This window comes from Balaenoptera acutorostrata, chromosome 1, assembly GCF_949987535.1.
Source record: "Balaenoptera acutorostrata chromosome 1, mBalAcu1.1, whole genome shotgun sequence".
In the NCBI taxonomy this organism is placed as follows: Eukaryota; Metazoa; Chordata; class Mammalia; order Artiodactyla; family Balaenopteridae; genus Balaenoptera; species Balaenoptera acutorostrata.
The window spans coordinates 160,016,791-160,087,622 of NC_080064.1; the positions used below are offsets into that span (position 1 = coordinate 160,016,791).

At 45.6% G+C, this 70,832-nt stretch overlaps 2 protein-coding genes across 4 annotated transcripts; one reads left to right on the forward strand and one right to left on the reverse strand.

Moving 5' to 3' along the window:
- The first annotated feature begins 1,883 nt into the window (after window positions 1-1,883).
- On the forward strand, window positions 1,884-27,578 carry MFSD4A (major facilitator superfamily domain containing 4A). 3 transcript variants are annotated; one of them, XR_009005518.1, is made up of 10 exons: window positions 1,884-2,212; window positions 11,452-11,650; window positions 12,318-12,578; window positions 15,633-15,795; window positions 16,241-16,356; window positions 17,427-17,600; window positions 20,320-20,467; window positions 21,549-21,721; window positions 22,163-22,213; window positions 24,186-24,245. XR_009005518.1 is itself a non-coding variant. In XM_007182819.2 (10 exons), exons 1-10 carry the CDS (start codon window positions 1,983-1,985, stop codon window positions 26,872-26,874), a joined length of 1,539 nt encoding a protein of 512 aa, XP_007182881.2. In that variant the 5' UTR covers window positions 1,890-1,982; the 3' UTR covers window positions 26,875-27,578. The 3 variants fall into 3 exon arrangements, 1 of the variants encoding a protein (XP_007182881.2); XM_007182819.2 differs by lacking the exons at window positions 21,549-21,721; window positions 22,163-22,213 and adding exons at window positions 25,557-25,677; window positions 26,819-27,578 and having other exon boundaries at window positions 1,890-2,212; window positions 24,186-24,256; XR_009005517.1 differs by having other exon boundaries at window positions 21,549-22,213; window positions 24,186-24,256.
- A 12,918-nt stretch (window positions 27,579-40,496) lies between these two features.
- Window positions 40,497-51,434, reverse strand: ELK4 (ETS transcription factor ELK4). Its single transcript, XM_057536067.1, has 5 exons — window positions 51,204-51,434; window positions 45,408-45,623; window positions 43,381-44,256; window positions 42,498-42,614; window positions 40,497-40,758 (listed from the first exon to the last, which is right to left on the reverse strand). Exons 2-5 carry the CDS (start codon window positions 45,612-45,614, stop codon window positions 40,660-40,662), a joined length of 1,299 nt encoding a protein of 432 aa, XP_057392050.1. The 5' UTR covers window positions 45,615-45,623; window positions 51,204-51,434; the 3' UTR covers window positions 40,497-40,659.
- Between the last annotated feature and the right edge of the window lie 19,398 nt (window positions 51,435-70,832).

Genomic DNA, 70,832 nt, shown 5'->3' on the forward strand with positions numbered 1-70,832 from the left:
TGACGGGCTTCCCTGGTGGCGCAGTGGTTGAGAATCTGCCTGCCAATGCAGGGGACACGGGTTCGAGCCCTGGCCTGGGAAGATCCCACATGCCGCAGAGCGGCTGGGCCCGTGAGCCACAACTACTGAGCCTGCGCGTCTGGAGCCTGTGCTCCGCAACGAGAGAGGCCCGCGCATCGCGATGAAGAGTGGCCCCCGCTTGCCACAACTGGAGAAAGCCCTCGCACAGAAACGAAGACCCAACACAGCCAAAATCAATCAATCAATCAATCAATCAAACATACGCATCTGATTCAAGATCCTCATTAAAAAAAAAAAAAAAAAAGAACAATACTGACAAGGATTTATCAGCAATGATGGGGTGGGGATACAGGACTCAACTGGAGATGGCTCCTTCCAGCTTGGAAGCTTCTATGGTTCTGGAATTCTTTGAGAGTGGCAGAGAGGACTCAAACATTTGCAGTTATTATTTAGTTTTGCTTTTTCCCTGCAGAGGATAACTTTTTACTTAATTGCAAGTACTGTGCAGGCCCATCATTATCACCACTGAATAAGTAACTGTCATCACCTATAGGCCAACTGAGCCAGAGGGACCCTGGGGCTCCCCTCCCTGGTGCTCACAGCCTAGGGGAATGGAGCAGATGCTAGGGTGCCACTGTGAGGGGGGAGGGTACCTGCAAGAGAAGCTGGTTGCCCCGCCACATGCCAAGCTGTCATGGGGACACCCACCTACCTATCTCCTCAGCCCTTTCAGCCCTGGTCCCCTTGGTGGGCAAGTGGTCATGATGTCATGGCTCCTGCCACTACTAGGACACTTGGGCAGAGTGACCCTGAAGGACCTTTCTGCTCTGCTTCCAGGTGTCAGCACAGGAAAGGTGTCTGGCAGCCTCATGAGCAGGACCACACGGGACCCAACAGCCCCGTGGCCACTTGGGGGGAGTAACAGCCTGTGTCAGCTGCAGGATCCTGGAAGGACTCCCAGTCTGGAGTCTAACACCCTCCCACTCCACCCTCCATCCAGCTTTTTCCCGCAACAAAAAAAACAAACAAACAAAAAAAGCAATTTTCCTCAGAACTCTTTTTTTTTTTTCTTTTCCTAGAGGATTATTTCAGAATTCCTTCAAGTCACTGCCCTGCTCCTCCCGCCCTCTCCTCACCCCTCCCCCAACTAGGAAGAAGGGAGAGAGATGGAGTCTGGAAGAACGTCTACATCTTCCTCCATCCGGCACCTGTACAGGGCGCCAATGTCATGTGGCAGGTGAAGACCCGCTCTCAGGCCCTTCTGTGGAGCTTAGAGTGATTACCTTCCTGGTGAAAGCCATGAATACTCTACCAAGAAAAAAACGTATGTATGAAATTTTGCCTTCTATTCCAGGGTAAGATGGGATGCTATCAGACCCCCGAAGTCCATCAGTGACGCCCCTAGGTTTAAGGGGGGAGGGCTCGGTGTTTCCTTCACCGCCAAAGCACAGGCCAGATGGGTGTCTGAGGAGGGTTTGCAGCTGCCCCGAGGGAGAAGCGCTGGAAGATCCTGCTCCCCAGCCTCTCGGTGTACTTCCAGGACGTCGCAGGCTCTCAGTTTGCCCAGCTCTAAAATGGGCGTCCAGGCCCTCCAACCTTGGGGGGCTGGATAAGAAGCCTGGAGAGACGCGGAGCTGGGTGGGAGCGGGGGTGGCGGTGAAGAGCGGCTCCCGGTTGGTCTCCCGAAGCCGGGGGAGGGTGGAAACGTGAGTTCAGGAAGGAGGGGAGGCCGGCGCCTGGCACCGCACGAGGAAGGCGCTGGCCCGGACGCGGTGCCCACGGGCGGCCCAGGCGCCCCCGGTGCTCCCTGGGCCCGAGGGCGGGGCCCCTCGCCGGGCGGCCCCTCCCCGCCCCTCCCGCCCCTCCCCCGGCCCCGGCCTCCCCAGCCCTGCTGGCCCTCCCGCGGGCGAAGCGGCACTCGGCACCGCGCGCGCCCGGACCAGCAGCCGCGAGCCGGCACCATGGGCTGCGACGTCCGCGTGTCAGGGCTGCTCCGCCGCAACCTGCAGCCCACGCTCACCTACTGGAGCGTCTTCTTCAGCTTCGGCCTGTGCATCGCCTTCCTGGGGCCCACGCTGCTGGACCTGCGCTGCCAGACGCACAGCTCGCTGCCCCAGATCTCCTGGGTCTTCTTCTCGCAGCAGCTCTGCCTCCTGCTGGGCAGCGCCCTCGGGGGCGTCTTCAAGAGGACGTGAGTGCCCGGTCCGCGCGCCCGAGCGCCGCAGCCCCCCGACCCTTCCGACCCTTCCCGCCACCCTCGTCTCTGCCCCCGCGGGGCTCGGGCCGCCGGTTGTACCTGCCTTCTGGAAGGCAGCGACCACCCCTCCCCGCTCCGCTAGCCATGCCCAGCCTTAGCTGGAGGGCTGCCTCCCTCCCCCACCCCAGCTCTCCCCGCAAAACTCTCTCTGGAGACTGAAGGTGACTTCTGGATTGTTTATTTGCCTTCGCTCACCCCGGTGAGGGCATAGACTCAGCTCTCACCCCTCTTCTCCCACCCACACCCCAAGGGAGAGGGGTGAGGGAGTTTGCAGAGGTGGGAGGGTCGCCCTCTTGCACAGCAGACCTGAGGTTTGTCTGCAGCCCCTGCTGCCAGGGGTGGAGGGTGGAATTGGAAGTGAGGTGGAAGGAGAGGGAGTGTCACCTCAGGGGCCGTGCCCAGTGCCAGAGCTGGCTGCGGCTGGACAGAGTGCCCTGGGGCGTGCTCCACTCAGATCCTCAGCTCCAGATCAGCTGACACGGGGTGTCCCTTCCCCTGGGCGGCCACGGGGCAGGTGGGTCCTGTGTGGTCCTGCTCCTGAGGGAGCCAGGGTTCCTGCATTGGCCCCTGGAGGTGGCACCCTTCTGCCTCTGAGACAAACAGGACCTTAGCACTTGGGTCCACGTAGGGGAGGCACAGGGTGACTCACCCATAGCTTAGTGAGGTGACACTCCAAGCTCTGGTGCCAGGATCCCCCTCCGCTTTCCCCCACCCCATGTTACTCCTCCCTTGCCTCTGCCTGGCATGGCCCCCAGAGATGCCCCTTTGGATACCATTGCAGAGCCTCAATCCCCCGGCTCAAATTCGACAGGGCCACCTCCACGGAGCCCTTTGGAAAGGCAGTAGGATTCACTCTCTTAGTGCAACTGGGAGAGCAGACCCAAAGCAGGGGCTAGATGACTTGCAAGTCAGAGGCTGCTGGAGGTTTCCCTAGTCCTGGCTTCTGGCTGGGTGGTTTCCTGGACTGCATGGACTCAGGCAAGCAGATGCCTGGGAACAAAACCACAGCTGACGCCTCTGGGGAGCCATTCTGCACCAAGGGTGCTGCCCTTTGGCTCTCTGCTAGAGGTATCTGTGAGGTGGGTTTCCCCCTCCACCTCACTTCTAGAGCTGATGGAGAGGAGCACAGGTGTCTATACATACAGACCCCACATTAAGCCACCCAACTGACAAAGCATCAATTAGGGAGTGATTATCCCCACTACCAAAATCCTCTTGTAAACCAAAGTGTCCTCTTGAGAAGCAAGTCTCCTTGTGTACAGTAGTGTTTCTGTGGGTTTTGTACAGGATTGCATGCATGGGGGACTCCGAAAATCTTAAGAAAAAGCTCCAGATCCTTTCTAATTCTGCCTAGAGGTTTAATTAGAAATCAGTCAGGGTATTTTTCTGGTTTTGTTTTTAAGTATTTTGACTTACAAAAGCTCCCTTACCTGGAACTTTTTAGGAACCCGTGTAGAGCAAAGAACAGGAAAGGGAATGAGGATCATTCTAAATGGCAGGTTGGCATGCCAGGCTTTGTGAAAACAGCAGAGGTACACAACAAGCTGGGCCAGCTCTTCCTTACTTGCTTTGTGCCTCCCTCAGGGCTCCTTACTCAACGAGGGCCTCTGAACAGGCAGTGGAAAGGGTCTTGCCTCAGGAAACTGGCTCACAGAAAAGAATGATCATGGTGGCAATAATAACTAGCTTTATTGAGTGTTTAGGCAATGCCAGGCACTGTTCTTACTTACTGATACTCACTGTATCAATTCATTTCACCTTCACAACAACCCTGTAGAGTAGTGCTATTATCTCCATTTTGTGCATAAGGAAGGTTAAGAAACTTGCCCCAGGTCACACAGCTACTAAGCTAGTGAGGATATGAACCCGCACATTTGTGTCTAGAACAAGATACTGTGGAAATCCCTCTTGCTTTTTCATAAAAAAGCAAGCTGACTCGTAGTAGTCAGCTTCAGCTCTGAAGGGTACAAGTTATACCCTATACTCACCAGGCAAAGGCATGGCATGAGTATCCTTGTGGATACTCATGGGCTGAGTACTCCTGAGCTGACACTCCTGGGAAGGAAACTGGGCCTCTGGGGCTTCCTGCTGGGATCTGAGGGGTGGGGGTAGGGTGGAGTAGGGGGAGTAGTCCCATCAGTGGTTCAGGTTTAAATTCTGAACCTCAGTCCTCCCACCCCAAGACAGAATGTCTTAAAGAACCTTTTCCCTTGGTTAGGAGCAAAGTAGACTTCAGTGAAAATAGAGGGCCATCACAGGGGTGGCCTGTGTGTAGACAGGAGTCATCACCCAGCTAGGGCTGGACAGCTGAGCGCAATCCTCCATCTCCCAAAACAAACAGAACCTCCACCAGCCCTGAAACCAGCCTCTAAAGCTTGATTCCTTGGGGCTTCACCACAAGTTAAAACGCTAATACCACTGCTAGTGCTTTCAGCTTACGTGATTACTGCTGGTGCAGCTCATCTGGTACTGCGAGAGGAGGGTTGGTTTAACAAATTGGGACGGGAGGGCCAGCTGTTGTGCGGGAGTGGGGAAAATTGCAGGATGACACACACCAGGGAGAGGAGAGTCAGGGCAGCACTCTTTCTCTAGGGTTCCTGCTCAAGTCCTGCCTACTCCTTGGCCCAGACTGAGTTCCAAGGCTGAATAGAGTTTCTGGATGCCTCCAAAGGGACATGCATTGGAGGGACTGGGTGTGGAGAGCCTTGATGTTAGAGTGGGTGCAGAGGAGGGCAGGAGCCCTCCACTCAGGATGGGACCAGCTCTCTCTCTCTCTTCTGACATTGACAGAGATCTTGAAGGAGGCCACCACATGCGGGCCAAGAGGGAGAAGGGTGCAATTAGGGCCAGAAAAACCTGGACTAGACCTTCCTTAGAAAAATCTTGCTTATCAAGAGCAGGAAGCCTTTCAGAGAAGAGAAAAACCCAAAGCCACCTGGTTGGCAGGGTATATAGATTTGTCAGATAGGAAAGAGGAGGGGTATTTAGACAAAAGGTTAGGGTTTTGTTCCTGGTTCCATGGGGACCTGTTTAACCACCCTGGGCAGTTTGGGAGACCCCTTTATCTCAAAGGCATCAGGGCAGATAAATGGCTTTCAGAGTTTCCCCAACCTTTTCCCAGCCTCACCTGGGCCTCTCCTCTGCACACATGCTCTTAAAGGAAGGCTTGAGTTCTTCTCTTTGCTATATTAACTATCTCTTTCTCTACCTTTCTTTTTTCCTCAATTTCCTGCAGCCCTGCCTTCCCAATACCCACCTCTGACTCTCTCCTGCGCACTGCATGAAACCCAATCTCCATGCAATGTTCCCCAGGCCACTATCTGACCTACTTCCCCAGGATGCTGGCCCCCTGTGGTTCTGGGATCACAATACAAAAGCCAGTTCCCTTCTCTGAGCCAGACCCTGGTTAGTCTCCCATCTAGAAAGCCTCTGCCTCTCCCTCCAGCAGCTTGTCCACCTTTCAGCATGTAGCAAGCGTGGGCTGAAGGTCTCCTAGGGGTCTGGCACCAGACATGGTTCTTGCTTAAAAATCCATCTCTACATGGGAGGTAGCATCTGACCCAGCAATTTCACTCCTAGGTATACTCCTCAAAGAACTGAAAACATGTCCACACAAAAACTTATACATAAATGTTCATAGCAGCATTATTCATAATAGCCAAAAAGTGGAAACAAACCAAATGTTCATCAACGGATGGATGGGCAAACAAAATGTGGTCTCTCCACACAATGGAATATTATTCAGCCATAAAAACGAATGAAGTACTGACTCATGCTATAACATGGGTAAACCTTGACAATGTTATGCTAAGTGAAAGAAGCCAGTCACAAAATACCACATACTGTTATGGTGTCATTTATGTGAAAGTTCAGGTAGGAAAATCTAGAGGTAGAAAGTAGATGAGTAGTTTCCTAGGGCTGAGGGTGGGATGCAGAGAGGAATGGGGAGTGACTGCTAATGGGGAAGGGATTTCTTTTGGGGGTGATGTAAATGCTCTAAACTTAGATTGTGGTGATGAGTTCATAACTCTGAATATACTAAAAAAAAAACCCATTGAATTGTACACTTTGAATAGATTAATTTTTTGGTATATAAATTATATTTCGTTTTTTTTAATTAAAAAAATCTCAAAACTCATCCCACCCTTTAATTCACTCATTTAACAAATATCTCTTGAGCCAGACCCTGTTTTGGGGGTGAATATGACACAGGTCCCTACTCTAATGGAGCTTACATTCTGGAGGATCATTTTAGTGAAATGAAGGAAATAAGGCAGGGTAAGGATGGAGAGCTACAGAGTTGGGGGTTACTTTAGCTCAGTGGTCAGGGAAGGCCTCTCTGAGCTGACACCTGAATGACAGGAGAGAGCCATGCAAGCAAAGAACGTGGGGAGAGGTGTTCCAGGCAGACAGAGCTGCAAGTTTAACCAGTGTGTAAGGAGCACTCCCTGCGGGTCCAGCACCCATTGAGCCAGGGAACGTCGTCATGCAAGGGTGCTCCCCTGATCTGAGTCTAACAGGGATCCCCCCAAAGACAGGCTTCCTTGCTCCTCCTTCTGGGTCCCCCCAGCCTTAACAAAGGGTGTCAAACAAGCTGGGGTGTCAGTGTGGGGGGACCCAGTTAGAGGGGGACCTTTCCCCCTGCCCCTGCCTCAGTCTGTCACCCCCTTCCCTCTCGCCCTGGCTTGCACTGCAGTCTCCAGCCTGCCCTCACTCCCAGGGGTGTCCTGTCCCCTGGTTCCTGTCCCAGGCCCCGCTCCTCTCTTGGGAGACTGCCGGCCCCTTTTGGGGTGGAGGGGAGCTGGGGATGTCTCTGACCCCTCCTGGTTCTGCATTCTGCCCCTTTCCCTGGTCCTTCAGGGAAGGAGATTATCCAGGGTGGAAAGGGGGAATCCCTTGAGGTAAAAATGTGAGGAGAATGTGAGTGCCGCCCTGGGGTCGCTCACCCCGGTGGCATGGGGCTGGCCCTCAGCAGCATTCTTCCCCACCCCTGGGCAGTGGAGGGCTAGACAGCTGGCTGACATCTTACTGTTTTGCTCAAGCCCTTGCCCTGCGTTGGAGCCTAGCAGCCCCTCCTCTTCTGACAGAACCAGGAAGGCCAGAGCAGGCACCCGTGGCAGGACAAGGTGATCACATGTGCCCTCTGGGTAAGGCAGAGCACCGGGGCTGACAGGCCCGCAGTGTGCTCAAGGTCACACAGCCAGCTGGCGGGGCAGGCACCGGGCTCCCTGCTCTCCCTTGCCCGTTTGCACCTTCCGTGTGGAGCCGTTAATAAGTAACCTGGACGTTTCTCAGGCTTCTTGAGGAAGGGTTCCCTAGACTGTCTTGGGGGAGTGGGGCCCTTCCTCTCATTGGCCTGAATTAACATCAGAGCCCAGGGCCAGGGGAGGGACGTTCCACGACACCACGCTGGCCTTTTCCTGGATTGGGAGTCAGAAACCAGGTCCCCACTCAGCATTACTCGCTCTCTTCCCTGTCTGGGCCGGCTTCCTGATCTGTAAAATGGGGGGTAGGACTCTTTGGTCCTCGGTGCCACTCTGGCAGTCAGAGGGCCTGGCAGCAGAAATGGGCGGGGCGGGGGTGTCGGGCAGGAGCTGGCTCCAGTTCTCTGACCCTCTCTGCCCAGCGAGCCTGCTTCTCTGGGCCTGATGGTGCTCTTTGGGGGCGGCCCAGGGCCTGCAGGGAGGGGGTGAGCTGCAGGTGGCCGGGAGGCAGCTTCCAGTGAGTGAGCACAGGAGGACCGACTGTAACGTCTCACTCCCTCTGCGCGGCAGTGCTTCATATCCCTGATTTATAGCGGAGCACCTGAGGCTCAGAAGGGCTAAGTGTGAGTGGCTTGCCGTGAGCCGCCCGCTGGGAAGTGGCAGAGGTGGGCCTAGGACCAGTCTTCTGATTACAAATCCCACCACATCCGTGCTGCCAAAGCTGCGATGACATTATTATTCTATAATTTTCAATTACCCACTTTCCTGGAAGGGGCCATTGACCAAACCATTAAGTGACCAAGACAATTAGTGTATTTCAGTCTGGCTCTGAGATGTGTCTAGGACTCCTTTTTTCTTGGCAACAACGTACCATTCTAAAGAAACTTGTTCAGGCTGATTTTTGGAAGGACCAGGCACAGCCCTGCTGAAACAACTGGGGAGGGTGCGCAGCCTGGGCTCCAAACCCAGGGTTCGTTGTGGTGCGGCTGTCCCCATTTATTGGGAAAAGGTCTCCATCTCCCCCGCCCCCCCGCCCGCTCACCCCGCCCGATACCCCAGGAACGCAACTGGCAGGCTGCAAGGTCAAACCATGGCCCTGGGGTTGGCAGGAGTCACAGGGAGGGGACTTCCCAAGCCAGCCTCCCTCCAGCCTCTCCTTCCTCCTGTTCTCTTTTTATCCCTCCCTCCTGCCTGTCACTGGGCCTGGGAACGAAAGAGCCCCCTTTGGGCACCGAGTGTCCTTCTCTGGAATAACAAGGTGAGAGGGTACCAGTTGGAGAGAGGAGAGGCCTGGACAGGGCTGCCCACTGGCCACCAGCCCTTCCCAAACCCCATCCCCGCCTCCTGGGCCTCCTGCTGTTCCAGTCAGCACCTTCCTGGCAACTTGGCCCACTAGATTCTTTATCTCGTTACCTCTGTCTCCGGCTCTGGCTCTCTCTCTCTGTCACCCCCATACTATCCCACATCAGCCTCCTAACGGTCTCTAGTCCCTTTCTCCAGGCCATGCTGTGTGGGGTGATGACACAAGCCTTTCTCAAGCATTCCCATTTCACTAGCAACATCCAGCAACCCTGGATCAAACACCTCAGGGGCAAACACAGTCCAGACATGGGGTCCCACAATGAACAGGATACAGCAGATGCCTTGGGAAGCTTGCGACGGAGCCAGCGGTTATCCGGAAGCAGTTGGAGTTTCCATAACACCAGCAGAGGGTCCACTGGGGGCTCGTGTTCTAGTGGCTACAGCTGTTTGCCATTGCCTCCTAAGACCAAGACTCTGAAGAATCTGGCCTCACGCTCCCTGGCTGCTCCCCTCTCCAGCTTGGCTGCGTCCGTGGCCCAGCATCAGCCTTTTTACACACGCACGCACGTGCACACTCCTCCATGGGAAAGCAGCATGGCATAGGGAACAGCACGTCAGAAGCCCTGGGTTTGGGTCAAGGATCTGTCTGCTACTTTCTTAGCCCTTCTCAGCCTCAGTTCACTCGTGGGTCACACGAGGCACAACTGCAAGGTCTACCTCACGGCGTTGTCACATACACCAAATGTCTTGGACCCTGTAAACAAGCGTTCGTTGTTTTCATGTACCCTGTAATGTTAGTTCTCCTTTCTTTTCCCACACCTTCCCACAGCTCCTGCCTATCTCAGTTCACTGATCCCAGGTCCCGTGCCCGCAGGACGGTGCTACAGGACTGGTTAACCACTCTCATCCAGGGTTTTCAGGGCAATAATGATAATGTATTAATTCTTCAAGAGAGCATTTTTGTACTTGGAGTGTCGGTGCTTTACCGCGAAGTGGTGAGTGAGATTGTGGCAGTGTCAGGCCCACGTAGCAGCTCAGTGGGGGAAACACTTGAGGGGGAGATGGGGACCCTCTTGCTGTCCCTGAAGTCAGGCCACCCAGGAAGCTGTCTAGTCGATCTTGTGCGGGGAAAGGAAGGGGAAAGAGAGAGCTATTCTGAGAGGCCTGTGGATTGTATCAGCCTGCAGATGTGTGGGCCTCGCCTCTGTGCCAGTACCAATGAGACAGGCCACCAGGCAGCAGGAAGCAGAAACGCATGAAGCTTGGTGAGTGGCCCAGGCTGTCAGTGCTGGAGGCCGGCAGAGCAGGGATGCTTGGGGAGCGGGAAGGGGGTGCTGGGAGGGACCTGAACAGGCCTCTCCACAACACGACCCTCTTGTTCTCCTTCTAGTGGCCGGGGTGAAGTGAGTCTCCCCTGCCGCCTCACACACAGCTCTGAGCTGGGAACAGACAGGGGTCATGATTGGTAATCTCCAATCAGCAGATCAGCCTGGAAACAAGAAAATGAGAAAATAAAGAACTGCTGCTACCAGCAGAGCCCTTCTGATAAAGGATTTCATCAAAGATGGGGCGAGATGAAAAGCTGAGAGCCAACAGGGTCAGAGGCAAGAACCTCTGGGAAAAGACAGTCTGAGGGGTCTCTTGGGGCCTCCCCCTTTTCCTCGGTGAGCTGGAAACCCAGGTCTTCTTGTCACAGAAATACCAACACTCCCACCTCCACCCCTCCAGGTCCGGCAGCCAGACGAAGGCACCTGGGGCTCTCCACCTTCTCATAATCTGAGACACTTTCCTCTACAACCTCTCCCTTCCAGAACCTGCTTGCTGCCCACTCTCCTTCCCCCCACGTTAGCCTTTCAGACTGGCCCCAGAAAATACGAGGCTTCCTTCCTTTCTCCGAGAGTCTGCTTACTGGGCGGAGTGTACCCGAAAGACCGGACAGAGCCTCAGGCCTCCACCCGTGTGTTCACTCATCCTTTCACTCACTCAGCTGCTGCTGTGGGCTCCTCTGGGGGAAGGTCACCACTCAGACACCTATCAGTGGGGCCTCCCTTCTGGACACTTGCCAGGCACAGAGTCCAACAGCTCTGCCCATAGAGGGGTCACCAATTTCCCCAAATACCTCGGCTGTGGGCTTTGGTTCAGGCAGCTCAGGCCTGGTGCCTGCAGAGGGCCTGGCGTGCTCCGTTCCTGTGTGGGGAGGGCACTGCAGCCCGGCTCAGCAGCCTTCCCCGGCCCCCCTCCAGGCTCATGCACGTGGCACGGCTCCCTGGAGGCGCTCAAAGCCATTCCCCTCACACCTTCCGTGAGAGACATGGAAATATCTTTGCATATAATTGTTTATAAGCAAACAAAGTTTAAGCAAACGATACAAAATCACTTCTAAGTCCAATAATAGCAGTTACGCTTTGTGAAGTGTCCATTACATAGCTCTCACAACCACCCTGTGTGGTAGGGATTGTTATCTGGACAGACCCAGTCATCTTGCCCATGACCCATAGCTAACACGTGACAGAGCTTCTGCCACAGCTCCCTTTGCTCTTGGACCAGAGGCGGGGGGAAGCGTCTCGGCTTCCCCGGGGGCCACCCAGTGAGTGGAGGACGGGGTGGGGTGTCTTCCTTCAAAGGGCTCCGGCCCCCCTCCACTGACCGCACCCTCTGCTACTGCAGCCTGGCCCAGTCATTATGGGCCCTCTTCACCTCTTCTCTGGCCATCTCCCTGGTGTTCGCCGCCATCCCCTTCTGCCGAGACGTGAAGGTGCTGGCCTCAGTCATGGCGCTGGCGGGCCTGGCCATGGGCTGCATCGACACCGTGGCCAACATGCAGCTGGTGAGGATCTACCAGAAGGACTCGGCGGTCTTCCTCCAGGTGAGCCCCCAGCAGGCGTGGGGCTGGGGGCAGGCAGGGCACAGGGGAGCTCCCTCAGCCCTCTCCCCTCAGCCAGGCATCTCCTCCCCGAGACCAGGACGGTGACCCAGAAAGAGGAGCAGGGTCAAGTTCAGTGTGACCGTTTCCAGCTGGACTATACTGGGCCGTTATCTCTGGACTCAGGTCTCTTCATCTCTAAAATGGAGTGATGATCCTGGCCTGCAGGTGGTCAGAGGAATCTAAGTGCTAATGAGCAAAGGTTCTTTGTAAGTTGGAAAGGGCGTGATGGAAGGACTTGGTGTTTTCTCTCATTTCCTCCTCTCTCTGTGTTTCTTCTTCCTTCCTTCTCCTCCCAGTTACCCAGGATTCCAGTCCAGCCCTTCCCTTTATTAAGCCCCCTTCCCTTTGGGGTGTTAACTGGTAGATGCTAACCTGGGAACAGCCCCCAGCTGGTGGTTTAGCTTTGGGAAAGAAAAGAGAGGGAGGGGTTGGCCACTGTCACCAAGTTATCCCAGGCAGGAAGGTGGTGACAGGAGCTTCGCTCCTCACCTCTCTTGCCTCCCACCCTACTGCTCCCAGGCAGGGGCTCCCCAGATGGGACACAAGGTGGGGGGCAGGCAAAGCCTGAGGCATGCCTCCACCCACCCCGATTCTCTTCCCTTCCCAGGTTCTCCATTTCTTTGTGGGCTTTGGTGCACTGCTGAGCCCCCTTATCGCTGACCCCTTTCTGTCTGAGGCTAGCTGCTTGCCCACCAACAGAACAGCCAACGCCACCTCTGGCAGCCACCTGCTCCATGCCTCCAGGGTCCTGGCCCACCACCATACTGGGGCCCAGCGTTGGTCCAACCAGACGCTCCCTGGGCTGACCCCACAGGACGGGGCAGGAGCCCGCGTGTCCTACGCCTTCTGGATCATGGCCCTGATCAATGTGAGTGCCACTGGGGCAGGGCTGGGTGGGCACTAGTGGACAGTCACCCATACCAGTCCATACCAGCTCCCAGCACAGATTCTTCTGTTTCTGAGAAACGTACTGGGGCTGAGATATGCCTTCAGGAAGGCAAGAAGAGGGGAGAACTGACCCCCGGGGATTCATCTGAACACAGGGAGCTGCAGGAGATCACCTCTAAGGTCCTTCAGTTGTGACATCCTGGGATTGCGATTGTCAAGGGAGGTGAAACAGTGAGCAGGTTTAGTGCAATGAGATCAGGGTCAACTTCCAAGTCATCAGAGGTTCCCTGGGGAACCAGCTCTTTTCCTCCAAGGCCAGATGATGTAGACCCTGGGACAGAGCACTGCAGGACATACCAGGCTCTTCTCCAGGGTCCTCAATCACTAGTGGGATTCTCCTGTGCCTGCTGTGAGGTGGGCCCCTGTGGAGGCTGGAGGATAGACAAGATGACCTCCAAGGGACCCTGCCTGCCAAGGCTGCCCTGGTGGGAGCAGAACAGGGAGACCACGTCACTGTGTCTGGGTCAGATACCAAGGCCCTCTGCACCCCAGCTCTCATCCTCCCCTGCTAAGTCAGGACTGACTCTGGTCTCTGTCTGGAAACCTCCTCTGGTGCCCTGCAGCCCGAGTTAGCCCAGGCTGGGGCCAGAGGGAGAGATGGGACACCCTCGCCGCCAGCTCCTCTCCAGCTTGGGAAGAATGGTCGTGAACACCAGGAGCACGCACTGGGGTGGGGAGTATTCCAGGTGGCCATCCACCTGGCTATGGGATGGAGGTGCCACATGGTTTGTCACCCCAACTTGGAGTCTGTCTTTGCTCTAGGCAGACTTGTTACCTACCCCTCCTGAGGCAGGCAGGCTGGGCCTCAGAGTGATGCTATACACGTAGCATTGAAAGAGGCCTTTGCGGGCACCCAGTCCCACTTAAACAGCAGGGCAGGGGTGTTATACCATCACTGGCTCAAGGGCCTGATAAGGGGCTAGGAAGAGGCTTGGCCAGGCTGGAACCCTGACCCCCAGCACAAGCCCCTACCAGCTGCCCTATAGTTGCTGCTCATTTTCCCTTCTCTTTTGTAACTTTCCCTGTACCAGATTCTTCACTGGGGGCTCTGAAAAACATACCCCTCTCCCTCTGCTCCTTTTCCTTTCTGCCCATGCCCATCATTGTTTTGGAAACAATGCAGCTTTGGGCCTGTGCCCTCCACAGGGGACCTACGAAGGCACAGAGCACTGTCAGTACAATGTCAAGGCTGAGACTCTGGGACCAGGAAGCCGGAAGGTCCAGCCAGCTTAAGCCTGAGGTCTGTTTTCTCTTGCCCCATGAGGTGCAGACTGGAGGCACTTCGTTTGCTGCAGGATTTCCGGACTTTTTCCATTGGTTTGTATCTGAAGATAAACAGCCCACCCCAGAAGAGAATGGGCTGTGCATGCATGTGGGCAAACACATTCACACAGGCCAGCCCACCTGGCATTCTCTGACTTTTAAGGCAGAGCCTACCTTCCCTGAATGGGCTTCTTATAAAGATCCGGTGTGTTCCTGCCAGCACCGTCAGCCAATCCTCTGTGAAGTCCTTCCCACCACCCACCTCCCTGGAGAGCCCAACCTGCGTGAGCACACCTCTTTTACAGCTGTTTCCCCTTGGCCTTCCCCCAGGCATTCTGCTACCACAGGCCTCTGTGTGTGGGTTTCCTGTTTCTCCCATCAGACTGGACGGAGGGCTTCACCTCCCCCATTAGACCCAGGACTCCTGAGGGCAGGGGCTGTCTCGTCCATTCAGGCCAGATTTATGGCTCTAATGCTGCTGGGGTGTGTCTGACTTATTTATAAGTGGAGGGAGGCTCCCAAGGTGCCCACAGGGAGGTGTCAGCACAGGGGTGGCATTCAGGTGACTTGGGAAAATGTCTATGTGAGCCAGCCTGCCTCCAGGCGACGGGGAGGCTTCCCCAGAGCAGCACTGGGCAGGGGCTGGCAGCCCCCTGACGTCCGTCTACCAGGCCAGCTTCGCCTGCGAGCCCAGAGGAGCCCATTAGCCCCTGGGACACTTCCACTGTTCCCTGGGCTTCCTCTCTTTCTGAAGCAAAAGGAGCTGGGATGAAGTTGCAGCAGGAAGGGCAGAGGTTAGACTTGATGAAGAGCTTCCTGGCAGCAAGGGTGGTTAGACACAGGCAAGGCACCTGCGGGAGGTGGTGAAGGCTTCTCCAGGCAACCTCAGGAGCAGGAGACATTTCCCATTACTCTGGGGAGTTCATAAAACTGAAGCGGCTTAACATAAATATCAGTGAACATGACACTGGGCTCTGCATGTGTGTTGCTCACAGCATGCATTTTTCAATCCAAAGGAGTCCCTGTCTCTGTTTTCCCTGAGGATAGCCTCTGTACCTTCATAAGGTATAACATCACCCAGAACAGCCCCTGACATGGAGATGGCACTGGTCAGAATCAGGTTGCCCGGGCGCCAGTCTAGCGCTGTGCCTCAAGTCAGCTGTGTGACCGGCACTAACGCTCTCAGGTCTCTTCCAGTTGTAACAGGTTTTGACTAAGTAATAACTTTGAGCCTCAGTTGCCCCACCTGGAAAATGGGGTTAATGATTTCCCCCCAGCACGTTTTACAGAACTGTGATGAACAAAAGCCAAACTTCTTTGTAAAGCATCACATGCTCTACCAGCATGAATGAGTGTGAGGGGCCTTGCTCCAGCCCTGCTCAGGACAAGGATGTTAGAAAGGAGTTTATCTCTAGCACCTCCTGTGCCAGCAGAGGCCCGGTGTGAGTCCAAGCTTTGCATGTGACAAGTACCTGTCTTTTCAGGGAAATGACTGTGGTTAAAGTCGGGCAGCAATTACACCAAGCCTGCCCAGGGGTCAAGGCACCTGGCTGCATTCCCCAGGTGGGCACCCTGGGAAAAGAGCTGTCTTCTCCCAGGACTGTGCAGACATTTGCCACACAGCCACGTGGAGGTGTATGCGGCAGGCCAGGCATGGGAAATGGGGACCCTAATGGGGACAGGGCTCTCCTGACCCTCTGCCCACCCCCAGCTCCCGGTGCCCATGGCTGTGCTGTATCTGCTGTCCAAAGAGCGGCTGCTGACCTGCTGCCCTCAGAGGAGACCCCTACTCCTGTCTGCAGATGAGCTCACCCTGGAGACGCAGCCTCCTGAGAAGGAAGACACTTCCTCGCTGCCCCCTAAGTTTCACCCAGGTGGGGGCTCTAATGAACTCTCAGGCTCATGGCCCCATACCGAGGCTTCCCTGGTAAGCCCTCCCACCCAGAGGGAGAACGTAGATCACAGGTGAGAATGGTTGGGGAAGAACCCTTGGCACTGCTGGTCTCGGGAGGCAGGAGATGGAACAAACTGGCCAAGAGAATGAGGAAGGCAGACTTCTGGCTCCAGCCTGCATTCTGCCTAACCCCTCCTGTGTGACCCTGGGCGAGTTACCTGACCTCTCTGAGCCTTGCTTCCGACAACACTGTGAGATGGACAGGGGCTGTTCCTAATAGACAGTTGGAAGCTGGAGAAGGTGGGAGGCAGTAAGTGGTCTCCCCTCTGCCAGGGCTCTCCTGACTGCTGGCCACTGTCCCTGGGTGTGCAGAGGAAGGGAGCAGGAGCTGAGACCTGTCCCTGCTCTTCTCGTGTCTCATCCAGGGCATGAGGACCTGTTCAGCTGCTGCCAGAGGAAGAACTTCAAAGGAGTCCCTTCTTCTTTCTTCGCCATCCACATCACAGCCGCCCTGGTCCTGTTCATGACCGACGGCTTGACGGTGAGCCTGCCCTCGGACGGTGTCCCTTATTGGGCACCCCCCTGGGCTCCCTGAGCCTCAAATCTGGGGATGGTAAGAGAAAGGAGGAACGTCAAGGTTTCCTAGAGACCTCACCTGTACTACAGTGGGCCCAAAAATTTAAACCAAGCACAAGTCCCAGGGGAGAGTCTCTCCAGAATTGAATACAGCCCCTTGGAGCTGTGGTTTCCTGTCTCATTCAGTTGTTTTTATTTTCATGAACTCTGTGGATAGGGGCCTCTGGTTTGTTACTGAGTGTAGGCTCCCCACATTTTTTAAAGGGGCAGTGCCCTATTCCCCCAGGTAGAGGTCATGCCATATAAACTCTAGGGCACTCTGCTTCCTGGAATACATTCGAAGCCTGGGCTTCTCAAGCCACGTGGTAAACAAACTACAGGCAGGATCTGGGCCCAGCTATTCAGTCCACTAGTGACCTCTGTTACTCTGTTTAGTGCCTTTTTCCAGAAATCTCTAAGGATTAGGACATTTTTGAATGGCTGATTGATTAACTGGTTGCCATATGAGGGACTCTCCAAAGAAAAGGCCCTAAAAACCTAGATGACCTGGTGGAAAGTACTCGTGACAGTACTGGTTGACTTCCAACTCTCAGTGTGACCTTGGGCAAGTCACTTCCCTCTGCCCTCTCATCTGTAAAATGAGATGCCCATACACACCTTTTTTTCAGCTGCAGCACCCTTCCTTCAACAAAAAACCTTCTGTGGAATGCTCATAAATAAGGCATGTAGTGGAACTCTGCTCTGGTTGAAGGGGGGAGCAGAGCCTGCATGACCAGACCCTTCGGGACTCCCGTGGGGACCCAGAGACACCTTCCTGGATCCCCTAGCTCCTGCAGGCACCGTCCGGAAGCTGTGGTGCCCAGGTTCCACTCTCAGCTCAGGCCTGTGTATGCCACGTGATCTCGGCTCCAAGCCCACCCCTAAGCCTCTAGCAGCAGGACCAGTCCCTGCCAGCCCACACCACACCTGCCCCAGCTAGGCCTCCTCTGCGAGGGGACGCTGCAGGTGTGCTCAGCAGGACCTGTCTCCCCACAGGGGGCATACTCCGCCTTTGTGTACAGCTATGCAGTAGAGAAACCGCTGTCTGTGGGACACAAGGTGGCCGGTTACCTCCCCAGCCTCTTCTGGGGCTTCATCACTCTGGGTCGGCTCATCTCCATTCCCATCTCCTCAAGAGTGAAGCCAGCTACCATGGTTTTCGTCAATGTGGTAAGTGGCCTCCTTTCACTTTTTGGAGACCCAGAAGAACCATTCACTCCTGGCCCTAGCACTGCGCCAGGACACTTGCTCGGAACTGGACTCTGCCAGCAGGTGAGGAATGTAGAAGTAGAGGTAGGAGAGGAGAGGAGAGAGATGCTGGTGGGGAAGGGATGGAAATCCAAGGGGTGGAGCCTATTCATGTGATCTTGGAAAAGTCCTTTCCCCTCTGTGGGCCTCTGATTTTGTACCCATTGAAGAAAGGGGCTGTAGGAGACGATTAGTGCTGCGTCTGGAGCAGATCCCAGCTGACAGCCTGCAAGGAGTAGAGAGAAGCAGGTGCTGGCCTTGATCCTCCCTTGTTCACCTTGGTGCCCAGCTGGTCAGAGCCCTATGGCCAGTGGAGGCCAGGGATCCCTTGGCCTTCAGAATCACCATCTCTGGGCTGGGGCCTGGGAATTTACATCTTGCAGCTCTCCCAGATGATTCTTAAGTAACCAGACTGGCATGTAGGATGGCCTTCAAGGAACTGGTCTGCTCCAGAGGCAGGAGGTCTGGGCCCGAGAAGTGGGTTAAGACTTTTGCCCTCATGTGTGTCCATGCCACCATCTATGACAAAGAGGTCCAGATTACAGATTCCTGTAAGGTTGTCTAGCCCAACCTCCGACCAGGGATTGAATCACCTCTATAATATCCCTTCCAAGGGGTCCACAGTCTGTCTAAACACCCCCGAGTGACTAGAAACTCACTACCTTTCCAGGAAGTCCAATCCACTGTTGGAAAGTACTTCCTTGAGTTGAGTTTCTAGTGGAGAGAAGGTTGGGAAATAATGTAGAGGCTACAGAGGTCAAAGATCATGAGCCCCAAGAAAGGCCCTTGGATTTGGCCTTGTGCTGGTTGATGACTTTCAAGAAAGAAATTTCTGTTCAATGTAGATTGGAGGTGGGGGGAGGGGGGTAGAAGCCAAACTCAAGAGGTTGAGGGTGGGAATTCCCTGGCAGTGCAGTGGTTAGGACTCCGTGATTCTACTGCAGGGGGCACAGGTTTGATCCCTGGTGGGTTTGATCCCTGGTGGCCTGGGAACTAGGATCCCGCAAGCCGCACAGTGCAAGCCAAAAAAAAAAAAAGAGGTTGAGGATAAGAAGGAAGTGGAGGTGTGAGAATTGCAAATATGTCTGTGAAGGGAGTCTTGTTTGACAGGAGTCAGGTGGTACGAGCGTGTTTGTAGGCAGAGGAGAAAGGCAGGAAGCCCGTAAGGAGGAGGCCTGTGAGGATAGCACGTCAGAGAGTAAGTGAATGAAGAAGGCCAGGGGAGAAGGGATGGGGTCGAAGGACAGAGGCGAAGGAAGTGCTAAGCTTAGTAAGAAGACGGGCCCTGTTCTGTGGAGCTGGGGTGATGGTGACGTGATGCAGGCAGAAAGACTCCTCAGGTCCGTGAGGTGGAGAAGAGTGAGGGTACAGGGGCTGCTGGTGGCCAGACTCTCTAGCACACGAGGCCAGCTGCTTAGAAGACAGTGGGTATAACTCTGGGTTGGTGAGAAAAGGAAGTCTGAAGCCTCCACATGAGTTAGGCACTGATGATAAACTCACCCGGGGTGCTGGTTTTTAAAAACGAAAATCAGATTTCTGGGTCCAGCTCAGACTTAGTGAATCAGAATGTCCAGGGGAGGGGGCTAGCAATCTGTGTATTCAACAAACACTCTAGGGGGTTCGTGTCATCAAGCAAGTTTAGGAAAACACTATCCTAGAGCAAGTGATTCCCAAATACACTAGACCCACTGGAGGTGCTTTTGGAATATACAGATTCCTGGGCCCCTACCCCAGAGATTCTGATTCGGGGAGCAGGGGGAAGTGTGGAGGGGAACCTGGGTGTCTGAATTGTTTTAAAGCTTTTCAGGTACTTTTCGTGGGCAGCCTGTTGGGACCACACCTGAACAACCCTGAGCAAGCTCCCAGATGCGGCAGCTGCCATGTCTCGAATTCACTGCAACTTCTTCCCAGATTCCGCTCATTTTAAAATTAAGGGTCACTCTGCTCTTGATGTTCTCCTGGATCTCAACAACCACTTACTGGTTAATGAGTACACACGTCCGGGGGGGGGGGGGCCCTGCGGGGAACTGCCGGGGTGCTGAGTTCTATAAGATGACGTCTCTGCCTTTAAGGAGCTTACAGTTGGCTAGGGAAGAAAATGGGCAGGGGAGAGGGAGCGTGTGTGTCCCGGTACAGAGGTGAGGATGAGGGGCTGGTAGGGAGGTGGGCAGCAGGCAGCCAGCCAGTCTGCGCCGAGTGGGAGCAGAGCTTGTTGGCAGAGTTGCTAATTCGCCCTTGGCATCCTCAGTCTTCTGTCATGCAGGCTAACTTAAGAGAGTTAGGTGTTTTTAAAACTTCCCAAGTCTAGAGATTTTCCGGGCGACTCTTCAACGCTTTGTTTGTAAGGTCGGAGCGGAGAAGGAGCTAAGCGTTTCTAAGGCATGCGCGGTAGGCTGTTTGCGAGATGTCCGGCTGGGCTCCCCTCCCCCCTTGCTCCTATTCTCAGGGTTTCCTTGGCCGACACCAACTGGGGAAGGTGCAGTTCCCACATATTCCACAGGGTAGCGCACGGGTCACACAGCGCTGCCCCTGCGGTCGGAGAGGAACTTTTCAAGTCTGGAGACGGACTGCTGGTTTTCCTTTCTGCATGACCACCCAGCTTTTCCCCAATTTCTCATCGCCTCCGTCTCCGCCATGACAGGTCGGCGTGGTGGTGACGTTCCTGGTGCTTCTTGTTTTCTCCTACAACGTCGTCTTCCTGTTCGTGGGGACAGCCAGTCTGGGCCTGTTTCTCAGCAGCACCTTTCCCAGCATGCTGGCCTACACTGAGGACATCCTGCAGTACAGAGGTGAGCCCGCCCGCGCAAGAGCGAAGAGGCACTCCCTCGGGCCGGGCGCTGCTTCCCCCGCGCAAGCCCCTCTTCCTGGGGTCTTCCAGCTACAAGGCCCCTGCCCCACCTCCTCACAGAAGTGAAGGCTCCCCTCCTGACTCTGGGGGCAACAGGCTTGTTCTGGCCCACGTGCCCCCCCCATTCAACGTTATACCGGATCATGTGATTTCAGACCACAGAGAAACAGTAAGCATCTCTTTCCCATTTTTTTTTTTCCGTAGCGGTGTCTACAGACCCACAGCTGGCATCTTGTGTAACACCCATGTGCTGGAAATAACAAGTTCAAAGAAAAGCAAAGTTGCACAGGAAAAATTATAGCATAGGAAAGGGGTTTTATAACTTATCAGTAAAAGGACCTCTGTGTTTTGTTGTTCTTGTGGCTGTTGTTTGAAACAGAGGAGTAGAACAATGACTCCACACCTGATTCAGGGTTGTGCCCAGCTTCCTAGATGTCGGAAACCTCTGATTCCCTCAACTAGTCTCCTTCCCTTTCCGTAGCCTCCCAAGGGCGTATAGCAAAGATTTTTTTTTAAAAAAATAAGCTAATTAAAAATAATGATGTTTTGAACATTTAACGTTACCCTCAGAAGTAATCAGAGGTGCCCTAGAGTGTTGGAAAACCAGCACTAAAGATGAGTGATTTCTCTAGAGCAGGAGTGGGGGCCGTTGGTGTGGGGGGTTGCGGGGGGCGCCAGGCAGGGTCAGAGCAAGGAGAGCTACATTCCGCTCATCCTGAGACCTGGGTCCTTGAAATCAAAGGATAATCCCCAAACTTCAAACGAGTAAAGGAAGTAATGAAGTAATGTTGGTATCACCTGTCACATAGTATATCCCACAGAGGTTGAAGTGATTAACAAATGTTAGAGTTTAATAAGAAGAAGAATGTGATGTTGGTTGGTTCTGCTGCAAGTGGTCACTCAAATCCGTCCTCTTCTTTTCTCACCATCCCCGCCTTAGTTCAAGCACTTAACCTGTTTGGAATAGTTAAGGGTGCCCAGCTTTTCGTAATTTCTAATCACTCCCATCCCTGCCTTGGCAGGTCTTGGCTTGTTTCCTGGCCTTCAGATTTGCCTCCATCAGTGGTTCTCACTGCTGGTTCCACATTAAAATCACCTGGAGCCTTTGTAACACAGCCCAATGCCTGGGCTTCATCTCCACGAAGTCTGATGTAACTGGTCCAGAGCTGCTGAGTGATGGTAACGTGTAGCCAGGGTGAGGAACACTTACTGGGCCGTCCTCTACACGGCTGCAGAGGGATTGCTTGGAAACACAGAGCTGCTCACAGCCTTCACATCTTCTGTGGAGCGCTTTTCCCTTCTCCAGCCTTCTCCTTCCCTGCTTCCCCTCAGAGCCCGCATTCTCGCCATGTTGAATTACTTGCTATTCCCTGATGGCACAAAACCCATTCTGTATCGCCACACTTTGGCACAAAGTGAACCCTCTGCCTGGAATGCCCTTTCTCTTCTGTCCCACCCTCTCATCTGCCTGCTCAAGTCCCTCCCCTTCCACCCCCTCTGGGAAGCTTCTCTGACCCCACTGGGAAGGTGTGCCCCCCTCCTTCGTACCTGCCTCTCGTGTTTGTCCCACCTCAAGGCTTTTCTACCTATGTTATCTGCGTCCTCTCCTTGACAACACGCTCCCTGAATGCACCAGCAAGGGACAAGGGCAAGAGCATGGGCTTTGAGGTCATCAGCAGATCTGAAGGTCAGTCCTGTCTCCACACCTTCTGGCTTTGTGACCTTGTGCAGTTCAATTTCCTTCCCCTTTCTTTTTTTAATTTATTTATTTATTTATTTTTGGCTGTGCTGGGTCTTCGGTTCGTGCGAGGGCTTTCTCTAGTTGCGGCAAGTGGGGGCCACTCTTCAACGCGGTGCGGGGACCGCTCTTCATCGCGGTGCGCGGGCCTTTCACTATCGCGGCCCCTCCCGTTGCGGGGCACAGGCTCCAGACGCGCAGGCTCAGCAGCTGTGGCTCACGGGCCCAGCTGCTCCGTGGCATGTGGGATCTTCCCAGACCAGGGCTCGAACCCGTGTCTCCTGCATTAGCAGGCAGATTCTCAACCACTGCGCCACCAGGGAAGCCCTCCTTCCCCTTTCTGAGCCTCAGTTTTCTTATGTGCAAAATTGGGATGCAAATACCTTCCTGTGAGGACTGTTTTGTGCACTAGAGGAAATGTAAAGCTCTTGACTTAGCAGCATAACTGGCTCACAGGTGCTCAGTATATATGTTAACTCTAATTATTCATCTGAGTACCCTCAGTGTTTAGCACAGTACCTGATGCACAGCAGGTACTGAAAGGTTTTTGAATGTATGAGTGGAATAGACAGTGGGTACTGCTGACCAGTGTTGAATCTAGAGATAGCTTCATGGAGAGGAGGGAACATGAACTGCCCCAGGGTTTGGAAAGTCGGAGGAAAAAGGAAAGGCATTCCGGGGAAGGATGGGGTGGGGGGCAGTGAACAGGGTGAGAGCAAAGGCACAGAGACAGGTGTAAATGTAAGTGAGGAACTTGAAGGACAGAGGAGACAATGGCGATCTCTGATTCAAAAAACACTAAGTGCCTACCGTACGTTGGCCGCTGTGCTAATATTAAGCAGTGGTATATGCCACTGAACTAAAAGTCAAGGCACGTCCTCTCTCATGGGCTTCCAGCCTGTAGAGGGAGGCTGCCTGGTAAACAGGTGGGAGGCGGGTGAGGCACATGAGAGTAGAGTGCAGGGGGCTGAGGGAGCACAGAGGAGGAGGAGCTAATCCAGGTTCAAGGACGGGGGGCTGGGGGGAGAAGATTATGATGGTAATCTCAAAAGGTGAACAGGAGTTTTCCAGACAAAGAGGAAGAGGAGGAATGTTCAGGAGGGGGTGAAGGCATGTATGAGAAGCTGGCGGTGAGACTGTGTGCAGGGTCAGGAAACGGAAGAGAGTTTCTCCTGACTGGAGGGTAGATTGTGAGCAGATACTGTGACAGTCTGAGCTCTCAACGGGGGCAGATTATAGAGGGCCCTGCAAACCACATTAAAGCATTTGGACCTGATCCTGATGGCAGCGTTGAAGGGTTTAAGCGGAGAACTGGCCAGCGCTCTGCTGAGCACTCACGTGTCTTGCGTCAGAGTTATCCACACAGCAGCCCTGCGAAAGAGGTGTTGTCATGCCCATTTTACCGAAGGAAACCAGGGCCTAGAGAAAGGGAAGGACTTGCCTAAGGTCCCATGGGCTAGTAGGTGACGTAGCGGGCTTGGAACCCAAGTCTGACTCTGAAGCTTGGGCTCTGAAGGTCTGTGCCATGTTGCCGGATTGACCAGAGGTGTGGCTGGTCAGCACGATGCCAGGGCAGTGAGGACACTAGCCTGCCTGGCAGAGGAGATCAGGAAATCTTTCTGGAAAGGTAGTTGGCGTTCAGATTGGGAAGGGCCCTGAAAGCCAGGCTAAGCAACTTGGAATTTATGCTGGAGACAATCGTGAGCAATTGAAGGTTTCAGAACAAGGAAGGGATATAATGACAAGCAGGACCTAAGCAAAGTTAAGAGCTAAAGTCTGAGAAATCTCAGGGATCCAAAGTAGTCCTCTTAGGCAGCTGTACCACTTTCCAGAGGCTTCCCGGAAACAACCTGGATTATGCCAGCGGACTTCTGTCTCCTTAACTTGCTATTACTAAGCCAGATCCTTCTCTTTTGGTTAGGCTGTGCGACCACAGTGCTGGTAACAGGGGCAGGCGTTGGTGAGATGGCCCTCCAGATGCTGGTTGGTTCGGTATGTGGGGAAACTCGGGGTGGGGGGAGTAATCAGGGAGCGCTCCTCCAGGCAGGTGAGAAGATGTGGCCAGCCCCCGTCTGAACCTAGGCTGTCCCTTCCCTGAGCCTCCCACACAGCAAGCGGGAGCCCCACTCTGTCTCTGTCACCTGTTTCCGTTTCCGAGCCACCCTTGAAAGCTGAGGCTCCAAATGTGGGACCTGGAGATGTAAAGGGATGCTAGGTATTGTCCAAAGCAAACACAAGCCATGTCTGGGAGCAGGGCCAGAGGGCCCCGTGGGAATGTTTAGCTCTCAGAGCCTGGGATGGGTTTGGGCTGCAGGCGGAGTTCCTTTCCATCCCTCTCAATCCACCACTCCCTGCCCCACCTCTCCTCGCCTTTGGCCACGCTACAAAGGGCCCAGCTTTCCTGCCCGACTCCTGCCCTGATCAAGGGCCAACTCACCCAGTTCTCTTCAAACATACCCACGTTTCATTTGTTCATCAGGAAAAAAAAAAAAATCCACCTACTTTTTATGGAAGACTGTAATGAAGATATTGTTATGCTTCTTTTTACAAAGGAGGATACTGAAACTCAGAGAAATTAAGCAACTTGCCTTCAGTCACACCTGTAATAACCAACAGAGATGATGTCCATGCTTATGTCTTTCAGTCTCCAAAATCCCTCTAATCACTACTCAATTATCCTTCCCTTTTCTTTTGTCCTGCTGGACGGGAGGAAGAGCTATATCTTATGCTACCCTTTGCATTGAAATGACGTGATGTCATTCGCTTCAGTGTAATCTAGTGCAGGGAAGAAGGGGTACAGAGGGGTACAGAGGAAACATACTAATTGCTAAAGTTGGTGATGGGTCCATGGGAATTCCATATGCCACTTGAGTATATGTTTTAAATTTTCCATAATAAAAGGAGATATATATATATCATAATAAAAGGATATGTATATATATCTTTCTCCTCTGCAGAGTTCTGGTCAGGGATTGAGCGTATAGAAACACCTAATATGATTGGAGTTTTAAGGAAGATATGGAGATTTTCAAAGGTTCCAGGACACAGAGCTGAAAGGGACTGCAGGGGTCACTGGGTCCAACCTCTGCCGTACAGCAGGATTTCTGCCACCTCCAGAAACATAACCTTGAAACAAGGCCAAGATGTCCCTCCTACCAGTGTTTCTGTCTATTGGCATGATGGGCCAGAACTTGACTGAAAAACCTGCTGAGGCCCGAGAAGGCTGCTTCCTCCAATACATCTTTATGTGAAGTTTTGATGGCCTGTTTCTCTGTGTTTTCCCCTTTGGCAGATATTCCAGGCTCAGGGCAGCTATAGTTTCCTGGTCTGTGGCGTGATCTTTGGTGGCTTGGCTTTTACCTTCTATATCTTGCTCCTGTTTTTCCACAGGATGCACCCTGGACTCTCATCAGGTAAGGAAAGAATCTGTTTCTACACAAGAGGAGGAAAACAGAGCAGGGGGGCACGTGGGAGATGCTGTGGATCTTAGCACGCTACAAATGATGTTCTGTTCCAAGTAAAATGCAAGGAAATGTTTATTTTTCTACAGCTTCCTTTTCCCCTCTTCCTGCTTTGCCCTGCGATTGTCTGTGCTGGGCTCTCAGGGCAAGAGGGAACGGGATAGGCTGACTCATGGTTTCTCCATCAGGAGAGGGGCATGGTCTGTGAACTGGCTTCCTGCATCCCACCAGACCAGGGGACCATGGGCCAAGAATTGCATTCCAGCCTGTGCTGAGCACTGAAAGGCAGAGCCTGCCTCCTTGGCTGGAACTCGGCCCAGCAGCCTAATTGGCCATTTCTTTTCAGTTTGGGACTTGACTCGAGTCCAAATCTCTTTTTCAAAAAGAAGTCCTTCAGGCCAAGTGGCAAAGAAAAGCTCCTTCAGGGCAGAGACACCTCCTAAGAATAGTCTCGCTCCTGGAGACCCCAAGCAGGGGGGAGTCCCAAAGCTGTTTTCATAACCCTGAGCCCTCACCTGCCTTTCCGCCCAGAGCCCTCAAAGTCCCAGCAACTGAACCAGCTGTGCACATAGCCAGTTCTTAAGAGAAGGTGCCCAGGCAGAACCCTTATCCTCTTCATAGAAAGTAAAATACCAATCACAAAAAGACTGAAGGGTCACACATCCATGGTCCTGTCTCTCAGTAGGTGGACATACACTCCCTTTAAACATCAGCATGGGCCCCCCAGTCAGCACACACTACAGCCTTGTGCCTGAGGTGGCAGGTACCAGAGTTGTTCAGTCCAGCACTCGGCATAGGGCCTTCAGTTAGGCCACCGTTCAAGAAAGCTCTGATGAATATCCAATGAGTAAGACTTAATGAGTTCCCTGTTCACGGGGGACAAAAAAAAAAAAAAAAAAAATTCCCCAAGCCCTAGACACTAGTCTCAGCAAACTGCCTCCACCGACTAGTCTGCCAGAACTAGTAGGTCTGACTTTCCACTCGGCTCCCTAATGTGAGCCATTGAATGGCAGAGAAACAAAAAGTAAGCTCTCGGGATGAATAAGGGCTAATCAGAACTGCTGAAACGTGCTACCTGTTTTTTCTCTTGTAGTTCCTACCCAGGACAAAGCACTTGGAATGGAAAGCCTGGAGTGCTACCAGAGGTAAAACTAGATGAAGGAGGCTGGCGAAGACTTCTGGCCTCTTGAGCACCAGCTCAGGTCAAAGGGCTGAAGAAAGCTGGGGTGGCAGCGGAGGCAACCTCTCGACGCCTTGGTTCCGATCTTCACTAATACTTGGTTGGGTAGAAGAAATTAAATTGAGTTCTGGTACCTGGGTCCTCCCTGGGCAAATCATTAGATGTTTACCTGGCTATTCAAGTTACTCTCCTCTTCCCTGGCTCAGACTTTTGGTAAGAGCGGGCTAGGATCCCAGCTGGGAAGGAAGAAGACAGCTAGATGCTTCACTCCACTGGCCGCCTCCTTCATGGACCACATGCTGGGTTTGAAGATCACTCTTGGTTGAAGTTTGAAAAAATAAGTTGAAATTATAAAGAGCGATGATCATTGCTATATGTAGATAGACTTTAAATTAATCAAAACAAACCCCAAGTTATTCCCTGGCATGCTCAAAGTATTTATGTGCTTTTACTTATTATAGTCCAAAGGCCCTCCAATTCCTGCTGCTGCTGTCAGTAGTTCATCTGTAATGTAAAACATCGAAAGGAAAAGTTGAATCTTGCTACCTTTGGGGCACTTCAGTGGTATGCTGGGCTAGCTCATACCAGCTTATAAAAGCCAATTGTTAAGTTTTCATTTTGAGAGCTGGTTGTTAAACCCAGCCATTACTTAAAATTAAATTAGAGAAACTTATTACCTTTGTTTTTAATGTAATTTAACTATAACTACTCAAAACTCATCACTTCCTAACTTTTTTATACCTATGCTCTTGAAGTTATTTATTGTGCCTGCAGGGTAGAAATATCATATAAAGGTATGCTTCCGTGTATGTCTTTCCAACTCCACTTTCAGTGATAACATGTTAGTGGCTTGAGATCAGCCATGGTGGGAGTATTTACACCACAGAAATTGGCAAAAGCTACAAATCATGGCTTTATTGTCCCCTTGGAGAGCCATCTGATAAACATTTACCAGCATACCACTGCTAATCATCAATGCTAATTGGTCCAGAAGTTGTCTGGGAGAATGGGATAGAGTTTCTGCTTTTCTTACTGACATTGAATGGCTTATAAAAGGTATAGAAAGAGCATTAAGAATTTCTCAAAAATATCTAATTTAAACTTTACATCTTCTATAGGGAAAAAAACTTTTTATATCACGTCAGAATTTTCTTTAACATAAAGCTGGACGACTGACCAATTCGAGCTGTGCAGTATACTGAAAGCAGTGTCTGTCAAGGAGTATCAGCTCCTGTCCAGATCAAATCCTGTAGTAATACAGAGACAGAATGCAAACTCAGCAACTTGGAGCGGGTAAGAGTGCTGAGACTTCTGTAAGTAGTGAAATGGCTATTACAGTGGCTGTTTGTGTGTTAGTTTACCAGCACTTTCTCTGTGTAAATACAAATGTACATGTATAAATATAAAATAAGTGGATCATGGTTCTCAATAACCTGTCCAAGTGGAGCAGTTCACATGCCCCACACCAAAGGCTTATCCTGGAACTGTCGGCATTGTCATGTTAGCCAGCTCCATCTGCCATCAACATGGTGTCACAGTGAGAATCTGGCTATAGAGAGAGACCTGGTTCAAGCCCTGGCCTCACCTTGCAGCTAGCTATGTGGCCCTGGGCAGATCACTGAGGCTCTTCCCAGGCTTGCTTTTTTGTATATGTAAAGTGACATTTCTAAAAGAACCTTACCCTACCTCAAAGGAATTCTGAAAGAATTAAGTGAATTTGTGTAAAGCAGTTATCATATGCCTGACATAGAAATTTGCTTAATAACTGTTAGCAATTTTTATTTTTAAAACCTCCTCGTTAGCAGCTTAGAAACTGTTCATATGTTTGGTACATATTTATTGTTAAGTCAAACAGATCCAAATTCTTTTGAAAGCTGGTGGTCTAGGGGTATAGTTTTAACTATGTCTGTAAATACTTAAAAGTATTAGATGGCAGCCAGACTTACTTGTGCAATCTAACCAGAGTGAGTGACTGACCTGGGGAAAAAGAAAGCAGCTATATTTTTCTTGTGGTTTTTTTCAAGAAAACATCCTTTTTATACAGATTTAGAAAGAAGAATCAATAGCTATATCTAAGGTGATCATGATTAATTTGTGAATATAGAAAACAAGATTGAAACAAATCTAAGAGTACCTTTCCTAAAATAAAATATTTTAAATTTAATAAGCGTGTTGTCCATTATGAAGGACAATTGATCCTTTTATAAAAGCTCAGAAACAAATGACCAAATGTTGCCCAAAGACAGGTTTCTCTCATACTGTAGGTTCCCATGGCTGGTATTTTAGAAGAAACAAAACTCTCAGAGGGAGGACTGAGAACCACTGTTCCCTCTTACATATGATCAGAATAAGGGGAAGCAGGTAGGTTTTATACCACACTTCAATATCAGTTACAGAGAAAGTAGGCTTTTTTCCTGATCTTCTTTGAAGGGTGTTGACATTTCAGAGTGCTGTGGAATCACCCTGTTCCCAGATTTCCTTCTGCCTCTTGGATGTGGGAATCGAACCCATCAGTATACCAGAATCTGGAAGTATACCAGATTCACAGTGACATAAAAAGTCTTTTAGAGAATTCATTTATGCATTTAAAAAAGATTTATTGATCACCTTCTAGGTTTAAAGCACTGATCTAGGTGCAGATACAGCAGAGAATGGGACAGAAGTCCCTGCCTCACAAAGACAGTAAACAAGTAACATGCCACAGGGTGAGTGATCATTGAGTGCGTAAAGAAAAATAAAGCAGGGAAGGTGGATGGGAAGAGGGAATGTCAAGAGATGCTCCAGTGGCCTTTCTAAAGAGGTGCCATTTATGCAGAAACCGAAATGAGAGGCAGGAGCAACCATCCAAAGACCTGAGGTATTCCCGTCAGGCAGGGGACACAGCGAGTGCAAGGGCCTTAGACTGAATATGCTTATAGCGTCTGAGGAACAGCAAGCAGGCCGGTGTGGCTAAGTGCAGTGAGGAAGCGGGGAGAGTGGCAAATAAGTTGGGGTGGTAGCTGGGGGGTCAGATCATATAAGCCATGGTAGGAATGTGGATTATTATTATTTTTTTTTTTTTAGTTAGGTGAGGTTATTGGGAGAGTTGTGGGCAGCAAGGGACATGATCTGATTTACATTTTTAAAAGTAATACTCTGGTTGTTGTGTGAAAAAGAGAGAGACTGTGGAACAAGGATGAAACTGGGGACACCAGAAAGGGTATAACTGCAGTAAACTATGTAAGAGATGGTGGTGGCTTGGACAATGCTGGTAGCATCAGTAGTCAGAGTGATTGGGTTAAAGTATATTTTGAAAGTCAAACTGACAATTTGCTGATAAATCAGGTGTGGGGCATGAGAGAAAGATGGGAATCAAGGATAACCCCAAAGGCATTTGACTTGTGTTATGGGCATGGGATAAGGCCATTTAACACTGGAAGACAACGGGAGCGCTCAAGAGTTGTTTCAGGACATGTTCATTTTATGATGCTATCTTGGATGTCAAGAAGGCTGATAGATATAAAATCTAGAGGTTAAAAGTCAAGCCTGAAGATACAAACTTCGTGGTCACCTACATATAAAGAATGTTTAAAGCCACGGGACTGAATGAGGTCATCTAGGGAGTAAATGTAGAGAGAGATCAAAGATTGAGCCTTGGGATTCTGCAACACCGAGAGGTTTGAAAAGAACAGGATCCAGCAGAGTAAATGAGAGAAGCAACCAGAGAAGTAGGAGGAAGTTCAGGAGAGAATGTGGTTTCCTGGAAGGCATGTGAAGAATATCTTAAGAAGGAGGAAGTAATCAGTGCTGCTACAAGGTCCCATGTGGACTGAACATCAGCCACTGGATTTGGCAATACGGAAGGTGACCTTGACTAGAGAGGGGTTTCTATCAAATGATGTGTACTCAAAACATATGAGAACCATAAAATCAACTCTGTTCCAGCAACCTCCTTGCCACCAATGCTTGCCACCTAACTTGCACAGCTATTAGAAATTATTGTCCCTGTTTGATTTTTCATTATATAATGCCCTCTTCTTGGAAATTATTCCAAATGAAGTCAACTTCATGGACTCCCTTCAGTTACAGGGTGTATTCCAGTAATTGCAGTGCTTTGTAGTGACAATCAGTGTGAACTCTTAAAACTGTTAATGATTATCTCTTACCTAATAATGCCAGCCCTGGAAAATTACCCAATATTAGGATATTCGTTCTATCATTAGATGCATCTATGAAACACAAAGTATTGATAATTGCAAAATAGACATTATGCCTCTCAAAAGAGGACGTGTCAGCAGTCAGAAAGGTTAGAAAATGGTGGATTAAACAGTAAAAATAACTATAAGTGGGGGCTTCCCTGGTGGCGCAGTGGTTCAGAATCTGCCTGCCAATGCAGGGGACACGGGTACGAGCCCTGGTCTGGGAAGATCCCACATGCCGCGGAGCAACTGGGCCCGTGAGCCACAACTACTGAGCCTGCGCGTCTGGAGCCTGTGCTCCGCAACAAGAGAGGCCGCGATAGTGAGAGGCCCGCGCACCGCGATGAAGAGTGGCCCCCACTCACCGCAACTAGAGAAAGCCCTCGCACAGAAACGAAGACCCAACACAGCCATAAATAAATAAATAAATAAATAAAATTAAAAAAAAAAAAATAACTAAAAGATTTCTTAGAGCTTTTAATATTCTAATAGGCACTTCGACTCTCCAAGAGGTGAAGACCCCATTTCCCAAACTTATTCGCCCTCGTGGGACTACTGTTCTAGGCAATGCATTTTGAGAACATTGGTTTAGGGGAATCCAGCAGTCCTCACAAGTGGTTACCACCCACTGTGCTGAGTGAACATTGCCCCATCATCTGAAGGGACATCTCACCAGGGCTAGTGAACTGTCGTCCCCCGCGGGACAGTTAGTTTGTTACTCTTATTTTCATCTAGAGATATGAAACAGAGCTCTGATGTGATTTTGCCACCTATTAACCCCACTTGCCCCCATGTATATTCTATCAGACCAGTTCTAAAAAGGCCTAACTAACTAACTTCATTTGCTGAACGAACTGAAGTCTCTAGTTTCTAATCTCAAAAACTACATGAAAAAACAGTGCCTAGAGCAGAAATAAGCAAGAGCTGCTTCTTACAAAGGACTAAAACAAAAGAACCTGATTGATTGATTAAAATTTAAATACTTTTAAAAAATGTAAATAAATTTTAAAAGTAAAATAAAAAGATTTCACAAGGCAAATAATTTTTCTAGCCAGTCAGTACTCTTTTAATTCCTTTTTATATCAACAGTCATTTTACAGTTTCCCCTTTTCACTACCTATCTCAACACAGGCTTTAAATATTTTAATGTAGATACACATCAAATAGTTGAAGGCCAGGTTTTAATGATTGATAACCTTTGGGAAAGCTGAACTTTCCTTACCCACATTTAGCATAGATGGGAATATAATACACAAAGACTACCTCAATAGAGGTGAGAGGAGGGAAATAATTCAGAAAGTCATTTTGTTAAAAATATTTATTTAAAAAAATACAATTGTCCATATCAAGTTGCACATACATCTATTAACATATCTATATAATTTTGGACTTAAGTAAATTTGATACAGTGCTTTCTTAAAGCCAGCTTGCCATTATACAAAGCAGATTCCTCTGACAGTTCTTATATAAAATAGTTTTTTAAAATGTATCATCTTTCTAAAAAGATGCATATCATCATTACAGAATTTAACAATATTTTTGCATAAAACTTGAAGCCATAGAAAAAAAAGATCACCTGATTGGTTATTCAGAGCAACCCCTTACTATGTCTGGAGGTGCACTGAGTATCAACTACACTTTTCCCTCCTAAAAGCAGCATATTATAAAGCCCTCAAAGTGCCAGCGCATATTCTTCCTCACCAACCTAAAGTCTGTAAAGTTTTTTTGCCACACACATGTAGAGCTGAAGGCTCTGGCTACAGCCATACTGACTACCCTAAAACAACATCCCTTAGTTTCCCAACACGTTAAGTCAGACTGCTTAGCTAGAAAATGTGGCAGTTTCTCTCCAGCTGCATCAACAATTAATGTGATTTTAATAAATGTTAGCAGTTACCATCATTTGAATTGCTTTTTTAGGAAAAAGAAAGTGATTTTAATACTTCGAAGGTCTCCCTCATGTAAATTACACTGAGATTAATCAAGACAAGTAATAATGACAATTTAACAGTAATGCAGTCTTTTGGGTAGGTGTGCACTGGCATTATATGTAAGTATTCTGTTTATACAAAAGTAGTGGATACTAGATATTATGAGAGATAAATTTCAATAAAATAAACAAGGGGAAAAATAAACAATGAAGTAACTGTCTTCTCAGCTGAATGAATCGGAGTTTAAGAAAAGCACCCTGACAAGTTCTTATTACAGAGGCCAAACTAAGACGCTGAGGTAAAAGAATACATCTCTCTGTGTTAACACCACAGCAGACACATGCTCTTTTTCTGACTTATAGATGGGGTGGACGAAAATCAAAAGTTTAACAGTATTTAATTTTCAAGTGATGTCCATACTTGAAGATCCAGTAGGGCTCACAGAAAACTATTAGTTTGTTCTTCAAAGGACAAAATTGTACACTTTTTTTTAAAGCCAACTTGATTATCTAGTGAAAAGGGCAGAATTCTAAAAAACTAAGTCAAAAATTTTATTTGCCTCAAACCAAAGCCAACCAGTAGCAAAATGACTGGACTGAGTTTCATATTTAATCTTCCCTACCCACAAAGATAAATGAAACTGCTAGAAGGTAAAAGTGCAGAAATACATATGATTGTGACTAGAAAAGGTCAAATGGCCAAACCAAATAAATAGGCCTCAAGTAATCAAAAATTAACTGCATTCATTTCTGTCTTTACATATATGCATCTTAGTTCATTTCACTAATACTGAACAGGGAAGTTCATACAATATGCTACTTTATCACATAAGCAATGAATGTAATGTACACTTAAAGGCCCTTGGTAATACTGCCATCAAAAACAAAAAGTATGAAATGTCTTAGGAGGGACTGTGTCCCCTACCTGACAGACAATAAGCAACAATGATTAAACAGAAAAGAAACTTAAAGTTGGCGAATTCACAAAGTTGAGTATAATCCACCAACTGCAAACCATTAAAAGTCATACATTTCTACAAAGCAGAATATTAAAAGCTTGTAAATTATTTTAAAGCATCCTAGCCAAAACAGCATACCTTACAGAGCCTAGAATGGCTCATTGGGTAATCCATTTATCCCTTCTCCAAACAGTCTTAAGTTCCAGAAAACATAAGCAAGCAATAAACCTTAACTTCCCTGATCCTCAATATCCTCAAGATGAAATTAAACAAAATAATCATTAAGTGCTTCCAGTTATTAAAAACAGAACAGTGCTAATAATGGTGTCCCAGAAAGTGCCAAGTGATTTCATACCAGTATATGGCATTCCCACCCCTGAACTCTAGGCAAGCTTGAATGATGGACTGGCTAGAACTCAGGCCCAGCCACAGGGCACCTCCCCACCCCCAACCCGTCCAGAAGATCCCAGGCCTGTCCTCGCAGGGCTCATAATCCTTGGAGGGGACAAGAACAAGAACGGGCCCTTATGAGATGGGAAACAAGGCAAAGTTGAGAAGACCATTCAGCCCAAGATACTCTGAGTTTTCTGCTAATGCTTTTTATGTACAGTTCAAAAGGATGAATAGGCTACAATGCCAGAATTCCTCCACCACTATATCAATCATGGTTAAATCTGTATTTTAGAAATACTACGTCTAGTATAAACCTCCTCTCTGAGAAACTTAGAACCCAACGTAACAAGGATTTAACACAAAAATGTAGAAATTTTTAGAAAGGACATTCTTACTTGCTCAATAATACATGAACATAAGAAAACAGTTTAAGATGACTTTGCTTAGAGTATGTCACATGTAGCACTGTACAGTATTTCTAAAGAGTAGACAAGCAATTAGTCTTTAAGGCCTATGATTCTATGCATTTAAAAAAACTGAAATGTGCAAGGCATTAATTTTTAAAAAGTGACAACTGCAAAGTGCAGCCAATTTTTGTTTTTAAGTTTTAGTATAAAATAGCCTAGGAACCATCCTAGACTAGGATGACCATATGTTCCCTCTGAAAAATAGATTTATTTATACACATACACACAAAGATATACTCAGTCAATACATCAGTATACATACACACACATATATGCACTCAGCCAATCAGAATGACTTGGAAAGAAGTGCTCTAGTTTCCAAAAATATTTTAAGAGAAAAACTTAAGCCTCATAAAACTTCTTGATGTATATTATACTCAAAAGATTAGAGTTCAAGAGACTTACTATGTTTGATTGTATCCCTCATAAATTTTCTTGTTAAAGGTTTCATTTAAAACGTTAACAACAGCCTGAATTTCCTGGTTTCTATAGAAAGCTTTGAGCCAACCTTTCCCCTCTTACACAAACCACTCTGATTTCCATTTTCAGAACAGCTAAGTGTGGATGGCAGCACCCTAGAAATTGCTATTTTCTGGCAGGCTGTCAATCTATCACAATTTTTTTTTTTTTTTCAGAAAAGTAGCTTAAAGAAACTGGCAGCTTCAAATGGAACATTTATACTACATCAATAACTCACCTTTTCAGATCTGCTCTGTTTACAGGTAAAAACATGACTTTCATCCTAACAGGTTCCACCAAGTACGAGAAATGAAATCAAACCGCCTTCTTTTCTTGCTTAATACACCACCACCCACAAGAATTCTAGATTCTAAGATTAAAACTTCAACTTCAGTAAGCAGAGTTCTGATGACACAGAGAAATAACAGGGCACCTTGTTTCAGGCAATGCCAGCAGCATTAAAAACAGTAACAACCCATTTAATTGTTGACCCAAAACCAAGAAGATAATTAACCAAACACTTTCCATCGAACTAATTCTCTGGTCAGAGTACCTGCTCAAGATAATTATGGCTGGCCTCCACTTCACTACTATGAATTGAACAATTAACTTCTCAATTCCATCCTGTCACACCCTCAGACCACAGACTACGTACTTCATGAAGAGTCTAGTTTTCCTGTTGCTGTGGTCCTTCACTCAGAGCTCCAGGCTTCTGCACAGAGACCTGCACTTGTCGCCATACTTGTTTACACACCTAAGAACGGCACCTCAGCACAATGCTAGATTTCTGGCATGGGTAAATAAAATATATACAATAAATGAAGTGATAGATAGAACAGACCCATCAAGAAAGTATTTATTTCTTCAGATGCCAAAATGTTACCAAAAAAATAATAATAATTAAAAAAAACTTACCAACGCAGCAAGAAAATGGAGGTTGTTATGTATTTTAACATAAAGCAACTTGAAATAAGTCTGAAATTGTTGGCAAAATGTAACATTAATAAGGCCAAAAGAAGTTTGAGAGCAGCTAGTAAAATAAAAGTAAATTATAAAGTCACACCGAATATGAAAAGGAAAGAGACAACAGGCTGTCAAAAATAATAAGCATGAAGCTCTGGAAAACATTTGGTAATGGGCTATTTGGCAACATATGAAAAAGAAATTTCTTATGAAAAAGAAATAGGAAATTTCAGAAAGTTGACGACAAGCTCTGCTGAAACATTCCTAATCTCTACTGGAGATTTTACATAAAAATCAAATATGTAAAGGATTTCCCCATACATCAAAACCAAAGCTTCCACATTGTATTTTTCAAGATTAGACTGACAAACAATACCCTGAGTCAGGGGGCTTTAAAGTAGAGTACATGCCTCCAGGGGGTGCACAAGACAATCTACTGGGTGCAGGAAAAAAATATTAGAATTTCTACTCAAGATTTATTTTTATGCCATCCTTAATTTCTGTTTTGTGTTATGTCTTATAGTGTACATAGGACTTTAGTATAGCAGTATATAACTTAACATATATACATATAAATTTGCAATAGGGTATTTGTGTTCAAAGCCTTTTACTGATCAAGGTGTCTGTTCAAAAAGGTTGGAGACTGCTTTTCTGAAATGCCAGTGAGTGGCTCTAATGTGCATAAATTCACTAGAAACATACAAAACTGCCCTTGAGAACTTCAGAATCATAACACAAGTTCTGAGATCAGGATGAAACAATGTCATTAGACTAGACATCACACAATGCCAAGTGTGAATGGAACTGAAGTGATAATATCAACAGCCTGCAGTTACAGCTCCAGAATTCCAAGCCTCTGATTTACTGTCTCCTCCAAGCCTAAGTGACGCATAGTATGGAGAAAACTGAAAATTGTGCCATGTAAATAGATTCAACAGTCAGTGCTGCCTTTTTTGATCTCTAATATAGTATGTAAATCTTCAAGGAATTGTAAAAAAAATCCAGTGTAAAAAAAAATCCAGTACCCTTTTACTATAGGCTCATGGGCTTATTTTCCCCATCAAAATGTGAAGAAAAAAATTACTCTAACCTGTATTTTAACCACCAAGATGTAGAAAAATTAAACCTATATTTTAACTCGAAGAAGCATAAGGTTGACCTTTTGAGGGTTTCTGGATTCTTCCATCATGTATAAATTTTAAAAAAATCAATGGAAGTGTCTACCTTTGTTTGAACACGTAAAATATGCCATGAGGAATATTATATCACAAAAGCACTGTGACAAACCAAAAAGAAAACATTATTTTAGAAATTATGTGAAAATCCACCCTAGGGTGAAATAAATGCAGTGGTTCGCTGGCTGAGTGTGTGGCTCTGAGCCAACTGTGCGCCCCCTCTTCTCAACTCCAAGGTGGTGGCTTAAATTCAGCCACAGAGGGAGTAACTTACATCATGGGAATCAGCAAATGCTACAATGTAAGGGCCTTTTTTCCCCTTCAGAGAGCCTGGTGGTTAAACATCTCACAGCATACAACTGACTAGATGTCGTCCAGAGCAAATGAAAAGTTAAGCTAATCACAGCAGAAGTCGCAAAAACTCACTAAACCTGCTCCCCTATCTTAACTTGGGCTACTTTTGCCCACCAGCATTCATCCTGGCAAAGTGACTAGTGATGGATACCAGCTACCGCTACCAAATATAAGTCTCTCCAGTGAATACTGATCTTAAGTGGTATGTCACCTTTTGATGCTAAGAAGAATTCTGTGGATGTTCAAAAAAATACAAAACAGAGACTTTTCCAGGAAGGAGGTAGTTTACAAATAGAACGATCTGCCTCATACACTTGCACTATGGTTGCAGTTTCATTTCACTTAAAAAAGTGAACACATACATACACACGAACACACACACCAACTTCCCCAGAATAGTTGATCTCAAAGAGAAAGCAGATCATCATCAACCTCCTAAGGCCCACACCTCTCAGAGACTTCTGGGAGAGGTTTATAGGCAGAGGACTCACTCAAACTGGTTCCTAGGAAGTTGCTTTGACTGAGTTTTAATGGTGCCCTTGGTTCCAGGCACCCCTGTGCTGAGACGGTTAATTATCAAAGATACTATCTATGAAAACAAACCAATGGCTTTTCTCCTTTGACTCAAAATAAGATACTTTTGTGCTTTCAAAATTTAAAATATCTAGTTAAATCAAGCCATCAATATTTACTTATCTAATGTACAAAATGTGAGTTAACCTAATAAAAACTAGTCCAAAGTGCTGCTGAGCAGTCTAATTTCAAAGAGGCATGCAAACGAAATGATTCAATGTGGAAAGAAAATCCAGTATGTCTGTTCCCCATCACTACTGAACACTACCTTTCAACACTGCTATTGCACATCTCAGGAACAGAACTTTTCAGCTGATAACCACAAATGAACCAGTAACAGGTCTCCAACACTACAAATATAAAGGCAGCTCCCTGAATACTGTCCTTCTGCTACTAATGAACTAGCATAGACATCTTATGCTAGAGTTTCTCCATACTGTATAAAACAAAGTGGACTTTATATATCTGGAAGATGCTGGTTTATAGCAGTGTCACTTTGAGCCCTCAAGTCCTTAGTACTCCCTTATTCCATTTACTTCAGGTGGTTAATTATAGGAACTATTTCTAGGGTTAAAAGACTAGTTTAATGGGCAGGGTGGTGGTGGTGGTAGCAGCATATCATCTGATCCTGGACTTTAAAGCCAAGTTTTTCAAAAGACTCAACTGTGATGTTGGTATCAAATCAGTTTAGGGGATCAACAAATCTGTCTGCACCTGGCACTGGTTACTATATGGTAATATTTTATAAATTTGGTAGAGAGGAAGGCCTAAGTTTTTCATTACTAATATGAATAATCCAATCCCTATGTATGAGCATTGCCAAATGAACTCTGCTCCTTCCTTATTAAAAAAAAAAAAACCTCAAAGAAATAAGCATATCTTTACTTCACTACAGATTTGGAGGCTTCACTTTGCTTTTCATCTTTTTCCTAATTACATTGTTAAAACTATCACAACCTCTAACAACCTTAAATTTAAAAGACAAATATACAGTAGAAAATCGGATAAAATGAACAAAGAAAAGGGTCCTTCATGCCGGTACCTTCCAACTGAGAAAAGCCTTACATGTTGTTTCAAGTTATTCAATTGAATCTTTGACTCAGAGATGCCTCAAAATTTCAAACCCCAGGTTCATCTCCCTAAAAGCCATCATTTACCATACTGTGTATTCCGTGGGTGTGTAATCATACCACCTAGAGAGCAGATGACATTTCTGTGCCAGATATGGGGTCCCATATTCTCACTGGTTGTTCCAAATACTGTTTTAAGTCCCTGGTTTAAAAATCTGCCTATGTGGGAATAAACTAGCTCCATGCTCTGTTGACAGGTTCAGACAAGATCACACATATGGCTAAGAGATCCACCCTGAATAAATGTAAATAAGATGCCTTTTTGTGGAGTTGCTTACATATGTTATAGTTCATAGCAAAACAGAATCTACCCAACAGTCCTGCTCCAATCTTACTTTGTGTGAATAGGAATGATTCTTTTTCCTCCACTGCTTATGCACAACTCAATATTCAACAGAGGGCTTCCCTGGTGGCGCAGTGGTTGAGAATCTGCCTGCTAATGCAGGGGACACGGGTTCGAGCCCTGGCCTGGGAAGATCCCACATGCCGCAGAGCGGCTGGGCCCGTGAGCCACAACTGCTGAGCCTGCGCGTCTGGAGCCTGTGCTCCGCAACGAGAGAGGCCCGCGCATCGTGATGAAGAGTGGCCCCCGCTTGCCACAACTGGAGAAAGCCCTCGCACAGAAACGAAGACCCAACACAGCCAAAATCAATCAATCAATCAATCAATCAAACATACGCATCTGATTCAAGATCCTCATTAAAAAAAAAAAAAAAAAAAAATATTCAACAGAGCACATTAAGTCCTAAAGATATGGCCCATTTCATTTAACTAATATTTCTTTATATAACATGCTCAAAGCATAATTTTTTTCCTGGCCAAAGGGTCCCAATAAGGCAGGAGGAGTAACTTTGTTCTTAATTCTCTTGCAAAGCAGAGCTAGCTGCTAAACCCCACCAAAAATTTCTTTAACACAAAGTTCAAAATATTTTTTAAAAGAAAGAAAAAGAGGGAGGTGGAGTCTGGACTCCAATTAAGGCATTTTCATACACAGTCTAACTTGGGTCCTATTCAAAGGGAATCCTAAAAAAGCATTTTTAATGGGGAATGGCAGAAATCACAATAGTCTATTATCAGCATTGTGACATATCAATTGCTCACTTTAAATGTAATCATGTTGGGTGTCTTTCTGTTTCTTTATTCCTTGGTTCTCTCATCCCACAAGTGCATAGGTTATGTTTTCTGTAGATCTGGGGAAAATGGGCCAGGGGTGGAAGGTCCATCCAGGCCAGACAGAGTGAACGGCCCATGACTGTTCAGCACAGAAGGAAACTGAGAAAGAAAATAAAACACATTATCATCCTATTATGCAACCCTAAATTTCACTTTCTGTCCCTATTATATTCCCTGAGGCAGAACATGACATCCACCTGCAGTGGCTCACAAGACAAAGGCAGTAATTGTTTATCATGGAAGAATATGATGTCACAAACACTTTAAAAAAATTGTTTGTCTTACATGTTAAATATTAACACCCTCCAGCGTACCTTGATGGAACGGAAAGAGCAAACCTATACTTTCCCTCAGATGCTAGGGTACACAGGTTCACACTTGACTTCAAATGAAGGTTTTAGAAAGTTCAGTAAATGACAGACAGCATGCACTACAGAGTATAATTCAATTGTATAGCAAATCACAGACTATCAAAAAGAGGTCCAGAAGGAGATGCCCATCTCTTAACTGCTGCAAATAGTTGTAGGGTGCTCATCCTAGAAAAGGGCTCCCCATCATGTATTCTGAGACCAAATTTATATGGAGATTCCAGGCTGAAGCTACATGAGCACTATGACTTTCTCTCTATAATTCAATTATCTGTTTGTGAGAGGCAAAGAAAAATGTAAAATGAAATATGGAAAATTCTCAACACTCTATTCAATAATTTATAAGTTTTTGCAAAAAATTGCAGAAGTAGTAAGATTTTTAATTTTCTTTCTTTTTTTCCCCCTCACCATTCCATTTCCAAAAGAACAAATGAAAATTTAAATTACAAAATCTAAGAAAGTCTCCCGGGGAGTCACCCTTGAATAAGTGAATGAATCAACTACAAGAAAGCCTACAAGTTATAAAGTCTAGATGTTCTGGGCAAAATAATGGTTTAAAGCTGTGAGACCGGGACTTCCCTGGTGGTCCAGTGGTTAAGAATCCACCTTCCAGTGCAGGGCACGAGGGTTCGATCCCTGGTCGGGGAACTAAGATCCCACATGCCGCAGAGCAACTAAGCCCGTGCGCCACAGCTAGAGAGCCCAACTCGAGAGAAGCCCATGTGCTGCAACTACTAAGCCCGTGCGCTCTAGAGACCACGCGCCACAACCAGAGAAGCCCGCACGCCACAACAAAGAGCCCACGTACTGTAACGAAGACCCAGCGCAGACAAAATAAAATAAAAATAAATAAATAAATACCTTAACAAAAAAAGATTAATAATACCTGCCTTGCAGGGTTTAAATAAATAAATAAATAAAGCAAGCTGTGAGACCTTTCCTAAGACCTTGGTTAAGAGGTAATACAATATTCTTTTTGAAAAATATATGTATTTAAAATGCTGATGAATATCAATTCTGAATGAGGGGGGAAATGGGAGTATTTGATATACTATTCTCAAGAGTTTTCTCTATTTTTTTAAAATCCTCAGTTAAAAGGGGAAACCCCTCTTTAAAAAAAATATATATATATATACACATTTTCTTTTTTTAGAAAAGAGGATTTCTAGCATTTAAAATGACCAAAAAAAAAAATTGGATGGGCTCAAAATCTACTACAGTTTTAAACAATTCTTGGTCTAATTCAAATGTATGGGATAGTAAACAATGAAAAGGAAACTCTGCCATGAATATTTATCTGAGTTGTTTGCTGGCCAGAAAATTAACACTTAGAAATTCAAAAATAAATCTAAGCAATACTTATTAAGTAGAAGTTTTACAATGATTAACTGAAGAGTGGATACTGCCTTTTTGCCTCTTTCTTCATTTACCACACCCCAATTACAGAAGACAAGCTTTTATGTAATTTACCTGGAAAAGTGTGTTAGCACCTTGTAGCCTGGCTGGACTTAGGGGAGCAACAGGGCTGAGAGTACTCCAAAAGTGGATACTGGAGAGCAAGGGGCTCGGAGTCAGTAAGATGGGCGTCTGCAATACACAAACCAAAAATATAACTAAATGGCTTATCAGGATTATGTTTACCCTTGTAATACACAAATAGCTCTGAATCCAAATATTGTCCTATTCTCCACTCCAAGTATCTCCAAGTCGGAAATCTTATCATGAGGAAAAATTCAGAAATTACTTTTACAACCCAGGTAAGATAAAGGTCAAAATATTTTCTAACCCGTTTTTGGTAGAATCTTTTTCAAATAGAAAAACGAAACCAATCTGAATTTTGGTATGGAGAAATTATGGGCAACTGAGTCACAAACATATTTTCCCCTTAATAATGTGTAGGTCTGAGAGTAATCTAACTATTTAAATGTTATATGAGATGAGCAAGTTAAGAAATAGCTAGTGAAAATAACTGCACAAACTTGTAAGGACCTCAGGATCTGTTGTCTTCTAACTTGAGATTATCACTGTTGTTTTATAAGACCCCCCCCCCCAAAAAAAAGAGAGAGAGAGAGGGAATATACTTATTTTCTTTAGGAGAAAGTGGAAAAACCAAATACTTATTTACTTGTAGAACAATGAATTTTTTAACACAATACTCCAAACCTTTTATTTTGACAATCCTAATTGAGGTGAGGAATTGGGTTACTTTCACAGGGTCATATAACCTTCTGTAAGGCAAGCCTACGTAGCCAAATGAGAACTTGAGGTTTTAAATTCTGGATTTGTTTTAAAAGGTGAGTAAAAACAAACAAAACAAAAAAAAATGCGGCACTAATAAGAAAGAAAGTGTTACCTGTGAAAAAAGTGCTGGCGTAAGAGAAGCCGTAGGGAGAGATGGGCTTAATATTCCCAGTGGGCTTGGATCACTGCCCGTGATCACCAGGGTTGGTGCCAGCTCTAACCCCTTGGGCTTCTTGGACCTTGATGAATTATTTGTTTTGTCCTTTTCTGGCAAAGCCAAATCCTGGTCTTTAGGCTCCAGGGACAAGTCCTCTGGAAGTTCCATTGGCTGAGAAGCCACTGATTCCATGTCTGTGTCCACATCTGGGTTGGAACTCAGCGGTGGTGAAGGTGTTCTAGAAGGCTCCTGCAGAGGGGACACGGACGAAACAGATGGTGTGGTGGTGAAAGCGGCAGTTACACTAGATGCAGAAGTTGGTGCTTCCAGAGAAGGCAGTCTGGGGGAAGCCAAATTCTCCAACGCTTGCATAGTTTCTTCTGAAGATGGAGAAATACTTGGCCCAGTTGAAATGGCAGCAGCAAGAGGTTCAACCGGTGGCTTTTTGGCAGGTGTGGTTACAAATTTGATAACAGATGGTGTTGGCTCCTGAGGAGATTTTTTCTCTGCCAATTTCTCAGCTGGATTCTCAACCTTTATAGATTTGAAAAGCTTCCTGTTGGAGGAGTTCAAAGAGTTGAGAGTAAATGAAGAATATAAGCCAGAGTGTATGTAGTCATTGCGGCTAGAGGTCTTGGCACCAGGCTGTGGTGGCTTCTCTTTCCCGCCATTCTCCACATCTTTGGAACTGTTGCTGCTGAGTTCACCGACGCTTAAAGCTTCACAGTCTCCCTCAGCCCTGCCCACTGTCATCGGATCCATGTTCAGAATCTCTGGGTACGAGACAAACTTGTACACAAACTTCTGACCATTCACTTTTTTAATGATATTCTGTAAATAAATAAAATAAGCGCTCTTAGACCTTCTTAAACTTTTCTTAAGCATTTCTTAAACTTTACCCACCCCCCATGAAAAAGCTGACCTAATGGGGTTCTCTATTTGATAGGTAGTTTACTTGAAAACTTCAAAATCATCTAAATTTATCTAGCCATACCAAACACAGTTCCTACTATTATGGAGTACAAGTTAAAAACATTTAAATGTCTTATTAACAACTGAACTAATATGTTACATAAAAGCTGAAAGATTTTAATTGCTTAACACTGTCAGCCAAGTATCTGTATGAAGTCAAAAATTGCTGAACTGCAATCTCAAATAACTCCAAAGGTACAAGCCATTCACATCCTGAGGAAGCAAAAAGGAATTCAGAATATTACTTCTGCTAAGGTTCCTACTTCCTTCAGAAACTCCAGCTGTTTCTTACCTCATCTCTCCATACAGGAAAGCTGATAACATCAACCACTCAAAGGTGAAAGAAATTAAGATCCCAGCTTCTCACTTTAATTCTACCCATTTGAGCCATTTATTTTACTTCAGTGCCCAAGAATGTATTCAAAATAATAAGAAATTAAACAACAAAATTTTAACTAAGAAATCACATCTAGGTATTAACAGCTATTCTTTAAGGTATTAATTTGTGTTCCAGGTTAAACTAAAAAGTAAAAATTAAGTAGAGCTAAAAAAATGAGTAAATATGAGACAATTTTTAAAGTAAATTATGATATAAACAAGAGTATTTATTGATCCTCAAGAATCTCAAATTTCCTTTTCCTTATTCCAACTCTATAATCATTTTTTCTTTAACGACAACTGTAATTAGGAGTAAAATATGAGCAATGGGAGTTGGGTACTGAATACGAATTTGCAGAAATACACCTGGAACATTTACATCTGTCAGCCTAATTCCAAACTGCTGAAGCTGTAAAATAAATTGAATTAAAATAAACCAGAACAGTGATCATTTCACAATGTATACGAATATCGCATCATTATGTTGTACACCCAAAACCAATATAACTTTATGTCAATTATACCTCAGTTAAAAAAAATTTCTTTTAATAAATAAATAAACCAGGACATTAGTACCTCTAACCTCACCAGAAGAGAAGGATCAATTCTTGTTTGAGGTGGATGTGTATTACCTTCACATAATAGTATCTGAGGGCTCGGCTGAGTTTGTCATAATTCATATTAGGCTTGTTCTTTCGAATCCCCCAGAGACGAGCCACCTCTTCTGCCTGCAAAAGCTTGAACTCCCCATTATTAGAGGTCCAGCAGATCATGTGATCGTTCTGAGGCTCCTTTAGGAGCTGAAGGAGGAACTGCCACAGGGTGATAGCACTGTCCATAGCAATGAGCTGAAAGAGGCATCGAATAAGATACACAGTTAACAGCCAACCGTATATGTCAGACGCTGTTTTAAGTACTCTAACTGTATTAGACTAATTACTCATTTTATCCCCACAACAATCCTATAAGACAGATACTACTGCAGCCTCATTTTACATGTGAAAAAACTGATTCATTAAAGAGTTAAGTAACTTGTCTAAGGTCGCACACGTAAATGGTGGAGCTGAGATTTAAACGCAGGCAATCTGGATCCAGAGTCCAAACTCTTAAGCATGCCACGCTGCTTAAGAAAAGTCTTGCTGTGAGATAAAGCTAGTTTCATAAATTGCAGGAGCAGACTGACGAATGCCAACCAGTAGAGTATCACTGTTATTAAATTTTATCTTAAAAACTCATTGTCATATTCTCCGAGGAGACCACCATTTCAGCATCTATCTAAATTAGCCCAGCTGGTTTATTTGCCAGGATATGTTGTGTGTCTCAGGGTGGCCCAGAGGTATAGGGAATAATCTACTTTTGCTTCACTGGTATTTCTCCTCCAAATAGTTTCCATTATCATAAATGTAATTTACACATAAATTGGCAACACTGAAAATTCAGCAAAATGTTCCCTAAATTACAAGTCCTGTCACCATTCTGTCCACAGGGATTCCACCTGCATAGATCCTCCTTTTATTTGATTAGCAACCTTTATTTGATTATCAAGACTGTAACTGAAATATCTTTCAGTATCTCAAGTTTTAGGATCTTCCTATTTAGGCCAGAGTTTCCTAAATTCAGCACTACTGATATTTTGGGCCAGATTATTTTTTGTTCCTGGACGCTGTCCTGTGCATTGTAGTTTAACAACATCCCTGGCCTCTACCCACTAGATGCCAGTAGCACCTCCTGCCCAATTTGGCAATCAAAATGTCTGCAGGCATTGCCAAATGTTCTCCTGGGGGGACCATATCATCTCAGTTAACAACCATTGGTTTAGGCAATGGAGCAGCAAGGAAATGTTCTCACAAAGTTATTTTCCTCACAAAAACTTCAAAACACCTTGTTTATAAGGAAGAATTTTTTTTAATATTTTTTAAACATCTTTATTGGAGTATAATTGCTTCACAATTGTGTGTTAGTTTCTGCTTTATAACAAAGTGAATCAGCTATACATATACATATATCCCGATATCTCCTCCCTCTTGCGTCTCCCTCCCACCCTCCCAGGAAGAATTCTTTAGGGCAGAAACTCTGGCCATATATAAGCACATTCTAAAAAGTCTATAATTGAACTTAACACACACACACACACACACACACACACACACACACACAACAAAAAACCTTCCTTTTTAAATCTATGAATTAGATCTCACTGGATCAGAACAGGACTTAAATGAAATCAATTCTGTTAAAATACTGTAAAAACAGGTAAATTGACTACATCAAAATTTAAAACTTTGTGCTGCAAACAATACCACCAAGTGAGAAGACAATCCTTGGAATGGGTGAAAGTATTTTCAAATAATAAGGGACTTTCATCAAAAAAGTATAATGAATCCTTACAATTAAAAAACAAACTGAAAATAGGCCAAGGATTTGAAAAGACATTTCTCCAAAAAGTAATACAAATGTCCAATAAGCGCATGAAAAGATGCTCCGTGTCATTAGTTATTAGGGAAATTAAAATCAAAACCACACAAGATACCACTTCACACCTACTAGAATGGCTATAATCAAAAAGACAGATGCTAAGTGTTGGCTAGAATGTGGAGAAAAGTGAAACCCTCATACATGGCTGACGGGAGTGTAAAATGGTGTAGCCACTTTGGAAAACCGTTTGGCAGTTCCTCAAAATACTAAACATAGAGTTACCATATGACCCAGTAATTCCACTCGTAGGTATATGCCCAAGAGAAATGAAAATATATGTCCACACAGACACTTACACAGGAATGTTCACAGTGGTATTCGTAATACCCAAAAAAGTAGAAACCACCCAAATGTCCAACAACTGACGAGTGGACAAGCAAAATGTAGTCTAACCACAGAGTGAAATGTTAGCCACAAAAAAGAATGAAGTACTGATATGGGCTACTTCAGTGGATGAACCTTGAAAACATTACCCTAAGTGAAAGAAGCCAGCCATTTACATGAAACGTCCAGAATAGGCAGAAAGTAGATCAGTGGTTGCTTAGGGCTGGGAATGGGGAATGGGTGGGGAGAAGAAAAGGGGAGTGACTGTTAATGGGGTGATGAAAATATTCTAAATTTAGATCGTGGTGGTGATTATACAACTCTGAATATACGAAAACCACTTAACTGTACTAAGTAGGTGAATTTTATGGTATGTGAATTATATCTCAATAAAGATGTTAAAAACAAACAATACAAAAGTTAGGCCTGAGAAACCTAACTCTAACTATGTACAACTCACAAAGGGTCAACAATGTCTGCTTCCAAAAAGGGCAAAGATGAGGAACTATACTAGAAAATACCTGAGTTTCTGTAACTTTTCTGAGACTTTCAAAAAGTCCTCCAATTATCCTCAGTTATCACTTCGAAGCTGGTTATACAGAGATACTGTCATCCAAAAGTAGAGTTGGGAAAATAATAAAGAATAGAATAGGGGAGATGCCTCCACATTTACAGAGTTAATGGAGAAACTGAGGCCATGAATCTAAGTCTCTTTCATCACAGTCATATACTCTGTTCATTAGGGAAACCACTTCCCTAGATGGATAAAAGCATTCACATCACCAGTGGGTTGTAAAGAAGTATTACATTATTAGATACTAAGTGATAATAATGTACAAATATGAAATGCTACTTTAATGCTAAATAACTATGCTCACTAGAAATCATAGTTTCCCATAGCCTCACTTAAGCTGGGTTAAAATAGAGGTTTTATATTATATCCATCAAGTATTGGGCGGGGAGGTGGGGGGTGGGGCGTCCCTGCCATTTCTCTGACTTCACTGCAGAGGCTTTTCTTCTGATAATGCCTGTTCATGGCAAGTTACTTTTTAACTACATGTTTCCCATTTAAACAATTATTTGTTAGTCTAAATCTGTTACAACTACTTCCCAGTAAATTTCAACTTAACCAGAGAACTCAAGTCTCCACATTTCCAGACATCATCTTCATTATCACCAACGCTTACAGCAGTGTGTGAATATGTGTGAGAGAATGATAATGGTGGTGATGTTGAAGCTAGAAAGGAGGGGAAGAGGAGAGAGGAGGAAAGAAGAAAGTGAACGGGGCAGAGAACTGGAATCTCAAGACTATTACAAATTTGGTGCCTGTAATTCCATTTATTTTTGGAAAAATTCCCCAAACCAAATCCTAGAGTCTTAATGCCTATCATGCAGATAGTGCTTGAGCCCTACAGGTTTATAATGGCTAAGCAATACATGCAAAAAGAAAGAAAGAACCATCAACATCTCCACAATGAGTACACAAGTGCCATCCTGAGCAAATGGGAGGTGTTCCCAAGGTGGTGTGGGTTTACCTTCCACCTCTCCCTTTGGTTATTAGGAGAGAGTGTGTACCGAGCCAAACGCTGGTGGGGCTGTTGCATACTGCAGGGCAGAACCCAACTGTGTGGAAAACGCTGCAGCTTCTTTAGTGTACTTCACAGTGCGTCGGGGATGGGAAATGGTTGTGAAAGAAAATGGGCACTGTGGTTTTGGACTTAAATACTGGAAAAAAAATTTCTTTTGCGAAAAACTAACAAAGACGTAAAATGGACATCCTCAGTGGGTACTTTAAAGGAATATTTTACTCATTCAATTTTGATATCAGTTTATTCTTTGACTGAAAAGGTGGTGAACCACTGGGCATACAGTAAAGCTAAACCTCTTCATTTTAGTTCCTAAAAGTGTGCTTTAATATGAAATTCAACAATTTCTTCAGCCATAAAAGAGAATTAAAGGAAAAGAAGTTACAGAAGACAGTTATTTAAAATTACAGAGTGAAATAAAGTCAAAAATATTAAATACTTTTATTCTTATTATCTATCAGTCAAAAAACCCCAATACCCTTTCTTTTTCTTCTCACGAAAATCTCAATGTTTCTACAATTACAGTTTTTTCCAAAAGTTACAGTTTTAAAAGAGATTTTTAGTAGAAGTATAATGAGGGAGGGAAATACTTAACTGATCCAAGTGAAGGAATCTGATTTTTGAGGGATTAAATGTGGAAAACATAACTGATTCTAACTTAACACTTCAAAGATAGTAGATTAGTCCCTGTGCTAAAATGAAAGAAGGAGCATGTTGAAGTAACTCATTAGGGAAAGGAAGCCTCTATTAAGTGAAACCTTTCCCACCCTAAACATGTTTACAATACACATAGTCCAGCTGCTGTGGTGACCCATGGCCCAACTATTTTTCAGAAACAGTAGCTAAGACCCCAAAAATAAATGTCTCCAAATTCAGAGTGCTGCTTAAGTAAAACAAAAGCAAATTATGAAATGTATCAAGACTAGTTTCGACTTAAAATCATCGTAGTTGTCAAAAAGTAATCTGGTGTATCTAACTGTACAGTATCCTATACTAAGAGAATATTAAAAGTGTACTGTTACATTACCATAAAACTTAAAAACAACATTTCCCTAAATGTATTCCACTTACGCAGTTTTAACATTTAAACAAAATTAAAGAGGGGAGAGTTCCTGAGGGGGAAAACTGAATCACAATACATTTTAATGAAAACACCACTGACAGTCTTAAATACTGAAGCACCAAGTTTTCCACGCAGTGGGGCGGTGAGTGGGAGATGGCAAAGAGGGAGGGAGGCTCTGATCCACCAACCAAAGAGATGGGTGAACCGTTCTGATGAGGAATAAAATTCCAGAGTCTTTCTTTAAATGCTCTAAACTTCAAATAGCAATAGCTTGGGAAAAAGCCAACTGTGTATCGTTTGACTACTTCAGTCAACAATGCCCTTTATTTCCTGCCAAAGCCAGTTAATAGTCAGCCCCCAAAAGATGTTTCCAATTGATCTTCTTAGGAATGAAGAAGCCACCAGCCTCGCGGCAGCTGTACATTAAGCATAAAGTAAAGAGGGGAGGGGGTTTGCGGGGGAGAAATAGAAAAAGAAATGAAACTTGACACCGGATGAATAGCGAGCTTGGGGAGAGGAAGAGACACGGATGACCGTGTGCCCCCGAGGAGATCAAAGTCCGGGGGAAGAGCCGCAACCTCACCGGGCCTGGGTAAGCACTGAATTACTGTACTTTCACTTTCCAACTTCCTGTCACTACATAAAGTCAGAATTGCTCCCCTCTTGCCCCCCCAAAAAAATACATCACTGCCACCTTTTGCCCCAGGGACCTCGCGGCACCAAATAAGGGGCGAAGAGAGCGGAGCGCGGCGCGCCGTATCTACCTGCGCGCCTCGGGGCTAGGGCCGCCTGAGCGGGCGGGGCGGGGCAGGGGCGGATCCCTAGGGGAGCGCGCGCCGCAGCCCCCGCGCCCGCCCCCGCGCGCTCGTTTCCTGTTGTGCAGCGAGCCCCTCGCCCCCGCCCGTGTTCCCCGCCGTTGGTGGGCCTCAAGACCCCGACGGGGCGCGGGGTGGACGGGGCGTGCGGGGCTGGCCGCTCACCGAGGCCACGCGCGGGGCTCCCTCTGGGTCTCCGCCTCGAACACGATGCTCCTCTCCGCCCGCCGCCTTCTCAAGCTGGGAACTCGAGGATGGCGCGGCAGCCGCTGCGACCCCCGCGGCGGAGCCGGAGAAGGCGCCGGCGGCCGAGCCAAGCCCGCGGGGTGCCCGCAGCCGCCCGCATCTCCCGCCGCCGCCGCACCCGCCGCGGCTCCTCGCGCCCCGCCCTCCCCGCCCCCACACGCGGCGGCGGCGGCGGCGGCGGCGCGGGTCTTCGGGGCCGCTACCCGCCGGGCGCGCGCTCGGGGCGTTCCTCGCCGCGGCCGAGCTTGCCAATCGCTCCGCGGCCGCCGCCACTCTCAAACCCCCCGGCTGCGTTGGAACCCCTCCCCGTCGCCGGAGCTGAAGCGCGTCACTTCCGGGGGCGGGAAGGGAGGGGTCAGCAGCCGAGGGGCTCTGCCAGCTGCCGCTGTAGCATCCTTCGCCGCTGTCCCCTTCCCCGTCCCAGTTTTGGGGGGCCAGGGGTGCGGGCGCGGCGAGGGTGCCGCTTGGGTTTCTCCGCTTTGCACTCTCCGCTGGACTACTAGCCAGTTGCTGTTTACTGAGGCCCACGACCCGAAACCGCACACCAAAGCTGCCACATGGCTCGGGACCTCGGAGGGGCCTGGGGCCCCTCCGTGTCTCCCCCGCCCGAGGAAGGAGGTGGCGCTCGCCAAGCAGCCTACAGGGGACCACTTCTGTTGTTGCGAAACTTAAATGTGAGGGCTTCTCCCTCCAGGCCTCCCGTCCTGCCTTCTTGGCTGTGTGGACACAGAGGTCGGTATTGCCACAGCTTTCTCATCAGAGTGCCAGATCCCAGGGCACTATGAACACTTGATAAACATTAAATCAGCACTATGGTTCTCTAGTGCCGGGACTGACAAATAGAAACACTGGTGTCCTGGGGAAAGCTCGTTCTGGCGTTGGAGTCGGAGACCTGGAATCCTTCCGTGGCTCTGCCTCTCACTAACTCGTCAGTCTTAAGCAACTTTCTTTACCTCCCAAAACAGTTTCAATACACGAAAAATGGAGAGAACCCAATCTCTTAGAGCTGTAATGATTAAAGGAGATAAGGTGCATAATCACCTCGCAGAGTGTCTAGCCCATAGGTTCTCATTAAATAATTTTTAAGGAACCAGGTCACACTTGGTACAAGAAACTACTGAACAATTTAGCAGCAGAAGGTATAACCTTATGCTGAACAAAACCTCCAAGAAATATACTGTGTATCCCATTTAACAGGAAACCAAGGACAGGCCAGTGTCTCACTAGCTGTGTGTCCTGCAATGAGTTGCTTCACCACTCTGAACCTCAGTCCCCTCATGTAAAATGAAGATAATAATGTGCAGCATTGCTGGGAAGATAAAATGTGATAAAGGCTGTAATGTGCTTAGTGCATTACCTGCAGGGCACATAGTAGACACCCAGTAAATGGTGATGTCGTTTATTTTTGCCTCCTCCTCGTCCCCACAGTTGAATTCATGGTTTTAAAAAAAAAAATTTTTTTTTTTGGCCGCGCTAAGTAGCTTTCAGGATCTTAGTTCCCAGACCAGGGATTGAACACTGGCCATAGCAGTGAAAGAGCGAGTCCTAACCACTGGACCTCCAGGGAGTTCCCCATGGCAAAATTAATTGAACTCACTGAGTGAAATGGGATCATCTCAGGGAGCTCTACTCAATACTCTGTAATGACCTATATGGGAAAAGGATAAAAAAGAGTGGATATATGTATATGTATAACTGATTCACTTTGCTGTACAGCAGAAACTAACACAATATTTAAATCAACTATACTCCAATAAAAATTAATTTTAAAAAATAACCGATACCATAAATGAAAAAGGAGACATCACCATCCATCCTATAGATATTTAAACAGATGATAACAAAATACTATGAATAATTTTATGAAGATACATATGAAAACTTAGTTGAAGGGAAAATTCCTAGAAAAATAATTTAATAAAATGGACAAAAAAAAAGAAATGTGATCCTATCATCCCTTTGAAGGCTTTTGGAAGAGAATCATCACTTTAATTTCCAATCTCCTCCATCATAATACAGAGTAATTATAACACATAGAGGTATTCGTGGAAAAGCAATGCCAGCTAAAGATGTTAGCTTTTCGAAAATAATTTTATGACATATTTTCATTAAGAAATATGTGTTTTATGAGACTGACACGCTGCCTACTGCGCTGAGGAGGCAACTAAGAAATAGGTGTTTTAAAAGGAACATGCAACATCTGAAAAGCAATAGTGCTCTTGGACCCTACTACAAGTTTTTTCCTTGAAAAACTTCCATCTTAGAAACCAAGAGGGGGACTTCCCTGGTGGCGCAGTGGTTAAGAATCCGCCTGCAAGGGACACGAGTTCGAGCCCTGGTCCGGGAAGATCCCACGTGCCGCGGAGCAACTAAGCCCGTGCGCCACAACTACTGAGCCCACGTGCCTAGAGCCCGTGCTCCGCAACAAAGAGAAGCCACCGCAATGAGAAGCCTGCACACCGCAACAAAGAGTAGCCCTCGCTCGCTGCAACTAGAGAAAGCCCGCACACAGCAACGAAGACCCAACACAGCCAAAAAATTAATTAATTAAAAAAAAAAAGAAATCAAGAGGAAAAATAAGAATTATTAAGGGTAGGCTGCTTAAGGTACACGCATTGGAAACATTTGTTTATGGGAAGATTTCATTTTAAAGCCCCATACCAGGAACAGTTAAGGGTTGTAGAGTTCCTCTGCAAACTACCCTGCTGTGCCCAAACTAGCAGTAAACATCTGATTCAGCCTCAGGGTCTGTAGTTGTATCATAACCCCGAAGACTGAGCTGCCAGTATTGTCAATTGCAATGTATTTTTGGAAAAGAACCTACTTTGGGAGTTCTTAAATTAGTCATAGCAAGTCTGTCTGCTTTTAAATTGACTGGGTTTTTTGTTTGTTTGTTTTTAAACACGGTATATGTTGACAGCAGAGAAACCAGAAGAAAAGTGGATTTCAGATTAGTGAATTAAAAAAAAAGTTTATTAATGTGCCTGTTTTTCCCACTCAGGATTCTATAAATACAGAATCTCTCTCCATGGTTCCTTACACAACAGATGGTTCTGTTTTTGCAAACTCCATGGTGGTTATATTGGTCAACCAAAAAGACTGTGCTTGTTTGTTATCTTGTTTGTCATTTTCCCACCAGATAGATGGATTCTCATGCTTAGCCTTAGCTACTCAGGGCTATATCACATATAATTTGAAGATTTTTTCAGTGTTTAAACACATGTTTTCTGCCTGATCTGCCCTAGGTTGTATGTTTTAAACTTTACAGTTATCCCAGCCCTGCCACCCCAGTTCCCCCAATTTAATTACATTTCTAAGAAACAATAACAATAAGTTATGATCATTTCTTCTTAAGGCAACTTCCCCTTCCCTCGCTTCTATTTCACTGCCTCATCATTACACCAAGTTAGCACAGTCAGTCCTCTGTATCTAGGGGTTCCACATTCACGGATTCAACTAGCCTTCTAAAAAAAAATTCCAGAAGATTCCAGAAAGCAAAACTTGAATTTGCTGCATGCCAACTATTTACATAGAGTTTACATTTCATTAGTATTACAAGTAATCTAGAGATGATTTAAAATATATGGGAGGATGTGCTTTATATTCAAATACTACTCCACTTTATATATGGGACTTGAGCATCCTCAGATTTTGGTATCCTCGGGGGTCCTGGAACCAGCCCTCCACAGATACTGAGGGATGACTGTATCCCTTTTTTCCTAAAGAAATATTTCATGGACTCTGACTCATTGAGCAAGCATGGAGCCATCCAGTTGCCTGGTGTGTCTTTCAGGCATGTCTCGCAGCACACGAAATAAAGAAGAGATAACCTTTAAGTCAAAAGGAGCACCAACAACCCCTAGGGATAGATGTGAGACAAAATTCACCACGTCTGAGATGAAAGAAGAAAAATCAGGGATCTCTGAGTTCTAGCCTTTCAGTCTCCCAAAGCTTGATCCTCCTGAGGAAATCCTAAGGAAATAATATCTTTCCTGGGCCTCACTTTCAACATCTTTGAAGATAAAGTCATACCTTTCGCTTCTAGTCTGTGGTGCATAGAGTAAAAGAAAAAGGTGGTTGATCAAACTATGCCTGAACTCTTGTTAAATGATTCTATAGTTACTATATTTGTGAGAATTGAGATCTTGATAGAGGAAAAGTTATTTGAAAATAAAATACACGCTAGTTGTCTATAGAATTTGGCAGCATTTGCTAAGCCGCAATAACTATCAAGGGCCTAAAATTCACCAAAGACAAACAGTGAAATGATGGTTAGAAATGTCTTTTCACCAAGACTGTTATTCTGGGCAAATACATTTCATCCCCAATAATCAGAGAATATTCAAGGTCCAGAGAAAAATCCCTGAAAAGGTCCTTGAACAAGGTCCTCGTGGCCTCTAGACTATGAGGCAAGTTCATGGCAACATCTTTCAGCCCCAGCTGTAATCTTCACACAACACATTGTTTTCCCAGAGAGGGAAACATGACGAGACGTGAGTTATTGCAGTTACGTGCCTGGGGCATAGCAACTATCTAATACATTTAATGACCTGTCACAAACACACCTTAATATAACTTTCATCTTTAGAATCTACACCCGGGCTACTTCTTTCCTCCTCCACTAATATTTTCAATCTAAAATAATTTTATTGGTTTTGGGGGAATTCCCTGGTGCTCCAGTGGTTAAGAATCTGCCTTCCAATACAGGGGACGTGGGTCCAATCCCTCGTCAGGGAAGTAAGATCCCACATGCCATGGGGCAACTAAGCCCATGTGCTCTATAGCGCGCACGCCACAACTAGAGAGCCCGCATGCGGCAACTACTGAGCCTGTGCACTCTGGAGCCCTTGTGCCACAAAAAGAGAGAAGACTGTGTGCCGCAACGAAGACCCGACACAGCCAAATAAATAAATAATAAAAAATAAAATAAAATTTAAAAAATAATAATTTTATTGGTCTTTGATAAATGTGTTTTCTCTAGGCTTATGAAAATTGATATGGAGTATGTTCTAGAGAAAGAGGAGGGAACTTCATTCCTAACTGCCCTTTAGAAAAGATATAACTTAATTGACAAAAGCTCATGAAATCCACCTTGTGTGTAACTGTATGATTCTAGGTGGCTTATCCAGCTCCTTGTAGGATACATATTGCTCTGAATTTTAAATTAGAAGTTTTGTTTCCTCTCTTGTATATATTGTGATAACTGGCTGGAAATTTTTTTTTCAATTACAATTAATTCAGGAACCACCAATACTATTATTCAGCATAATACTAAGCTGTTTACTGCAGAGGAAACTCAAAGAGGCTTTGTTCTTTTTCCTAGGAACTTTCAGTCTTGGACCAGTGACACTGACACCCTCAGAGACCATCGTTACTACCTACGACTTCCATTGTTTTTAGAGTTCTTTCACATTATCTATGTTGATCCTATTGACATAGACAAAGAATTCAGCAAAGGATCCAGAGATGATGGGAAAAGCAAAGTCAGGCTGACAAATGAAGGGGTAAGTGCAGCTCTAAACAGGGTTTCTTGTGGTGAGGAGGGATTGGGAGAGGGATCGAAATTACCACCTCCCACTGCATTAAGGAACATTTCCTGAAAGAGGTGGAGTTTGAAAGACATGGTGCCAATTCAAAAATCTGTAATGACAGCTTTTTTCTTCCTTACTTTATCCAGCTGCAAAACAAAATTAGTTTTGCTGTGCTACAGAACTTAGCTTGTGAGTTGTGTACCCAATTTAGAAGTGTGACACAGCCACCAGCTCCCCTCTCTCAAGGGAAGGAAATTTGAATTCTGTCTGGGCTCACCCTGTGAAGTGGGAAAATTGTTGGGTCTGGAGGGCTTTTTTTTTTTTTTTTTAATTCTTTTTTTTTAATTTTTATTTATTTTTATTTTTATTTTATTTATGGCTGTGTTGGGTCTTCGTTTCTGTGCGAGGGCTTTCTCTAGTTGTGGCAAGCGGGGGCCCCTCTTCATCGTGGTGCGCGGGCCTCTCACCATCACGGCCTCTCTTGTTGCGGAGCACAGGCTCCAGACGCGCAGGCTCAGCAATTGTGGCTCACGGGCCCAGTTGCTCCGCGGCATGTGGGATCTTCCCAGACCAGGGCTCGAACCCGTGTCCCCTGCATTGGCAGGCAGATTCTCAACCCCACTGCGCCACCAGGGAAGCCCCTGGAGGGCTTTTTTTCCTCCCCTCTTTCTCTCAGCTTCTCCCCATTCCTGAGAAAATGCAGCTGTGTTGCATATAACTGATCAAATATGTCTAGAAGTCAGATTCCAATGGGAGAGCCCTAAAGTAGAGGGAGAATAGGGGGTTCTGCCCGTGACAGAAAAGAATCCAAAGGCAAGGTTCCGTGGAGCAGAGAGTTCTGGTTAGATTTTGTTTGGAATTATATCCCTCACCACCCTATGTACACTTGATCTTCGTTTCTTTGCTTTCTTCCCACCTCCCACCCCAGCCTTCTCTCTCAGCCTTATTCTTCTTCCTATGTCTACTTTTCCTTTCCCTTTATACCTCTGTTTATTAACCTTGCCAGGGGGCCCTTGAAAATATATTAACCATGATAATGGTCCTTGGGCTTGAGAAGATTTCATGTAAAATTTTTTTTTAAGCATTAGCCATGTGCTGAACACTGCACTAGATGCTTCAGGAGACACACAGACGAGGGGGTAAAAACCACTATGACACAGGAAAGCACGTTAAATAGGGGTAAAAACAGCAGGAGGCTCCTCATGTTCTCCACGGGCATCCAGGGTGTCTAGGATTTACAAAGAATTGGGGACGGGATTTGCAGGAAAAACATTCTGCTTGGAATGCCTTTTCCCCTGCCCTGCCCTGCCCTGCCCTGCCCCACCTGGCTATCTTCTACTTTAGGTCTCAGCTCAGATGTCACCTGCTCCAGGGAGTCCCCCCAAACCCCAGGCTGGGTTTGTGACCTCCAGTGTCTCCCATCGTGTCCCATACTGACCCTGTCTGTGGCACTCACCGCACCGATCTGAAATTTCTTGTCTCTTTAACCCTTTGGACCGGGTCCTTGAGAGGTCTTGTTCCCCATTGCAGCCCAGCACCCAACACAGTCCCTACCCTGAGAGCTGCTCAATATACTCATGGAATGACTAGACCATCTAGGCGAAGGGCATGAATATACCTGACTCGGAGAAGTGCACTGGGGTTCAAGCCACCCATCCTAAGGGAACTTCCCCCTTCAACTCTCAGCCTATATTTTCCTCTCTTTCCTTCCCTTTAGTATCAAGCTTCAAAAAATAATGGTTTATATTTGCCACCTATGCTTTCTCACCTTGCACTCACTCTTCAATCCACTGAATATGTCTATTGGCCCCACCATTGACTCTTCCCTAGTGGAGGCTACAGGCATCCTAATTGCCAGATCTGACCTCCCCTTTCCAGGCATCATCCTGTTCTCCATCTTTAAGACTAATTCAGACATCACCTCCTTAGGTAAACATCCCCTGACTTCCAAAGCAGGCTTAGATGTCTCTTCCTGGCACCTTCCCTGAAACACAGTTCTCTCTTGGCTTGCATGATTCTCCTTCTATCTCTCTGGCCAGTTTTTGTCTCTTTGGGGGCTTCTGTTCCACCAGCTCTGAAGAATGGGCTGTATCCTTGCCTTAGAGTTCTGTCTTTGGGCTATTGTGCCTCAACACACTCCCCACAAGGGACCTCATTCTCTCCAACACTTTGTTCACCACCCAAATGCTAATGACCCCTAAACTTTATCTCTGACCCTTACTTCTGCCCTGAACTCTGGATCCATGTTTCCAATTTCCTACAGGATTTTTTCACCTGATGTCCTCATGACCTGCCCTCCATCTCAGAATATACAACTTGAATTCATTACCTGCACCTGCCACACCTCCCCAAATCCTCCTTCCCAATTTCAGTTGAAAGCATTACCCAGACATTTCAGTCATCTCTAATGATTCCTTCTTCTTCACCCTCCACAACTGTTCACCATGGTCTATTGTATCTAATCTTTGGAATATCTCACATCTGTCCCCTCCTCATGCCTGTCCCAAAGGCTCTCACCATCTCTTGCTAGGACTATTGCAGTAGCCTTCTAACTTCTCTCCTGGTGTCCAGGCATTCCAGCCCATCCTCCACATTACCACAAGGAAATTTACTGAAACCCACATTCAATTATGTCACTCATCCATTTTAGAGTGTCCAGCGATTGATTTCTCTGCTGCTTCCAGGATAAAGTCCAAACTCTGGCCTGACAGGCCTGTGAAGAGCAAGGTTTAAAAAGGCCATATCATCCTTCAATGTTTCCTATTTCGATTAGTGACCCTTTACAGTCTAGCCCTTTTTCAGCCTAATCTCCAGCCTCAAACACGTCAGGCACTTCCAGGACTTTGTGTATGTAGCTCCTCAGCCTGGAATGTCTCCTCCATCGCATGGAATTCCTTGAAAGCAAGTACTGTGTCAATCATCTCTATATACCCAGTGTCTCCTAGCCTAGTGCCTGGTACATAATAGGGACTTTAGTAAGTACTGAATGAGGAACTCGCACTTCAAGGAAGGCCCAGCTCTCAAATGTTACTTCTCTATTTCTCCTGACCACTGCCCACTTCCACCCCAATTAGATGTGATTGTTCCCTCCAGCCTTCATCACTTAACAAAAATTTCATGAATTCCTGCTAAGTACCAGGCCCTGGGCTAAGAGAGAGAGCCACAAGGAACCTCAGTCTAGGTAACAGACGGACCAGCAAAGGATTAGAACACTGAGGTAAGTGGTGTGACGGGGTCCTTCTGTCATACACCTTTCCTGTAGAGAAATTAACATGAAAAGCCAAATCATGACCATCATGCTAATTGGTGAGCATGGCGTTTGGGCAGAGGGAGGTGGGCTAAATGAGTCAAATGTTCCATGATGTCTTAGTCCATTCAGGCTGCTATAACAAAATACCACAGACCACGTGGTTTATAAACAACAGAAATTTATTTCTCACAGTTCTGAAGGCTGGGAAGCCCAAGATCAAGGCACCAGCGTGGTTGCATTCTGGTGAGAGCCTGCTTCCTGGGTCAGAACCAACACCTCTCTGTGTCCTCACAAGGTGGAAGGGGCGAGGGAGCTCTGTGAACTTTCTCTTGTAAGAGCACTAATCCCACTCACAAAGGCCCCACCCTCATGACTTAAGTACATCCCAAAGCCCCCACCTCCTAATACCATCATCTTTGGGGATTAGGATTCTCATATACGAATTTTGGGAGGACACCAACATTCAGACCATAGCACATGGTAACTAGATATGCCAGCTGCACAGCAGGGTACTGGCAAGGGAGCCCCTTCTGAACAGCATGGGACCGATCACCCCCAACCCCTTCCTCATCTGGTCCCCCCTTTCAGCCTCCACCTGGCCATCTCCCTTCTGCTGACACGTTCCCCTTAGCCATCTTAAAACAATCTCCTAGGTGCTAGCCTAACTCTGCCTGCTCATCCAGATTCAGATATCTAACAGAAGAGAAAGAGAAGTGTGTACCTCTTTACGGCCTATACAGCATTCCACTTTGTATTACAGCCATTTGTGCCCTTGGGACGGGGACTTTAGTTTCTCATGCTGAATAGAGTGCTTCATACACAACAGACCAATATGTTTGGTTGGATGAATGCTCATAACAAACTTCTTCAGACTCCTCTATCCGTGACAACTGGCCATCATCCATAGCTTCATATCAGAATCTCAGGGTTAGAAAGTGCTTAAAAATAATGTAGACCAACCAACCCTTAATGCTTACCCTGCACCAAGCACTCATCCAGCCCATGCTTCAGTGCCTCCAGTGCCGGGAGCTCCTTACCTCCTGAAGCAGCCCATTTACTCTTGACTATCAAAATCTGTATTCCTGTAACCTTCCTCCAGCCCCCTGGCCTCAGGAGAACACAGAACAACTCCATTCCTTCCTCCACAGAACAGCTCTTTAAATAGCTGAAGACTGCTCTCAAGTCCCCTGAGGAGTCTCTTCCCCAAACTAAACACATCCCCATTTCCTTCACCTTCATCGTGTAATGGGATTTCAAGTATCCTCACCATCTTGCCCGCTGCACTTGCTCTAAACAGGAAGGACAATTATGATACTGGCCAGATTGGCATAACACAGCTTTCTTTTTCAAGCTGTTGACCCAAAGAGAAAACTCAATCAGAAGCTTTATACAAGCAAAAAGCAGAAAAGTTACACATAATGTTTGAAAATAGGCTTCTGGTCACCTCATGACTCCAAACAGCCTCTGCCCACTCTACCCACGACACATCCTAATGTAGCCAGGAAGACAGACGCATGCACACAAAATGTTATTTTTTTTTAATTAATTTATTTAATTTATTTATTATTGGCTGTGTTGGGTCTTCGCTGCTGCGCGGGCTTTCTCTAGCTGCAGCGAGTTGGGGCCACTCTTACCGCGGCGCATGGGCCTCCCACCACGGCGGCCTCTCCTGTTGCAGAGCATGGGCTCAAGGTGCACGGGCTTCAGCATTTGTGGTGCACGGGCTCAGTAGTTGTGGCTCCAAGGCTCAGTAGTTGTGGCATGCGGACTCAGTAGTTGTGGCTCGTGGGCTCTAGGGTGCTGGCTCAGTAGTTGTGGCACACAGGCTTAGTTGCTCTGCGGCATGTGGGATCTTCCCAGACCAGGGCTTGAACCCGTGTCCCCTGCACTGGCAGGCAGACTCCCAGCCACTGCGCCACTAGGGAAGCCCCAAAATGTTACTTTTTTAAAAAGGCAAGCATTACTGCTAGAAGTCTGTATTTCCAGAAATTTCTTGCAAGCTCACTGAAATTAAGGATTGGGCCACCTCCAGCCACTCATGCCCTCAGATGTGTAAAGTCTCAGCTTCCCAGCACAACATAGACGACAGTGGTCTGGACCAGCTCTCAAGGTCATAAGGAGGTGAAGTCTGTGGGCCTGCCCTGCCCTTCCTGGACCCCACCTCCCACTGTCCCAAATGCCTCCTCCTTTCACTTTTAAAAACCAGACTATGCCCATCGTGCATGGCTTGCTTCTGTCCACCTCTGAAACTCTCATTCATCAAGGACGCCCTTTCTAAGAGGGTTGGAACTATGTCTATCTTTTCACCTTGTACTCTTGCCTTCCCCCACCAAAAATTGCTCTTCAGAAAACATTTCATCAAGTCATTTATATTCTCTTATGAATTCATATCAGTATATTATTCTCCCAGGGATATTTGCATTTTAAGTATTCTTTGTAAATATGGTTTCCAGTTAAGGAGATTCCAAGCATCAGCTAAGTAGTGAACATGGTAGGTGGAGTATGCCACGGGAAGACCCTTCCTTCTTGGGCTGCAGTTTCATCATCCATAAACTGAGGGAGGTGTTTGATGCCCAGCTCTGGCATCTGTGAGTTGATGATTTACCTTGTGTTAGTTAGACCTCATTCTGTTAGTCACATTTCTCCAGAGAAACAGAACCAGTAGGATTTATATACAGAGAAAGATTCATTATAAAAAATTGGCTCACACAATTATGGAGACTGACAAGTCCTAAGGTCTGCAGGGTTAGTTGGCAAGCTGGAGACCCAGGAGAGCCAGTGGTGCAGTTCCAGTCCAAGTCTGAAGGCCTGAGAACCAGGAGAATGGTGGTAGAGCTCCAATCTGAAGGCCAGCAGGCTCAAGTCCCAGGAAGAGCTGATGTTTCAGTTTGAGTCCAAAGGCAGGAAAAAAAGTTGATGTCCCAATTTGAGGGCAGTCAGGAAGAAGGAATTCCATTTAACTCAGAGGAAGCTCAGCCTTTTTTGTTCTATGCAGGCCTTCTACTGATTGGATGAGGCCCACCCACGTTTGCTTTACTCCACCTACCAATTTTTGTTAATCTCATCCCCAGACACCTTCACAAATACACCCATAATAATGTTTGACCAAATATCTGGGCACCCTGTGGCCAGCAAGTTGACACATAAAATTAACCATCACACTCGTAGAAGTAGAGTATGGTCACTCGAAAGGCCTGGCCCTGGTTGTGAACAAGAGAGACATCGGATGGGAAATGGCTTTGAAATCCCGGACATAAAGGCAAGGTCATCCTTGGTATTTAACTCCACCCCTTCCCCCTACCACCTGCCCACCACCCCTACAATTTCTTTCCACTCCCACTTCACAACTTTAATTTTCCTTTTTCTATGTTAAGAAAATTTTACAAGCATTTTAAGGAAAATATTATCCATAAAATTCACAGACATTAATAAATTAAATTAACTACTTCCTTCTATAGCATACTGAAACAAAAGTCACAAACTCTCTCCAAAAAAATGTGAAACCACTCACACAGCATTACTAAACTGAATCTAAAGGTCAAAAAGAAGTACTACAATAAACCACACAAAATGCAAGGCAAAACACAGCCTTCATCTTCAGACGAACCACCTGATATTTGAAGCAGAGGTGTTAAACTGAGGTTGTCCACTTGCTTAAAAGTAAGATGGCTTTCATTTGCGCATCGATTTTGTTTGCTCAACAATTCATTGAATCAAGCAAGCAAATTTACTGAGCACCCATTGAATACTATGTGTAGCTACAGACCTAGATATGGGGCAACACAACAAAGAATAAGATGCAGCTTTAGCCCTGGAAAAACTTGCTGGGGGAACAGATTGCAAATGCCTGCTTGGGCCCATCTCATTTACCATTGCTTCTCCTGGGAAGCCCTCTCTGACCTGCTACCACCAAGCCTTATCCCAGACCGGGCAAGGGCCCCTCTATGCACTCCCCTAGCCCTGTGTCCCTTGTCATAGCACTGTCACACATTCTGTAATTGCTTCTGTGTATCTCCAAACTCCTCACTGGTTGGGGACCTCCAAGAGGGCAGGGACTGTTCCTATCTTTCCACCCTGCCACAACTCTGGCACATGGTAGCTACTTAAAAATTGTTTGTGAAACGAATTTGTAGATGAATAAGCCAAGTTTCTTTTTTTAATTTTTATTGGAATATAGTTGATTTACAATGTTCTGTTAGTTTCTGCTGTACAGCAAAGTGAATCAGTTATACATATACATATATCCACTCTTTTTTAGATTCTTTTCCCACATAGGTCATTACAGAGTATTGAGTAGAGTACCCTGTGCTATACAGTAGGTCCTTATTAGTTATCTATTTTATATATAGTAGTGTGTATATGTCAATCCCAATCTCCCAATTTATCCCTTCCCCCTTCCCCCCCAGTAACCATAACATTGTTTTCTACATCTGTGAGTCTATTTCTGTTTTGTAAATAGGTTTATTTGTACTATTTTTTTAGATCCCACATATAAGTGATATCATACAATATTTGTCCTTCTCTGTCTGACTTACTTCACCCAGTATGACAATCTCTAGGTCCATCCATGTTGCTGCAAATTGAATTATTTCGTTCTTTTTTATGGCTGAGTAATTTTCCATTGTATATATGTACCACATCTTCTTTATCCACTCCTCTGTCAATGGACATTTAGGTTGCTTCCATGTCCTGGTTATTGTAAAGAGTGCTGCATTGAACATTGGGGTGCATGAATCTTTTCAAATTATGGTTTTCTCCAGGTATACATGCCCAGGAGTGGGATTGCTAGATCATATGATAGCTCTATTTTTAGTTTTTTTAAGGAACCTCCATACTATTCTCCACAGTGGCTGTACCAATTTACATTCCCAGCAACAGTGTAGAAGGGTTCCCTTTTCTCCACACCCTCTCCAGCATTTATTATTTGTGGATTTTTTGATGATGGCCATTCTGACTGGTGTGAGGTGATACCTCATTGTAGTTTTGATTTGCATTTCTCTAATAATTAGTGATGTTGAGCAACTTCTCATGTGCCTCTTGGCCATCTGTATGTCTTCTTTGGAGAAATGTCTATTTAGGTCTTCTGCCCATTTTTGGATTGGGTTGTTTGTTTTTTTAATATTGAGCTGCATGAGCTGTTTATATATTTTGGAGATTAATCCTTTGTCCGTTGATTTGTTGGCAAATATTTTCCCCCATTCTGAGGGTTGTCTTTTCGTCTTGTTTGTAGTTTCCTTTGCTTTGCAAAAGCTTTTAAATTTCATTAGGTCCCACTTGTTTATTTTTATTTCCATTACTCTAGGAGGTGGATCAAAAAAGATCTTGCTGTGATTTATGTCAAAGAGTGTTCTTCCTATGTTTTCCTATAAGAGTTTATAGTGTCCAGTCTTACATTTAGGTCTCTAATCCATTTTGAGTTTATTTTTGTGTATGGTGTTAGGGAGTGTTCTAATTTCATTCTTTTACATGTAGCTGTCCAGTTTTGCCAGCACCACTTATTGAAGAGACTGTCTTTTCTCCATTGTATATCCTTGCCTCCTTTGTCATAGATTAGCTGACCATAGGTGCGTGGGTTTATCTCTGGGCTTCCTATCCTGTTCCATTGATCTATATTTCTGTTTTTGTGCCAGTACCATATTGTCTTGATTGCTGTAGCTTTGTAGTATAGTCTGAAGTCAGGGAGTCTGATTCATCCAGCTCCATTTTTTTCCCTCAAGACTGCTTTGTCTATTCGGGGTCTTTTGTGTCTCCATACGAATTTTAAGATTTTTTGTTCTAGTTCCGTAAAAAATGGCATTGGTAATTTGGTAGGGATTGCATTGAATCTGTAGATTGCTTTGGGTAGTATAGTCATTTTCACAATATTGATTCTTCCAATCCAAGAACATGGTATATCTCTCCATCTGTTGGTATCATCTTTAATTTCTTTCATCAGTGTCTTATAGTTTTCTGCATACAGGTCTTTTGTCTCCCGAGGTAGGCTTATTCCTAGGTATTTTATTCTTTTTGTTGCAGTGGTAGATGGGAGTGTTTCCTTAATTTCTCTTTCAGATTTTTCATCATTAGTGTATAGGAATGCAAGAGATTTCTGTGCATTTGTATCCTGCAACTTTACCAAATCCATTGATTAGCTCTAGTAGTTTTCTGGTGGCATCTTTAGGATTCTCTATGTATAGTATCATGTCATCTGCAAACAGTGACAGTTTTACTTCTTCTTTTCCAATTTGTATTATTTTATTTCTTTTTCTTCTCTGATTGCCGTGGCTAGGACTTCCAAAACTATGTTGAATAATAGTGGTGAGAGTGGACATCCTTGTCTCGTTCCTGGTCTTAGAGGAAATGCTTTCAGTTTTTCACCGTTGAGAATGATGTTTGCTGTGGGTTTGTCGTATATGGCCTTTATTATGTTGAGGTAGGTTCCCTCTATGCCCACTTTCTGGAGAGTTTTTATCATAAATGGGTGTTGAATTTTGTCAAAAGCTTTTTCTGCATCTTTTGAGTTGATCATATGGTTTTTATTCTTCAATTTGTTAATATGGTCTATCACATTGATTGATTTGCGTATATTGAAGAATCCTTGCATCCCTGGGATAAATCCCACTTGATCATGGTGTATGATCCTTTTAATGTGTTGTTGGATTCTGTTTGCTAGTATTTTGTTGAGGATTTTTGCATCTGTATTTATCAGTGATATTGGTCTATAATTTTCTTTTTTTGTAGTATCTTTGTCTGGTTTTGGTATCAGGGTGATGGTGGCCTCATAGCATGAGTTTGGGAGTATTCCTTCCTCTGCAATTTTTTGGAAGAGTTTGAGAAGGTTGGGTTTTAGCTCTTCTCTGCATGTTAGATAGAATTCACCTGTGAAGCCATCCAGTCCTGGACTTTTGTTTGTTGGAAAATTTTAAATCCCTGTTTCAATTTCATTACTTGTGATTGGTCTGTTCATATTTTCTATTTCTTCCTGGTTCAGTCTTGGAAGGTTATACCTTTCTAGGAATTTGTCCATTTCTTCCAGGTTGTCCATTTTATTGGCATAGAGTTGCTTGTAGTCGTCTCTTAGGATGCTATGTATTTCTGTGGTGTCTGTTGTAACTTCTCCTTTTTCATTTCTAATTTTATTGATTTGAGTCCTCTCCCTCTTTTTCTTGATGAGTCTGGCTAATGGTTTATCAATTTTTTTTATCTTCTCAAAGAACCAGCTTTTAGTTTTATTGATCTTTGCTATTGTTTTCTTTGTTTCTATTTCAGTTTTTTCTGCTCTGAGCTTTATGATTTCTTTCCTTCTGCTAACTTTGGGTTTTGTTTGTTCTTCTTTCTCTAGTTCCTTTAGGTGTAAGGTTAGATTGTTTATTTGAGACTTTTCTTGTTTCTTGAGGTAGGCTTGTATTGCTACAAACTTCCCTCTTAGAACTGCTTTTGCTGCATACCATAGGTTTTGGATCATCGTGTTTTCATTGTCATTTGTCTCTAGGTATTTTTTTATTTCCTCTTTGATTTCTTCAGTGATCTCTTGGTTATTTAGTAACGTATTGTTTAGCCTCCATGTGTTTGTGTTTTTTATGTTTTTTTCCCTGTAATTGATTTCTAATCTCATAGCATTGTGGTCAGAAAAGATGCTTGATATGATTTCAATTTTCTTAAATTTACTGAGGCTTGATTTGTGACCCAAGATGTGATCTAGCCTGGAGAATGTTCCGTGTGCACTTGAGAAGACAGTGTAATCTGCTGTCTTTGGATGGAATGTCCTATAAATACCAATTAAATCTATCTGGTCTATTGTGTCATTTAAGGCTTGTGTTTCCTTATTAATTTTCTGTTTGGATGATCTGTCCATTGGTGTAAGTGAGGTGTTAAAGTCCCCCACTATTATTGTGTTACTGTTGATTTCCTCTTTCAGAGCTGTTAGCAGTTGCCTTATGTATTGAGGTGCTCCTATGTTGGGTGCATATGTATTTATAATTGTCATATCTTCTTCTTGGATTGATCCCTTGATCATTATGTAGTGTCCTTCCTTGTCTCTTGTACCATTCTTTATTTTAAAGTCTATTTTATCTAATGTGAGTATTGCTACTCCAGCTTTCTTTTGATTTCCATTTGCATGGAATATCTTTTTCCATCCCTTCACTTTCAGTCTGTATGTGTCCCTAGGTCTGAAGTGGGTCTCTTGTAGACAGCATATATATGGGTCTTGTTTTTGTATCTATTCAGCGAGCCTGTGTCTTTTGGTTGGAGCATTTAATCCATTCACGTTTAAGGTAATTATCGATATGTATGTTCCTATGACCATTTTCTTAATTGTTTTGGGTTTGTTTTTGTAGGTCCTTTTCTTCTCTTGTGTTTCCCACTTAGAGAAGTTCCTTTAGCATTTGTTGTAGAGCGGGTTTGGTGGTGCTGAATTCTCTTAGCTTTTGCTTGTCTGTAAAGCTTTGAATTTTTCCATCGAATCTGAATGAGATCTTTGCTGGTAGAGTAATCTTGGTTGTAGGTTCTTCCCTTTCATCACTTTAAGTATATCATGCCACTCCCTTCTGGCTTGTAGAGTTTCTGCTGAGAAATCAGCTGTTAACCTTATGGGAGTTCCCTTGTATGTTATTTGTCGTTTTTCCCTTGCTGCTTTCAATAATTTTTCTTTGTCTTTAATTTTTGCCAGTTTGATTACTATGTGTCTCGGCGTGTTTCTCCTTGGGTTTATCCTGTATGGGACTCTCTGTGCTCATGGACTTGGGTGGCTATTTCCTTTCCCATGTTAGGGAAGTTTTCAACTATAATCTCTTCAAATATTTTCTCAGGTCCTTTCTCTCTCTCTTCTCCTTCTGGGACCCCTATAATGTGAATGTTGCGTTTAATGTTGTCCCAGAGGTCTCTTAGGCTGTCTTCATTTCTTTTCATTCTTTTTTCTTTATTCTGTTCCGCAGCAGTGAATGCCACCATTCTGTCTTCCAGGTCACTTATCCGTTCTTCTGCCTCAGTTATTCTGCTATTGATTCCTTCTAGTGTAGTTTTCATTTCAGTTATTGTATTGTTCATCTCTGTTGGTTTGTTCTTTAATTCTTCTAGGTCTTTGTTAAACATTTCTTGCATCTTCTCAGTCTTTGCCTCCATTCTTTTTCTGAGGTCCTGGATCATCTTCACTATCATTATTCTGAATTCTTTTTCTGGAAGGTTGCCTATCTCCACTTCATTTAGTTGTTTTTCTGGGGTTTTATCTTGTTCCTTCATCTGGTACACAGCCCTCTGCCTTTTCATCTTGTCTATCTTTCTGTGAATGTGGTTTTTGTTCCACAGGCTGCAGGATTGTAGTTCTTCTTGCTTCTGCTGTCTGCCCTCTGGTCCCGGTCATTTTTTGATTGGGTTGTTTTTTTGTTACTGAGCTGTTTGTATATTTTGGAGATTAATCCCTTGTCAGTTGCTTCGTTTGCAAATATTTTCCCCCTTCCTGTGGATAAGCCAAGTTTTTGTCCAATGTACATGAGTTGCACAGTAGCAGTATGTTACGGGAAGACAGAGAAGGAAGTGATTAACTTCAGGGAACAAGAGAAGGGGATGTTTAAGCTGAGGGTTGGAGAATAACCACGATTCCCATAGGCAGAGAAGAGGCAGAGGGCTTTCCACAAAGAGAGAGCAGCAATGGCAAAGGCACTGAGGCTCATAAGAGCAAAGTTTGGTTGAGCAGTGGGAAGAAACTCACTATGGCCGAAGCAGGGTTTGAGGGGCTGGGGGAATGGGGAGGTGGCAATGAAGGGGATAAAGAGGTGGATGGAGCCACATGTGAAGGAGCCATGACAGCATGGGGCTGTCAGCTCAGTGCATGGGAAACTAACTCAGGCTGCAGTACAAGCATGGACCTAATGGCAGCGGGAGTCAGGGTGAGGGAGATTAGACCAGATAAAGGGAGATGGCTACGGTTAATGAATTGGTCCAGGAGAGGGACAACATGACAGTGGCAGTGAGGTTAGCAGTGAGGCAATCAGTATGAGGGATATTTAGGATGTAGAATCAATATGACTTGGTGGTTTTCTTTATGACTAATGCAGGAAGCCTGAGAAAATGTATGTACTATCGATTGAAGTGCTCATGTATTTCAAAAGTGTTCATTAAGTCAAAAACACTGAACTTGTTTTGCAGAAGGAAATAATCTTTGTCCCTATTTAAAAAAACATCCTCCTAGCAGTGGTTTCTCTCCCCATCTCCCTTGTACTCCTATGTATTGTTGGCACTTATCAAACTGCCTTGTACCATTAGAAATAACTTTTCATTTGAACATGTCTTATTTTTCTATGGGGAAACCTGAGAACTCGCAGAGAGCAAGGACCACGTTTGATACATATTCATTACCCCCTTGGTTATACGTACCATGGAGCCTTATACCTATCAGGTGTTCAGTGAACAGTAATGGTTGACTAATTGATTTTGTTGGTGTATTTCAGAAGGTGGTGAGATGGGTCAAAAAACAAAAGAACATTTTTATTTTGGAATAATATTAGATTTACAGAAGAGCTGCAAAGATAACGCAGAGGCTTCCTACATACCCCTCACCTCCACCATTTAAAATTGGTGACGGTAGAACAAAAACAGCCCTGAGTCAGTGTGCCCTTGGACAAGTCACGTCATCTTAGCAAGCCTCAGTTTTGTCACTGGTGAAAGAAGGATAACAGGGTCCCCTGCCTACCTGCTCTCTCCACGTCACTGGGAGAAATCACGCCAGACGGTGAGGTGGTCTCAGGGTGCGGGCGGCTGCTCACTGGCGGACCCACGCCTTGCTTCCCT

Coding starts and splice junctions, on each gene's coding strand:
- MFSD4A (XM_007182819.2), top strand. CDS start 1,983: ATGGGCTGCGACGTCCGCGTGTCAGGGCTGCTCCGCCGCAACCTGCAG. Junction 2,213..11,451: donor GGGGGCGTCTTCAAGAGGAC/GTGAGTGCCCGG, acceptor CTGCTACTGCAG/CCTGGCCCAGTCATTATGGG. Junction 25,678..26,818: donor GCACCCTGGACTCTCATCAG/GTAAGGAAAGAA, acceptor TTTCTCTTGTAG/TTCCTACCCAGGACAAAGCA.
- ELK4 (XM_057536067.1), bottom strand. CDS start 45,614: ATGGACAGTGCTATCACCCTGTGGCAGTTCCTCCTTCAGCTCCTAAAG. Junction 44,257..45,407: donor TCAGATACTATTATGTGAAG/GTAATACACATC, acceptor ATTTATTTACAG/AATATCATTAAAAAAGTGAA. Junction 42,615..43,380: donor CGCCAGCACTTTTTTCACAG/GTAACACTTTCT, acceptor TGTGTATTGCAG/ACGCCCATCTTACTGACTCC.